This window comes from Haliotis cracherodii, unplaced genomic scaffold (genome assembly GCF_022045235.1).
Source record: "Haliotis cracherodii isolate W230 unplaced genomic scaffold, xgHalCrac1.p SCAF_19, whole genome shotgun sequence".
NCBI classification, from domain to species: domain Eukaryota; kingdom Metazoa; phylum Mollusca; class Gastropoda; order Lepetellida; family Haliotidae; genus Haliotis; species Haliotis cracherodii.
In genome coordinates, this window is record NW_027266274.1 from 20,352,373 (window position 1) to 20,424,461 (window position 72,089).

At 42.2% G+C, this 72,089-nt stretch overlaps 1 protein-coding gene and 1 pseudogene across 1 annotated transcript; both read left to right on the forward strand.

Moving 5' to 3' along the window:
* Positions 1-14,559: 14,559 nt before the first annotated feature.
* LOC139466650 (tigger transposable element derived 5-like) lies at positions 14,560-15,339 on the forward strand. The gene has a single exon (XM_071248233.1). It carries the CDS (start codon positions 14,560-14,562, stop codon positions 15,337-15,339), a length of 780 nt encoding a protein of 259 aa, XP_071104334.1.
* Positions 15,340-27,613: 12,274 nt separating this feature from the next.
* On the forward strand, positions 27,614-29,130 carry LOC139467195 (ras-related protein M-Ras-like; annotated as a pseudogene).
* Positions 29,131-72,089: the final 42,959 nt, after the last annotated feature.

Genomic DNA, 72,089 nt, shown 5'->3' on the forward strand with positions numbered 1-72,089 from the left:
CTCTCCGCAATGTCGAAAATGAAAGCTGACACTGCAGCGGGACCGGATGGTATACGACTGGGTGCTCTAAAGAAGCTTGACAAGACGGGGGGGGGGGGGGGGGGGGGGGGGGGGGGGAGGGGGGGGGTAATGGCGACACTTTGCAACTGCTTCTTGTTGTCCGGAACCATCCCCTATGAACTCAAGCGGAATAGGAGCATACTACTGCCGTAAGGGGGTGAGCCGAATAACATAGGCAACTGGCGTCCACCCACCATTGCATCAGTCGTAGTACGACTATACACGAAGGTCCTAGCTAGCAGGTTGCAAAATGCAGTCACACTGCATCCTAGACAGCGCGGTTTTACTAAGGCAGCTGGTTGTGTAGAGAATATCCAATTATTGACATCCATGATTGAGAACGCGAAAAAGAAACGAAGAGCACTGTCCGTGGCCCTTCTAGATCTGTCTAAAGCGTTTGATACGGTGTCGCATTCACATGTGAGGAACGGGCTGGTGCGACATGTGCGCATGATCACCTGCTATGCATAGTAGAAGATCTGTACACTGGCGCTAGTACCTAAAGGTCAGACATCCCTGATTCAGATCAAAAGAGGCGTCAAGCAGGGAGATCACCTCTCTCCTTTGTTGTTCAATCTGGCAATTGCCCCTTTATTCAGTCTCCTAGAGGAACGAGGAACTGGATACCATCTCGATTCGGGGATGGCGATCACGGCAATGGGGTACGCCGATGATACGGGTCTTGCAAGTGGTGACATGAGCGGACTTCAAACCAACCTGGGCCTGGTAGAGATGTTTTGCCGGGATACTGGTCTAAAGCTAAACGTGCGGAAGTCATACTGCTTCACTATCACACCCAAAGACGGGAAACAGACGTACACGGTGAGCACGGAAGTAGCGGCGGTACTCGATGAAGGCGAAATCCCATGGATTGATCCAGGTACATCAGTCAAGTACATTGACGCTCTTATCGACCCGTGGGTAGGGACTACAGGGAAGACCTGGTCTCATTTGCTGATTGAATGGTGCAAAGGTATATCCGGCGCGCCGTTAAAACCCCGCCAAAAAGTGTGCCTCCTCACCAAGTACGCGGTTCCCCGTCTCCAATACTCTCTCGCGACAGTGGGGCCCGGCAACGGGATGCTCAATCACTTGGACAACATAGTGAGAGGGAAAGTCAAGGAGTGGCTCCATCTCCACCCATCGGTTGCAACCGCTTTTCTCTACACCAGTAGTAGAGATGGAGGTTTGGGCCTACCATGTCTGCGGTACATGGTTCCCTGTAACATTGTGCGGTCGAAAAGCCAGGTAGTAAACTCTGGAGACCTGATGCTGCGTACAATCAGTGAAGAGATTAATGCCAAGGGGCACCTTGAACGGCTGGTAGACAAATGGGGGCTTCCGGAGTGTGCTACAAACCTCAAGGGCCGAAAGGCCCGAAACTGGTGCCGTAACAAACAAAGGACGGCCTGGTACGCCCATGCGGCCCAAGGGCTAGGAGCAAGATTGTTATGGGACAACAAAACGGCCAACTGGTGGTTAAGAGGTGAGACCCTCTCAGAGTCCGAGTACTCACTGGCTGTAAAGCTGCGCACCAATACCTACCCCACTAGGGAGGCGCTGCATCGGGGACGAGCGACAGGAGATGTGAAGTGCAGGCGGTGTGGATTTCATACGGAAACATTGGGTCACATCAGCGGACACTGTGGTTTTGTCAAACGGAGCCGAATCAAAAGACATAACAAAATATGTACCGCCGTATCGACTGCCGCCAAGCTCCGTGGTTGGGCAGTATTGTGCGAACCCAGACTACGTCTGGGGGATGCCTATTTCAAGCCCGACCTAGTCTGCGTGAAAGACGGGAAGGCGGTGGTAGTTGATGTGACGGTCGTATGGGGCCCGAACAAGGGGGCCTTGGTAGCGGCGGCCAAGGAAAAGGAGAGAAAATACAGACCACTCGTGCCTTCGGTTCTAGAGAGAACAGGGGCGTCACAGTGTGAGGTCTACGGCCTCCCTCTCGGAGCGAGAGGTAGCTGGTTGCCCCGATGCTACAAGGTGCTCGAAGTCCTTGGCATCCCGAAGTACAGTGCCAAGTACTTTTGTCTCCTGGCTCTGTGCAATACCATAAGACTGCTGCGACTATTCATGGACCAGTAAAGAGGATCGAAAACGGTAATCTCAGATTGAACCAGGTGAACGCCGCATAATCACTATGGAATCCTACTCGGCACTGAACAGGGACACATGAGTGCTAACGGCTTGATGAGATAGACTGTGATCATGGTGCTTGATATCGTTGGATATTACAAGTGTGTGAATATGTATATGTTACTCTGTGAATATCACTTACTGTTTTTGTAATTGGCTGACACGGCAGCCGTTTAATTTCCGTTTCTTGTATAGCGGTATCTCTCATACAGCTGTTGTCACTCGGGTACATCGGAATATACCATGAGTATAAGCCGATTCGAAGCGTAGCGTCCGGCCCACGCAAACCTATATTTGTAGGTTAATTTAGCCACATTACTAAGTTCTGCATGGCATAGGGCATAGCCCGGCTTATCTGACGGCGAGTGAATAAGCTATAGGTATATTGCGTTATACCATTTGATGTACACATGTACAATATGGTTATGTCTGACTTAAGACTGGGTGCCGATTGTCTAACGGCGAGTAGATAAGGTACTGCGTACCACAACACCTTGATGTACATAAGGCGAGATATGTATATGAAGAACCAATACACCACATCTTGGCGAGTGAGATGAAGAAGGAATGGTGGAGCACTTACGGATCGGATACATACGAGTGGAAGACACGAGCCCACAATGAGCATGATGAGATACAATCTCAGACAATATAGTCGGTACGATAAAGCAGATTAGTATCCAGCATACTAATAACATTCTATAATACTTCCCATTTTGGGTTCCGGTAACATATATAGCATTATATACCACCAATTTTTTTAATTTTTCGTTCATTTTCTGGGAATATACCTCACGCAGGTCTTTTATTTTCTCATATATCCTCATATATGTACCGCTTTTAATGTCATCAAAAGTTTTAATGTTTCATGCTTAGAGTAATTTTACTCCTGAAAGTGCTGTGTTCCATATATTTTAACATATATATGTATTAGTCATTCATGCAATGACCATATCCGTTTGTAATATACTCTGAATATGTGGTTGTAAGACCATAGTTATAGTATGTACAGAATGTACGGTGATGGGATTGGTGATGGTGTTTTTAGATACAATGAATAACAACTTAAAATCTTTAGTCACATAACCATTAAATTAAGAGGTTTGGGTTCATCCGTAGTACTACAGTACTAATCAAGACAATACATACATGTAACTTAGTCAAGATATAATTACAAAAACAGTTTGTGTTCAATCAGTAACGGTAATTAACCGCAATAAATAGTAAATAATCATCTTGCGTTTTGTATTTCATACCAATGGAGCAGGTTCCAGATCACAGCTAGTCAATAACATTATGCCTGTTGGGGTAATCTGACATCAGGCGATGCTCAGAGTATTCACTAATTGACATCACACGAGAGATGTCATCCCTTAGTAGAACATCTATTTTTTATAAATGTTATACCATATGTCCTCTCAGTATGGAAAACATACTGTCGTGGCAGTTAATTTCATATTAGTAATGACTTAGCCATAACTAATGGAGAACCTCGCTCCAACTTGCACTTGTGCAGAGAAGGGTCGGGTTGCCGTACCGACAAGAGAGAACCTTCTCAGAAGTTGGAAATGGCTGTAAGTCATCAGAGGCTATCCAACCCAGATGGGGAAGCTGTGGGGATCAACAGTTGAGCTGCAACGGTGAACGGTGTGACGCCTCCAAACTGATGGCGAAATAAGAATTATCGCTGATTCTTCTACTAATAGCCAAATGCCTCGTCATCTAATTAGTGACGCGCATGAATGGATTAACGAGATTCCCACTGTCCCTATCTACTATCTAGCGAAACCACAGCCAAGGGAACGGGCTTGGAATCCTCGGCGGGGAAAGAAGACCCTGTTGAGCTTGACTTCAGTTAGGCATTGTGAAGCGACATGAAAGGTGTAGCATAGGTGGGAGTGCAGCAATGTACGCAGTTGAAATACCACTACTTTCATTGTTTCTTTACTCATTCAGTGGAGCAGGAGATGGGGCCTTCGCTGGCCCAGTTTCTGGCTTTAAGACCGTCAGCCTCGGTGGCTGGGCCACCCGTTCTGAAGTTTGACAGGGGCAGTACATCTGTCAAAGGGTAATGCAGGTGTCCTAAGGTGAGCTAAGCGAGGACAAAAACCTTGCATAGAGCATAAGGGCGCTTGATTTTGATTTTCAGTACGATTACAGACCATGAAAGCCTGTCCCTTTGAAACAGTATGGCAATTTATTGTCACACGTTAAAAGTTACCACAGGGATAACTGACTTGTGGCTGCCAAGTGTTCATTGCATTGTTGCTTTTTTATCCCTCGATGTTGGCTATTCCTATCATTGGGTCAAGAACTGATCAACTTAGAGTATCGTTATCTGATCAAGTTTTATCTCTCTGTTCACCTTGCTGTTCGGACTGGCCAGGGGTCAAAGCAATGGGTGACCAGTCAGTCAGTCGACAGTAACAAGATGTTTACTACATTTTGGCTGGCAAATGATCCTTCCGCAGGCAAAAGTTTAAGGTCAAAACTCTGCATAAATAGCGAGGTGATTTGGCAAAAGAGGGAGACACTTCAAGACCACAGACGGAGATACTTCTCGTGAATAAAGGTACTGAAAAATAGGATGTCCCCACAAGTGCAAACGCAAATTTGTTTAAGCTAATTGCCTACTTGAGTAGCTCGGGTGCAGTGAGCCATTTTATACACAGGTGTATGAATGACCATGATCAACCAGCATATGAGAAGAACTAAAAGTAGAATTTAGAATTATCAAGGCGTTTCACCTCAATTACAGACCCACAGCATGCGCTCATGCTACTTAGGTCATTGAGGCAAAAATCAGGGGAGAGTGTACAAATGTTTCCGGAAAGACTCCTGAATTTAGCAGAAGAGGCCCATGCTGGATTAGGACAAGATGGCAATGGCATGGCGGTCAAAAGACAGTTGGTAGGATTTTTCATTGATGGTTTGGCACATGGTTTCTAAAAAAAGAAAGTAATGAGGGAAAACCTTGACATCAGCCACTCACGCGCAGAACATTTGGTTCCAATTTGAAATCGGTTCATGACATGAAAAAAGTGAAGCAGAGACAAGCAAAATATGCTGACAGAAAGAGTAAATGAGTGTGTGAGTGTGTGAGTTGGGTTTAACACCGCTTTTAACAGTATTCCAGTTATATCACAGCGTGTCAGCTTAATGTGGGAGGAAAGATAAATATGAACGTTGTTGGCTACCATGTCCGATAAAACATTGTTTGTTTTAAGATATGATCATGTCAACAGTTACTTGCCTCATATAAATTGATAGGCTTTATTCATCAAACACAGAAACGCAAGCCTCTGTCTCGCATTCCAGGGAACCCCCCATCTATTAATAGCATGACTATCCCGCGCCAATTAAGGTGTTTCGCTTTGATTGGATAATATTGTCTTGATAGATGACGTTGGTAATCACGTGATCTCTGACGCCTCGTGGCACGAGATTAAACATGTCGAAGGCGAAGCAGACGAATCTTTCCACTTTCTTTGGGGTGGAGACGTCTAGTGCTAATCTGAAACGGAAACATGCGGCTGACGCGAGCGAATGTATTGAATCAAACACTCCCTCGACCTCGAAATCTTCGGACACAATGTCTAGCGAACCAGACTTGAAAAAGAAATCGAAATCTGTACTGCGAAAGTTTAATGCAGAGTGGTCGAATGAATTCAAGTGGCTTTGTTTTGAGGAGGAGGGCGACAAAATCATAATATTTTGCCGAATCTGCGAGGCAGCAAAAAAATGTAACGGTTTCACTAAAGGTTGTATTAATCTCAAGAAATCTGCTTTGAAAGATCATAGAGACAGCGCCTCTCATCATCAGGCCGTTACAACGATGTATCACAAAAATGCAATGGCAGCGCATATGGAGGTGGCAGCAGACAAATCTGACGAGAAATTAACAGCAATGTTAAACACAGTTTTATTCATGTCTCAAGAAAATATTGCTACCTCCAAGTTTTCTAAACTAATCGAACTGCAGCAGCGGAACGGATGTGAACATTTACAGGGAGAAACGTACACTCATTCGGACTCGATAGACGCGATGGAGTACTAAAGAACATTTAAAATCTAAACTTGAAAAAAGCAAGTTTATTGGACTCATTATCGATGAGACTGTAAATATCACGGTTGAAAAAAAACTTATATTGTTTGTGAAAATCGTTAACGACGGAAAGGCAGAAACAGTGTTTTTAGGAAATTTTTCAGTTCATAGTGGTACAGCCGAATGTATCATGGAAAAAATTCTTGAAATTTTGCCTCAATGGAACATTCCTTTGGAAAAAGTGGTCGGTCTAGGATCGGATGGTGCGTCTGTTATGACCGGGAAACACTCAGGAGTTGGGAAGAGGTTGCAGGATCATAATTCATATCTTGCGCACGTCCATTGCATAGCCCATCGTGTCGCACTTGCTTCAGCCGATGCAGCGAAGATTTCGAAGGTCGTAGCGGACTATAGAAGGACATTGAATGATATCTACAAACTGTTTGAATATTCAGCAACGCGATACAACAGATTGCGAGAACTTTCAGAGGTCCTTGAAAATTCTGACTTTTCAAGTTTAAAACAACCATGCAGTGTTCGTTGGCTTTCCGTGGGACGTGCGGTCAAAGCAGTGAAATCTAACTGGCCAGCTCTTGTTCTCGAAATTGAAGAGGAATCTGCCGAGCGAAACAACGCTGTTGCCACGAATATTCAGAAGAAAATTCGAACGTACTCCTTTATCCGACTTACTTACATGATGACTGACGTGCTCCATGTGATGGACAAAATTGTTACTCTTTTTCAGAGAGAGAATACCAACTTGGGCATGATTATGCCAATTGTGAATTCTACGATTGACTCCCTTGCCAGTCTAGAAAACACAGCAGGTGAAAATGAACAGACTTTCTTTGATAATTTGAACAACGGGGAATTTCGTGGAATTCAGGTCACATATGGGGACCCGCGATCTATCGGTGCGTTTGTGAAAACCCGATGTGGGTTCATTGCGGAACTCTGTAACTCTCTGAGAAATAGATTTCCGGATGACTCGCTTGATATCGTTACTTGTCTGGACAAAGTGCTCAACCCAAGCCGATTTCCCCAAACGCAAGAGGAACTGACAGCTCACGGAAGGGAATCCCTCGAGAAATTACTGGACAAATTCTGCCTCCCAATTGGTCCAGCTGAAAATGACGTCATCATCCGCATCCGGGCGCTGCAGGATTTCACACCTTTCAAGATGGCGGTCAACAACATAGGAGCCGACTCGTTCGAACAAAGTTGCAAGACAGTGATTTCTGAACTTTCAGATATTTATCCCGACTTTTCCACTCTGTGCTCGATAGCACTTGCTATCCCAGTTAGCAGCGTTGATGCTGAACGTGGATTCAGTTTGCAAAACAGGATACACTCGGCCAGTCGCAATCGTCTTTCCCAACAACGGATAAACAACCTGATGCTGTTGAATCTACACGCAGACGTCAACAATACTGTCAAACAAGCTACGAAGATCTTTCGTAGAAAGAAACGCAAACTTTAATAAACAAGTCAGTATGTTTTATGTTGTATTTTATTGAATTTATTAATGACTGACAAAAATCACAAATGACCGGTATTTTGGTACATTGCCGGCTCATCTGTCCGGCAGATAAAAATATGACCGGAAACACTGCATCATGAGCATCGATCCACGCAATTTGGATCGATGGCATGCTTCAACCAAGTCAGGGAGCCAGACCACCCGATCCCATTAGTCGCTTCTTACGACCAGCATAGTCGCCTTTTACAGCAAGCATGGGTTGCTGAAGTCCTATTCTACCCCGGATCTTCACGGGTCCATCAGAGGAAGAGTAAGCTCCAGAGTAATAGACCAAATGTCACCTGTAACATTCATAATCCGTAGTCAACTGGATGGAGCAACCATGCAGGCACAAGCAGAACACATCAGAATTGCAGACATAGAAGAATGGGACATCCCAAAGGACCAAAGTGGGCATCCCAAACGATGAACTCACTGTCCTGTTTCTCTATCATCTGACACCAAACAATACCGCCAGGAAAGATTGCATTTTCGAGAATGGGGATAACATCCCCCTGTAAAAACTAGCGAAGCGATTAAATGTCAAGAGGACAAACTCCCATATGCCAAGTGAACATTGTGATTCTGACTGATCCATAGATAGACAATCTGACACAGAACAGTCTGATCAAGTGAGTGAGTGAGTGAGTGAGTATGTTTTACGCCGCTTTTAGCAATATTCCAGCAATATCACGGCGGGGGACACCAGAAATGAGCTTCACACATGATACCCATGTCGGGAATCGAACCCGGGTCTTCGGCGTGACGAGCGAACGCTTTAACCACTAGGCTACCCGACCGCCCCCAGTCTGATCAAGAGGACATGGTGGTCAACATGGTAAACTGTAAACCCCCAGGAGCCAACAAGGCAGTGACTAGTAGCAAGTCCATGACAGACTGCTGGAGGCTGTAGCAAAACCATTACATGTCATGAATCAACCAAGTTAGCGAGCCTGAACACCCAAACCTGTCAGTCGCCTCTTAAGACAATCATAATCGCCTTTTACAGCAAGCATGGGTTGTCTCGACCACTTTGAACTAGCTACCTCTCTCTGAGTTCCACCAGTTTGAAGCACGCAACTAGCCCTTAGGTACTGTAAAACGTGGAATTAATGCGTCTCCAAAAGAATGCGACTGCTGGCCCCTAGCCAAAAATGCGACTCAATATGAATGCGACAGCCCCTCTGACTGACTGACTGACTGACTGATATAGAAGATTTAACGTGCGCTTTCCGACTATAGCGTATTTCGCACACGGGCCTGGCCAGACCATTTAGTGTATTCCGAAAAGGGTGAAAGTGGTGTGTGCAGCCCAAGAGGGGGCTTTTAGGGGTTGCTTAATTATATTGAATTTTTGGAATTTTTAAATTTGGAATAAATGCTGAGGTGGGTGGAGGAGGGAACTAAGGGAGCCGGATGAGGTGGGTGTTTGTATGATTATTGGATTTTGGATTGGTAGATAATTAGTTTTTAGATGCGCTTAATTAGGTCTGTTTTGATTAGGAATACGCCTAGGGCCTTGAAGTTTTCTAGTTTATTTTGAAGGTTTAGTATTTCATCTAGAGTAGGAACCTTATTTAGATTGAGGGTGGTTTGTAGTGTGGTTCTGTGTGTTTGGTAGTGGGTGCAGTGGATGAGTGCGTGTTCTGTGGTTTCGGGTTGTTTGCAGTGGGGGGAGGTGCACTTTTTTGATTTGGCTATTTGAGTTTTGATATTGATTATGCCATTTTTTGGTTATTTTTTGTTTGTTTACACTTTTAATTTCTGATTTTGAGATGGGTAGGTTTAGGCTTATTTCTGGTATTTTGAGAGATAATTTAGCTGCTTTATCGGCGCTTTTGTTGCCGTAAATTCCTACGTGGGCGGGGATCCACAAGAAGGTTATTTGTTTGCCTGCTTTTGTTAGGTCGTTGGAGATTTTAAGTATTTGGTTTATTAATTTAGGTCGTTTTTTGGTATTTTTGTTTTGGAGGGCTTGTAGTCCACTAAGGGAGTCGGTGAGAATTAGGATTTTATTGTTTTTAGATTGTTGGTTATGCAGGGCTGAGGCCATGCCCATAAGTTTGGCCGTGAATATAGAGCATCAGTGGATTTATATCTAAACAAAATGTCCTCTGTCAGGTTTACAGGAAAATCCTCACCTTAATCCAACCTTACATTAATCCAATCACACACCAAATAGCACCGCTTATTGGCGCTGAGTAGAGTACTTCAGCTAAAACAATACGTGAGTGCTGGCTCGTGTCGGCCTTTGATGCAGTCGCAAAGAGCAAAGACACCGTGTTGGGTGGCGTCTGTCTGGACTTGCAGGTGTGATCAGTGATGACATGAATGAGTAGAACGCTTGTCTTGACCCGAGCAGTGACAATTCACAGGATGTAATTAGTGTTTGAATGACATTGTTTATATATTTGTTACAAGTGCTGCTCATTAAACATTGATGTGAAATACATACAGTGATCCCCCGATATTGCGCTCTTCAATAAAGCGCTACCTCGGTTACTAGGCGCGGTATCGCATGGCTCCCCAAATTTATGTACACTTTTAATACTGAGAGTTTTACACAGACATGATTGTATTGTTGTTCGTTGTTCATTTGCACATAACGCTTCTCATTGCATAATCAACAGTTTATCGCTGAATGGAGTTCTAATAATCTGTTTGAAAACATCCGCAGCAAGTCCCGGAAATATGATTGTTCTACTAGTTAACATTTCACACTATACATCCTTTGATCTTAGAAGCGCATGCATGCAATAAAAGAGAACAACCAGCGTAAGTTCACAAAAATCACAAGTTAATTAGTGGGCAATCCAATTTGAGGCGACGCTGTCAACTCACATTAGTTGCTGTCACAACACGACGGTCATTCCTTTTGATTCGGATCAAGTAACCCTATCAAACCAATTAATCTGGCTTGACATACGTTACTGTATATAAAGTGAATTTATCAGATCAAGGGCAGACCGAGCCAAACCTAAAACCGCTAGACCCGCCGGAGGTTTAATAATACTAATCAGAGAAGACATTAACTATGAAGAAATCAAAATAAACACACCAAACCTAGAAGCAAACGGCATCCAAATAAGTCTCAAAAAACAAAAAATAAACATCATAAACATATACCACTGGGCAGAACAAAGAATTCAAGCTGAGGACCTAAACAAATTACTCCAAATAAGCAATAAATCAACTATATTCCTAGGAGACTTTAACGCTCACCACCCCACCTGGAGCATAGATGAAAAAATAGATAATCATGGCAAACTAATCTCTGAATGGACAGAAACAAATCACCTCGTATTCCTAAACAATAACCAACCAACTAGATACGATAAGAATAACCATAAAATGTCGGCCATCGACCTAACCATATGCACCCCAGATCTGGCCCAAAGTACACAATGGGAAGTTCACGACGCCCCACTAGGTAGTGACCACTTCCCTTTAAACATTACCATAGGCAATACAAACGTTCCTACCCAAACAGCAAACCTAGAACCAAACTTCAGCTATAACCAAGCTAACTGGGACAAATTTCAAGAGATCTGCAAGCAAGCAAACCTAAACAAACTAGAAAATAAGGACCCAGAAATCTACTGTAAAAACCTAACAGACTACATAATTAGCAGCCAAAGCATCAATCCCTTATAAAAAAATAAAGTAGGCAAACCCTTGGTACCATGGTGGAACGAGGAAATAGAACAAACTAGACGCAAACGTAAAACAGCCTTCAATAGAGCCAAACGCGACCATAACCATATACCGGTAGCTCACGAACTGAACCAAAAGGTCCAAAAACTAGTCAAAATAGCTAAAACCAGAGATTGGAATTTTTTTTGTGAAGGAGTAAATAACCGCACAGATGCCAGAACAGTCTGGCGAAAAATCCACGCCATTAGAGGCTTAAAAAGTAACAAAAAAACACCCAATATAAACAACTCAACCAACCCTACCGAAAAGGCAAATAACCTAGCAAACCACTTCTCGGCCATAAGCAGCAACAATAACCAGCGAAAAATTCCAACAAAAACTTAAAGCAGAAGCCAAACCTACTAAAGAACCAAATAATGATAACCTCAAAATAAACCAACCTTACTCAATGGAGGAACTCCAGTACGTACTCCGAAATAGGAAAAAGGGAACTGCCCCAGGACTAGACCTAGCATCCTACCAAATAATAAAAAAACTCCCCCCCAACTACTCCAGGCACTACTTAAATTATATAACCTAATCTATCAAAACGGACAGGTACCAACTCCCTGGAAACAGGCACTAGTCATCCCAATCCCTAAACCCGATAAACCAACTAATCAGTCTAATTCATATAGACCAATTTCCCTAACCTCAACACTACTTAACTCAAAATAACATAATAAACCCAGACCAAAGCGGCTTCACTCCTGGCCGCTCAACCTTAGATAATCTCGCCCGACTAGAACAGGACATTAAGACAGGACAACTCAACAAACAATACACAACAGCGATCTTTCTGGACTTCTCCAAAGCATTCGACATGGTTTGGCACAACGGGCTAATACAAAAACTTTAAAAAATAGGACTAAAAGGACAAATAATAAACTACATCCAGGACTTTCTAAACGATCGTAAAATAACAGTGGGTATAGACCATACACTATCGGACTAGTGTCCCCTAGAAAATGGCACTCCCCAGGGCAGTATCCTGAGCCCCACACTCTTTAATATAATGATAAATGATCTCTTCGAGGGCCTATCCCCTAAAATAAACACATCCAAATTTGCAGATGATGGAGCCCTCTGGATCCGCACTAAAAGTATCAAAATATCCCAAAATCTACTCCAAAAATCCCTAAACAAAATACAGCAATGGGCTGACAAATGGGGCTTCTCCCTAAACTCGGAAAAAACAACAGGAATAGTATTCAAACACAAAAACATGAAACCGGCCACCCCTAATCTTCAGCTAAACAACAAACCAATCAAATTCCAAAAACAAACTAAATTCCTAGGCCTTATTTTCGATCAACATCTCTCATGGGATGCTCACGTAAAATACCTAACTACTAAATGCAGCAAAGACTTAAACACACTAAGATGTCTCATTGGCTCCAACTGGGGGGCCTCTAAAGATACCCTCTTCTCACTATACATTTCACTAATTAGATCTAAACTAGACTACGGCTGTGCCATCTACGATACCCTAAACCAAACTCTAACCCCAAAACTAGAGTCAATACAATATCAGGCGCTTAGATTAGTCACACGTACCCAACATGGCACCTCTCTCACTTCACTCCAGGCCCTTACAGGAGAAATGCCACTAAATCTACGCAGACAACACTTAACCTTAAACTTCTGGGCCGCGTCCCAATCAAACCCCCTCATCCAAAACCTAATAAGCCAAAATATCCGACCTCAAATCCAAGCTCTAACTAGGAAACACCCTCTACTTACACCAATATCCCAACGAATAAACAACTACCTAAACGAACACCAAATAAACAACCTAAAACAAAACTGCAAACAATCAAATATATTTACCCCAAAACTCAAAATCCCTAAAATAGACATATCTCTAGCCAACTCAATAAATAAACAAACTGACCCAAACATAGCTAAATCCACTACACTAGCATACATACACTAAACTTGGCCAAATTGGTGTCACATCTACACAAAAGGATCCTCTGATCCGATCTCCAGCCAAACAGGTTTCGGAGTCCACATCGCACAACCAACCAGAAATACACAATCCTTTCAACTCCCAAACAACCAATCTATCTTTACAGCAGAGCTAATGGGCATGGCCTCAGCCCTCCATAACCAGCAATCTAAAAAACATAAAAAAATCCTAATACTCACAGACTCACTAAGTGGACTGCAGGCCCTCCAAAATAAAAACACCAAAAACCGCCCCAAACTCATAAACCAAATACTAAAAAGCGCAAACAACTTAACAGAGGCAGGCAAACAAATAGTATTCATCTGGATCCCCACCCACGTAGGAATATACGGCAACGAAAACGCCGACAAAGCCGCTAAACAATCCCTCAAAATCCCTGAAATAAGCTTAAAGCTACCCATATCCAAATCAGAGATCAAAAGTATCAACAAACGAAAAATCACCCAAAAATGGCATAACCTCTATCTAAAATCAAATAGCCAAATTAAAAAAGTTCTCAAAAAACCCTCAACAAAACCAAAACCCTTCATCCATCCAAAAAAATCCATAGAATAATCACTAAACTCCAAACAGGACACACCAACCTAAATAGCCACCTCAAAAAAATTAAAAAACACGCAACAGGAAAGTGCCCACACTGCAAACACCTAGAAACCCCAGAACACGCACTCATACACTGCATCCACTACCAAACACACCGAGCTACACTACAAACAACCCTCAATCTAAATAAGGCTCTTACTCTAGAATCAATCCTAAACCCACAAAATAAAAAAATAAAAATTAAAGCCCTAGGCGTATACTTAATTAAAACAGACCTAATTAAGCGCATCTAATATCCAACAAACTACCAAAACAAACCACATAAACCAACAATCACACCTTAATCAACTCCCTTAGTCCGCCCACCATACCCCCTTGGCATCTATTCCAAATCTCAAAAATTCCAATTTTTTCTAAATAAGCAACCACTAAATTCCCCCACTGGGTTGCCAATTTTCTTTTCCCTTTTCAGAAATACACTAAATGGCCCGGCCTGGCCTGTGTGCGAAATACGCTAGAGTCGGAAAGCGCATGTAAAATCTCCAATGTAAGTAAGATCAAGGGCATTCCAATTTCAACATGAGGAAAGCGTACACAGTGCAAGAAAAGCTAGACGTCGTGAAGAAAGTTAGAGATGGCGTTTCACAGGCCAGTGTGAGCCGCCAGTCCGGCGTTCCAGCGGGGACCATCAGGGGTTGGATTAAGAATGAGGAAAAACTTCAGTCAGCCGCCACCGAATGCCACGACAGCAAAGGACCGCAGACGAAGAGGATCCGTGGAGCCGACGACACTACTCTGGACAAGGCCTTGTTCGAGTGGTTCACGCAATCCAGACACGAATGCATTCCCCTTTCGGGTGAAATACTTAAGGTCCAGGCTAAGAAGATGTCGAGGAAGATAAACGGGGACAACGACACCTTCAAGGCAAGTGATGGCTGGTTGTGGAGGTTTCAGCGACGTCAAGGGATCAAGTCCATCACCGTCAGCGGCGAATCTAAATCTGCCGATGTTGAATCTGCTGCAGCATATCCATCGATACTCCGAGACATCATTGACGTGGAAGGCCTGCATGATGAGCATATATACAACGCTGATGAGACCGGCCTGTACTATCGGATGCTCACTGACAAGACTCTCGCCGAGAAAAATGACCCCAGGCAGAAGACAGGGTTCAAGAAGGCCAAGCAACGTGTTACAGTGCTCCTTGCTTGTAACAAGACCGGACATCATAAGTTGAAGCCACTTGTTATAGGAACAGTAAAGAACCCCTGCGCCCTCCACCACGTGAACCGCTCTACGTTGCCAGTGGTCTACCAAAGTTCCAAGAATGCGTGGATGACGGCATACATCTTCAAATAATGTTTTTTTAAGAATTTCATTCCCGCCGTAAGAGATTACCTGAGATAACAAAAACTTGAAGAAAAAGCAATCCCGCTATTGGACAACTGCCCAGCCCACCCCCCTGCCTCAACGTTGTCTTCACACGACGGCAAATCAAGGCCATTCTCCTGCCGAAAAACACAACATCAATAATACAGCCCTTGGATCAAGGTATAATAAAGGCATTTAAATCACACTGCAAGAGGAAACTTATCACCAATTTGCTAGATTCCGCTATGCCCCCAACAGACTACATAAAGACGGTCACGATGAAAGACGTAATCTTCACAATGCATTACGCCTGGAGTCAAATTACAACAAGCACCATCAACAATTGCTGGCGAAAGGGACTGGGCAACGCCTTTGATGACGATTTCCTCGGCTTCACCGAAACGGACATAACCAAGGCTGTTGCTAAATACCAAGACTATGCCGGCGAAGAAGCCCTCGAGGTCAATCTGACTTCGGTTGAACTTTGGGCCAAATACGACAATGACCTCCCGACCACAGAAAACAAAACCGATGATCAGCTGATCGAAGACACCCGATCAAGTAGCAATGATGATGAAGATGAAGATGAAGATGCTGAACCTCTACAGCCGCCTCCCTGTGTCCCCCGACGTACAGCAGAAGAAGCGGTAGCCGGTTTGGAGGTTTCTATACAATATATACAACAGAACCCCAATAGCTCATGTAATTCGAGGACCTTGCTGCACGCAAAACTCCTCTTGGATATGATGAGGAGGGATGTTGTTAAATCCAAGAAGCAGCAATGCATAACAAATTATTTTAAATGAGTTAACAAATCGATCGGACAATACAGTGTATTTACAATGTACAAACCTGACATGTTTTTATCTTATCTATTGAATGTTGTTGTATGAATGTGTATCTAATGCAATATAAATGTATATATTTCTGTATGAATGTGTATCTAATTTTTGATAAGTGTACTGTATATATTTCTGTGTAAATGTGTATCTATATTTGTATGAATGTGTATGAATGCGCACATGTAATAAATTCTAGTGCTTGTCAAAACTCTCGTTTTCTGTATTTTAAGCAACATGACCAATCAATGCCACTGAAACACTCCGTACTTGTGTAATGAATTGTGATTGGCTCTTCACTCATAGCATCTGTTACTACCATTATCGATCGATATTTACATGTAAGTAGATTCTTTCACATTGAATGTGACAGTTAAGGCTTGTAAATAATAACAAACGGCGAAAACACAATGGAAATATATTCATTTTTACACTATGAACCTTAAACAACCTATATCATTGCAATGTGAGAGATAAGGCGAAGATCGTGAGATTGGCCCAGCGCGCTCCCCCGCCTCCGCCTCGGTTAAACGGCTAATCGTCTATAACGCCCACCAATTATTTGGACCCCATTGGTAGCGTTGTAGCGAGGGATCACTGTAGTTGTTTGTTTTCAGCGTATGTCTAAGTTGGTATTTCTGCTATCCAAAAATGTCTTATTGTTGATATAAATGCAATGTTTAATAATGCGAACAAAGACCACTCGCATTTTTCGCATTTAATTCACGCTCGCATTAATTTCACGTTTTACAGTATTCATTAGGTGTTAGATGACATATTCCCATTCTTTGAGTAGAGTTCATAATTTAGAGTTAATCCCTCTTGTGTAAGACTACCTCATATAAAGACGCTTTGCAACATAACATTTTTGAGAAAGTTGGCTGAACCTCATATAAGAGCGAGACGAGAGAGATTAGATGCCTTCTACGATTTGACTTGCAACTTGTCTATTTGACCAGTGTGGACGGGATACCTACCATATTTTCTTGAGTATAGTGCGCACCCAAGTATAATGCGCACCCCAGTCTAGCTGATTCAGTATTTTGGAGAGAAGAATTGAATATTACGTGCAGAAAAAAATAAACCATGACCCTTCAGAGAATTCAGGTAAATGAACGGGTGATAAGAAACTTGGTCAGTACAAATTTGAAATTTGAGATAAAAAATCACCTGACATGTTGATTTACTATTTAAATGGTATTTTTGGTTCTGCTAGGCATTGTTTTACATGCAGGGATTAAGATTACCATGTGTTTTTTCTCGTAAACCAAACCGGAAACAGCAATCAGCTGTACACACGTTTTCTTGGAATATACCTGTGATTTGATTAAAACTTACCCAATGATATAACTTTAAAAGATTTGATGCAAGGATCGGGAAAAATTGTAAATTATCTAATAAATTGTATATTTGTATACTTATCCTATCTCACACTATGCATTTCTTCTTATTCTTTGATCCTGTGGCATCCTGTGGCATCCATTAGTTTATTCATATGTAGTGTCTGAACAAATGAAATCATGCAAAAACAACTGTGGGACCTAAATTGCAAGGTCATGTCAACATTCTGCCGGACTAGTAGATGTGCGATGCGCCGCTGTAATAGTTCTCGCCACCTTCTGAGATTAACCCTTGGCTACGAGAGATCTCTGGACATGCGCCAAACGCAAAGATGGAGAGTGTCTGGAGACAGGTGTAGTATGTCCGAGTGCGGTTGTAGGAGGAGGTCTGGTCCCTGAGGAAGAGGATGATGACCTCGATCTGCGACGTCTACTTCTCGCTGGCCAAAAGGGCGTCACCAAAAGAAGTAGAAGACGTTTGGTGTTCTTTACCTTCTGTAGGATCCGAGGAAGGAGGCTCGTCAGAGGATATGCATAAGCGTGGAGACCTTCCCACGATACGGCTAGGGCATCATGATCCCATGCTAGTGGATCTGGTATGGGAGATATGAATCTCGCCAGCTGATTGTTGAAGCGGGTTGCAAATAGGTCAAGGTCTGGTGTTTGAAAGAAGTGGCAGATCCAGTGGAAGACTTGAGGGTGGAGTCGCCATTCTGTTGGGGATGGTTGATCGGGCCGGGATAATGCATCTGCTATCACATTCTTGATCCCAGGAATGTGCCTGGCCCGAACTTGTATGTGTAGGGAGTCAACGAGGGTTAAGAACTGGAGCGCCATTCTGAGGAGGGAGACAGATTTTGTTGACCCCATCTTGTTGATGTACCATACGACGGCTGCATTGTCTGATTGGATCATGACTGACGACGATCGTAGAAGGATCGCCCAATGAGTGACGGCAAAAAGACCGCTTTGAATTCGAGATTGATGTGTAAATTTTTTCAGTACTTGACCATCGTCCTGCCATCTGTAGGTCGTGAAGATGAGTGCCCAAACCGACTGTGGAGGCGTCGATGAAGAGGTGCTGTACCGGTGTAAACGGCAGCAAGGAGACTCCAGCAGAGACATTCGACTCCTGAAGCCACCAGCGAAGGTGATCGTGGAGGTTCAGCGGGAGCCAAATCTGGATCTCGCAATCGTCCTTCTGGAGGAAGGGCCAGAAGAAGCACTGTAGAGGGCATAGGTGTAATTGACCTCGCAAGGTGAGGGCTTGTGCAGATGTCAGAAGTCTGAGGAGTTTTTGCCACTGCCGGAGAAGTAACGGCTGTCTGAGAGCCAATGGTACATGTCACTGTATCTTTGTCTGGGGTAACAAACATCTTTCCCACCTGAGTGTCAAAAAGGGCTCCAATGAATTGGAGATGCCGAGTCGGGATCGTCTCCGACTTGGACACATTGATCAACCATCCTAGTTGATGAAGTAGCTTCCTTGTAAAATCTAGATGTGTCACCAGTGTCGCTGAACTGGCATAAGCCTGGATACAGTCGTCTATGAAGGCCTCGAAAACAATGCCTCAGCAATGCAGGAACTGTGCCACTGCTTTCGTGAGACGGGTGAATAACCACGGGGCCGTAGAAATTCCACGGCTCGGGTAGGGAAGTCGTTAAAACGGTTGATTTCACGGGCGATTTCACACTCGGGCGATGTGTCGATGTGTCGATCTGTTGAAGTATCAATACGTTGATGAGCAGAAGAGTGTCGATTCCTCAGGTTTCGATCTGTAGAAGAAGCGAGCTGCTGATCAACTTAGGTACGATCTGGTGAAATATCAACAAAATAATCCCACAAGGAACAGCGACTTTCCATGGAGGAATGGCGATTTGTCGATAAAAGTGAAGCAAAGCAATTTGGCGAGTCATTGCTCCGTAGATCCCTTGATCGCTCGCGATCCAATAAAGGATGACGACATTGTATTGGAAGCTCTGTTGTCCGACGGAGAACGCTGGTTTCTCTGCTACAATGCCGATCATCCAGCTCTCGTTCACATGAGTGAGTGAGTGAGTGAGTGAGGTTTTACGCCGCTTTTAGCAATATTCCAGCCATATCACAGCGGGGGCATCAGAAATGGGCTTCACCTATTGTACCCATGTCAGGAATCGAAATCCGGGTTTTCGGCGTGACGAGCCACGCTTTAACCACTAGGCTACCCGACCGCCCTTCGTTCACATGAGCTATCCCCATTGGAAGTCGGAAGAGCTGTAACTGTATCCCGATCGCGCATGGAGCGACGAAGAGACAAATCCCGCTCGGGTTGGGGGGAAGGGCACCCCTCTGCTCGATGTTTAGACTTTCCCAATGTTTGGTCAAGGGAGACTCCCATCTTCAAACGAAGAGGGGAGGGCTCAGATAACAGTACAGTCCGGTGGTCAGTTGATAGCGGGGCGACTGTAGGAGACAGCGAGCTGTCACTTGCAGGGGGCGCGGTCTGTTTACAAGCGGGAATGTCGGCATTCAAAAACGAGCCGGACAACAAATCTTCCTCCACGGAAAGCGAAGTAACTGTTGCCGAATTAGTAGATTTATCCCTTTCTTGCAAGACAATGAAGGCATATTCACATGAGATATTACTTGTCGCTTGGGTTTCTTCGCGGAGGAAGGACTGTGCTCACTCGAATAGTTTGATGCTTTGGATCTACGATCAGTTGATCGTTTGGAGCACTGGCGTAGGTAAGTTTTGAAATCCAATTCCGATAAGTTTGCACACTGTGTACAACGTGTTGCAATCTCACATACCCCACGACAATCACAACAACTGAGGTGAGGATCGAGAGGGGAAAACAGACTATGGCAGTCAGAGCAGAGGGGGCGTGATGACTCCATATCGTTTATTAGATTACAACAAAAATTCTCTGTTCAAGTGACGTCTTAACATTCAGGCGATAGAATTGAGAATGAGTGTGCGTGAATATGTCAGGTGACCAGATCGCTGGGGTCGTGCCGCATGGGATTGCAGTGGTGCATGACCCATCTCAGTGGTGATTTGGTGATGTGTGGGATGTGTTGGGGTGATTGATGTTTTTGAAGCTGGAAACTTTGTTCTAGGACGTTTCCACATCAGGATTTGAAGAATAAGAGGAAATGCATAGTGTGACATAGGATAAGTTTAAAAATTTGTATCTGAAAGTATTATTTTATCAGGCATAATATATTCCAATATCATGTTAATTTTAGTTACAGCTTTTACAAGATATTTTAAAAATAATAATAACCCTAAGTGTAGCACTTCTGTGCAGCTGATCACTATTGCCGATTATTTTTTTTTCACATGGAACAATTTGGCCAGTCATCGTCGAGTCTTCCATGCGAGTGATCTCGAGAACTACAGGTTGACATAGAATCTTCAAACTACAACAAAAATGACTTTTTACAAGTCAAAGTATGGCTTTTATGATGTATGTATCAATTCTCTGTCAACTAAAGTTTGTTTCAAGACGCCAATAGCGGTAATCTGTTGTTGCTGTAAATAACGGTGAGTTATGCGATCTTCCGATCGTTTCACACACGATTTCGCTGAAATTAATTTGAACAATACAGTGGTCCCTCGCTACAACGCTACCAATGAGGTCCAAATAATTGGTGGGCGTTATAGACGATGAGCCGTTTAACCGAGGCCGAGGCGGGGGAGCGCGCTCGGCAAATCTCAAATCATCAATATGTGTTTATCTCACGTCACGTCAAAATAGTATATATTTTTATGGACCTAGATCTACCTGTAATATCATTCATTTATTAAATCTGTCACATTTCACAATGTCTGAAATACGTATTCCATTTCAATTTATCATTTTTTATCTATAAATTAAAAAATTATTCACTATTTCCCGCGATGTTATTGAAATTAAAATTCTCGGACACACATTTCGACAACGGGTCCGCATCGAACATGTCAAAGAGCAAAATAAAGACGTTTTAAGCAAATCTTTAAATATATAATACAAACTGATAAAGAAAATCAACAAAAATATATCAAAAAGTAATCAAACTTACATCTAAGTTATTATTTCCATCGTTTCGTGCGATCGCGTGTAATTTAAGTCAAATGACATCTCGGCTTTCGTCGCCTTGAATTCTCGGCTCGGACACAACGTTTAATGCAAAAATATATGCATGAAAAATCTTTGTCACAGCTCGTAACCTAGCACGATACATTCACGAAGTTCCATATTTTAAATATATATCGTGATTTCCTGCTTAAAACGTTCAGAATAACACGATTTAACAAAAAAATCTTTCGCCAACTTCTGAAATTTATCAAACACGAGCTTGGTATAACAGCTATAATTTGATTGGCTGCCTGAGGTCACGTGCTCAAAATTGACCAATCACGAAGCTTGTAGCAGATTTCGGCAAGAAAGCGTCATTAGAAACAAATTTTAATCCAATGAAATCGCTTGTTATAACTACGGAAAAAAACCAGGCGATGTTACGAAAGCGCGATTACGAAATGAATGACCACCGTGTTGTGACAGCAACTACATTTGTGTGACAGTGTCGCCTCAAATTGGATTGCCCACTAATTAAGAATATAAACTTCGCTTGTTGTTCTCTTTTATTGCATGCATGCGCTTCTAAGATCAAAGAATGTATAGTGTGAAAAGTTAACTAGTTGAACAATCGTATTTCCGGGACTTGCCGCGAATATTTTCAAACAGATTATTAGAACTCTATTCAGCGATAATAGGTTGATTATGCAATTAGAAGCGTTATGTGCAAATGAACAACGAACAACAATACAATTATGTCTGTGTAAAACTCTCAGTATTAATTTTGGGAGCCATGCGTTACCGAGGTAGCGCTTTATTGAAGAGCACAATAGCGAGGGATCACTGTATTAAAAGGAATTTTGAAAAAAAATTAATGAAATAAGTAAGAAACATAAGTCCAGATATACACTGAACACTTCTTATAACCAGACAGTGGAATTACAAGATTACATTGTGTGCTCCAGTACAGATTTGTTGACATGGTATTTGTAATACCTTTGTATTAATGACAAAACTCGAGCTCAATACGAGCCAACTTTACTTCGGCCATGTGGAGATAAGTACAAAAACTTGGTCCGGCAATCTCCAATCAACAATACACATAAAACTGGAATCTGTAAACGAAACATCCATTACATCCCCTTTTTTCCATAAGCTAAAAATAAAGATATCACTACTTTAAGTGTCACACTTTTAAATGAAATGTCTGTCTCTCTGAGCACAATAAACTTTAACACAAACAAAACCATTATTACAATTTTAGAGTCACTCAGAGAATCGCTGTGGTCTGAAGATTGGTCGACCACTGGATGAGAATGCATAAAACAAGGCTTTGCGACACATTCATGTCTGGAGGAGTGTCTGGAGACTGTACAGGAACATTCTCTGGAGTAGCATTAGTTGCTCCTTGAGTGGTTCCATCAGGAACTTTGGATTGTACTGCAGTCGTCAGGAAGATTTTCTTTTGTCGGAATCAGGTCATGCTTGTTCCGTAGGTACTCTGAGCCACCTTGAGTTCTTACTACCAAAGAATGTGGAGTGCTTGCAGATTTCACAACTTTAGCTAAGATCCAGTCCTTCCCTTGCCTCAATCGCACACTGTCATTCACCTGTATTGGTGGTCTTGGATGAGCACTCTGATCATAGTAGACTTTCTGGGTCTCTCGTGACTGTGAGATTGCTTGTTTCACTGCATCACAGTCAACAACTTCAGGTCTGAGCATTTCATATTGCACCAGTAAGTCACTTCTCAACCTGCGTCCCATCAGAAAGACAAGGGGAATACTGTGCAAGATAAGTGAACATTCCCAGATAACCTTCAAGCTCCTTCTTGCTTGTAGGAGTTGTCATTGTGCGCACTGCTTCAACTTTATCCGGGTCTGGTTTCATGCCATCAGAGGTAAGTATTTCACCAAAGAATTTCACTTCCTGCGAACACAGTTGAGTCTTGTCTGCATTTAACTTGATACCACATTCTTTTTCAGTCTCAAGAGTGTCCATGAGGTTCTTGTTATGTTCCTCAATGGTTCTGCCACTGAGGAGAATATCATCTACTATTGGGTGAGTATAGTCCATGCGCTTTTGGAACACTTCACTGGCACTTTTAATTCCAAATGTAAGATGTAAGAACCTATATCTACCACATGGAGTGTTGAACGAGGTCAACATGGAGGAGTCGCGGTCAAGTTGTACTTGCCAGTATGACGATTTCGCATCGAGGACTGTGAAGTACTTGTGGTCAGCAATCTTTGAGGTCACATCTTGTATCCTGGGCATTCTGTAGTACTCACGTTGTATCACCTTATTTAGGTTTAGGTTTAGTCACAACCTAATTTCACCACTTGCTTTAGGGACGACTACCATAGAATTTACCCACACAGTGGGCTCTTCCACTTTCATGATCGCTCCCAAGTCCTCCATTCGCTGAAGTTCCACTTGAACTTTCTCATGTAGGGCAATTGGAACTTTTCGTGGAGCATGTACAACTGGTTTCACTGCTGGGTCAAACTGAATACTGTACTTGTCTTCAAGACATCCTAAGCCTTGGAAGATATCTGGAAACATCCTGAGTATTTTCTCAGAACTACTTGCTTCAGTAATCAGGCGTTCATTGTTCAACAGGACTTTTATCAGGTTTAAGTCCTCACAGGCTCGAAGTCCTAACACTGAGGGTGCCTCTTCTTGCACTATATAGAACTTTAGGCGTACAGACACAATCCAGGTAAGTCATACCTGCAATTTTTAACCACTTCTGTCCATAGCCGTAAAGCCTTGTGTCCGGTTTCTCAAGAGGACCTGCAAACTTGCAGACTTTTAGAAAGTCTCTCTCTGACATAGCATTGACTTGTGTGCTCCTGTATCTATCTTCATAGGTACTATGAACTTCTTGTTCACTAGAATATCTGCATATTGTTCTGAATAGTCTTCACCACTTTCACCCTTACTATCCTCTTTTGTCCCAATAAAGAGTTCATCAGTCTCTAAACTGTGGACTTTTGGGTTGCTTTGACCTTGTTTCCATCTTCCGGACTCTCTTGAGTTCTGTGTTCTAGGTGGATTCCTCGCCACTGTTCTGGACCTACAAACTGATGCATAATGTCCAAATTTGTGACACTTCAAACACTCAGCACTTCTCTCAGGACACATGTCATTCTTTGAGTGTGATTTTTTTCACACATATTACTACTTGTTTTCACACTAGCCTGTGCACTTGCTGATTGCTTCTAACTACTGTCCCCTAACTTCCTCTGATGAGTATAACCACCACTTCTCTTCTGATGCTACAAACTGCCTCTGACTGAATTTCTTTCATCTGTTTTTTACTCACTTCAAAACTTCTCACTATTTAAAGGGCCTTATCTGCTATCTCAAATCTGCTTCTTGTATGTTACTTGTTCCACAAACTATTCCATCACGAACCATGTCATCAGCAATCACACCAAAGGCACACTCTTTCACGAGGGTTTTGATTTCTGTCACATATGAATCCACTGTCTCATTTTGGCCCTGAACACGTGTATTAAAGCGAAAGCGCATGATTGTCACATTCGTTTTAGGAATACAATAGTTTTCAAATTTTGTGTACAGAGGTAGCAATTTATCCTTTTCTTCATTTGTCAATGTCCAAGTATTAAATACATCTCTGCCCTCCTGACCAATGTATAACAGAAAATAGCTACACTTTTCCTTCTCATCTTTTGCCGCGAGTGGTCCACTGAACAGCAATTCTATCGTCTGTTTCCACTTTTTCCAACTTTCTGCCACATTAGCGGCATCGAAATTCATTGGCGGTATGTCAATTCGACCTGCCATGACTTCTGACACCATGTAATACCTTTGTATTAATGACAAATCTCGAGCTCAATACGAGCCAACTTTACTTCGGCAATGTGACAACGATAAGTACAAAAACTTGCTCCATCAATCTCCAATCAACAATACATATAAAACTGGAATCTGTAAACGAAACTTTGAGTTTGGGGAAAAAAACATCAAAACTCATTATGGCGCATATGATGCGCACCTCCTTCTACACAGCTGGGATTTTTTTTGATTTTTCAAGAAAATACGGTATCTGAAAACACCAACTTATATGCCAGCAGCACCATCATTTCCTGCAATCTGGATCAGTGCATGTGACTCACCCAAGACATTCAACTGTGCCAAGTACTGCACTGGACTTATGTAATAGTACCTATTATATATTGCTGCTGCCACATATCTGACACATTGTATTTCCTTTTATGATTTAAAATCTAATCCTATGTTAAATTTAATTTGTTATCTATTCATTGATTTTGTATGGTTATTTGCTGATAAGTTCTGTACAATCCACTCTCTGGGTTAATCATCCCGTTTAAAACTTGGGAAGCAACCAGAAACAGAAATTGGGGCTTGAGTCTACAGGGGAGGAACAAATCAGGGTTTTGAAGAAATGGGAAATCGTGGTAGTTAAGTGTTATAGCCTTCAATGTGCAATTCACTTATAACTTTTGAAAATAGTTCATAAAAAAAATAAAAAGTATAAAGGGTTTGCATGTGCAGAAGTTTTCTTATCTGCATCACCAAGTCTACATTGACTAACATATCAGAATTTCATTTCATCATCATGACCAATGAATCCCAAACTTGCCACCATCATTGTTTACACTACAGTACTCCTTCATATACAGTTTGTCCCGTGGCCCGGAGAACCCCCCACTGGGAGATCATGACACAGTTAGTCCACTTTTAACAAAGATGAATTCATAATGAACAAGTACTAAATAATCTCTTTCTTATCCTCTTCACTATCAACATATACACCTTACATCCCCTAGATATATATTTCTAAATATCATACCAGACTTCAGCGAGTCTACAAGTAATGACAAATCAACCAAGTCACCACTTGGAAGAGAAAACACCGTTTAAAATAATAATCTCTGTTTTTTCGAAATGAACACATATTTAGCTATTTTTTTCAATTGATGACACTAAAAGAATTAATTTTTTTATGTGTATATGTATATGACAACTATGATAATGAATAATTTATTTATTAAACAAACTCTCATCAACAATTTATTTTTAATATGGTCGTAGTATATTGTATGTCAGGACAGGAAGTAACGTCTATTGTTTTGTTTTCTTAATTTGCATATGTTTTTGAAATAGACCAGCAAAATATGGCAAGTAAACACCCCTGGGATTGTTTTGATATCATACAAGATGAAACACCAAATATATATTTAATATGGATTTGCTTCAATGAAATTATTAATTACCTGAAGAAGCATCACAAAGACACCGATGATATTAAGGAAATAAGAAGGGACAATATCTAAAAAACATTTCAAAAGCAGAAAAAATTAAATCATGACCGTCAGAAAAGGTGGCGATAAAGTTGCCCTCTAGGAATATCAAGTGAATTTTTATTCTACGATTTTGTTTTGATAACTAACTTTCTATAAAAATACACATGCCTTTTTTGTTTCCTCAAGTTCACAAAAGGAGGGGATCACAGGTCAATTCCATGTTTGACATATGCTGCTTGGAGCATATCACGCCAAAAGAACCCTTTCAACCCATTACGATAAACAATGCACTGAAATTCTCAACAAATTAGCCCTTCATATTTCAGGTTTATTAATGGTGAGATGATTGTAGTCCTGTACTGATAGCAACAGAAAAGAGGCTGGACACAGTGTGCTTGCTGGAACTGGTAACCCTGCATTGATTTTAGAGGTCAATATTTGAATGCAAGGCCCATATTTGGTATTTTAACTAACGAAGGGCAAGGACCAATGTTTTAGATGTTTCATTTTAGCTTTAAACTTTACATACAGTACCCTACAAACACTAAAAACCTTTAGAGTTATACAAGCCCTCAATACAATAAGCTTTCACACATTCAGTCTCTTACATTGCCTGAGTTTGGACGAGATAATGGCCAAATACACACTACAAACATGACTGGATAGATAAGCTAACAGCAAAAGGGTTTATAAATGATACGTTTTGGTTACTTACCCGAACACAGATGTGTAAGAAGATTAAACCATGTCAAAGGCACCTCACGATAACTTGGCTACTTTCAAATTGGTGGTGGTCGGCGATGGTGGTGTGGGCAAATCAGCCCTGACTATTCAGTTCTTTCAGAAAATGTTTGTTCAAGACTATGATCCCACTATTGAAGATTCCTACATTCAACACACGGATATTGACGGGCAGCGGTGTATTCTGGACGTGCTGGACACGGCAGGGCATTAGGAGTTCTGTGCCATGAGGGAGCAGTATATGAGGAAAGGGGACGGATTCCTCCGCATCTACTCTGTCACAGTCAAACAGAGCTTTGAAAACATCAGGAACTTCCACACTCAAATATTACTGGTAAAAGACAGGAACAACTATCCCATGATCCTTGTGGGTAACAAAGTGGACTTAGTGCACCAGAGGAAAGTCAGCAAGGACCTTGGGAGAGATCTCGCATCTGAGCTGTGTATTACCTACCGTATAGTGCGCACTTTTTTTCCTAAAAACACAGCTGTGTAGAAGAGGGTGCGCATTATACACGGATTAATGAGTTTTGATGTTTTTTCCCCTGTGGAAAGACATTACCGTGAGCACATAACACCGGAAATACCATGTCAACAAATACATACTGAAGTACGCAAATTAGTCATGTAATTACACTGTCTGGCTATAAAAAAGTGTTCTTTGAATATCTTGACTTATGTTTGTAACTTATTTTATTAACTTTATTCAAAATTCCTTTTAATATTGTTTTAATTAATTTCGGCGAAATCATGTGTGAAGCTATCGGAAGATCGCAAGTAATTCTCGCGATCACGCCATCATGTGCACGGGAGCCTTGACGGTGAAAAAATAATACCCGGCAATAGCGATCAGCTGCTTCGCTTAGGGTTATTATTATTTTGAATATGTTTAGTAAAAGCTGCGTCTAAATTAACAAGATATTGGAATATATTATTTCTGATAAAAAAATAGTTTCAGATACAATTTTTGCCGATCCTTGCATTAAAATCCTGTAAACTTATATCATTGGGTGTGTCTTGACCGAATCACCAGTAGATTCCAAGAAAACCTGTGTACAGCTGATTGCTGTGTCCGGCTTAGTTTACGAGAAAATACACAAGGTAATCTTAATCCCTAGATATAAAACAATGCATAGCAGAACAACAAATACAATTTAAGCAGTAAATCAACATGTCTGGTGATTTTTTATCTCAAATTTCGAATTTGTACTGACCAAGTTTCTCATCACCCTTTCGTTTACCGGACTTCGCTAAAGGGGTACGATGTAATTTTTTTCTGCGCTTGGTATTCGAAAAAAAAAATTAAAAAAAATGTTGAATCTGCTTGAGGGAGGTGCGCATTTTACATGGGTGCTCACTATACTCAAGAAAATACGGTACATTGAAACCAGTGCCAAGGACCCTCCCCTAAATGTAGACTTTGCCTTCCATGTGGTCCGAGTTATCAGGTCACAGCCAATAGATTTGAAGAAACAAAGAAACCGAAGAAGAAGCAAGCAGAGAAATTGTTCAATCCTTTGATGTCCATCAATCATTGTCATCAATCCTTTGATGTCCGTCAATCATTGTCATCAATCCTTTGATGTCTGTCAATCATTGTCATCAATCCTTTGATGTCTGTCAATCATTGTCATCAATGCTTTTCATTGTCTGATCCTTGAGGATTGCTGGTCATCCTACATTCTTGATTGGATAGAAGATGTGTCAGTGAAATGTATTCCGTAAATTTGTATATAGTGGCTCGGATGTATGAATTCATCCAATATTTTGTGTAGTTTTTCTAGATTGACAACTCTAAAACCCAGCTGCCTTAGGACATCACATTAAACATATGGGGTTTAATCGTTTGTGGATTGTTAATCAGCTGGGAATAGGGAGTCAGTCGTAACGTACTGCTGTACAGGGTAATCTGCCTACCAGGATCCGGGCTGTACAGCCAATCATCTCTGAGTCGAAACTAAATGTCCTTTGGGAGGCAGATCAGTGACAGAAACTGGCACTAAGCCTATAGCCCTTGCAAACTTTGTGTTAGATTAATGCATTAGTCTACAATTAAACTGAGCTGGTAGCTAAAGTAAAGTAGGTATTTCAACTATCAGTACAGTTGGTTGTATGTTTTATTTATTTCATTTCAATCTAAAATGTATCGTATTGCTCCTATACAGTATATTATCTACTTATCTACTGCATTACTAGTATACACTTTACTAAACTAAATCATTATTTAAACATTTTCTCAAACCTATAACTGTCTGAATGTGGTATGAAATACGAATAATTCTTGCAAATACCTCACCTCTATTACATCAGTTGCCAGTAGCCATAAATTCCTGTTTATGCTGAGAAACACACTATAAATTTTTATAAATTTTCAACAGACGTCCTCTTCACTACCAACATATCTATAGTTGTGAGGGAAACCCTATCCCTTGCCAGGGGCGCCACAGCGCATGCGCAAGGCGGGAATCTACTCACTTCTTTCCTGTGTGTCCAGATGACAACAAGGAAATTTTGTTGTTGCACATTCGTACAAGTGATTGCGTTCCACACTTACAAAGCATTAGATCTTCTCAAGCTTCATAGACACAAGCAGTGAGCAGTTCTACAAGCAAGAACGGGGGTATAAGAAGATCGGAAGTTCTAGTAAGTAATTAGTTAGAAACGTTTTGTGGGATGAGATCTTCATCTCAAGGACAGACACCCGTCTGTTCAGGCTGTGGGCAACACCAGATACCTGGTGACCCTCACCCTAGATGTTTATCATGCAAGCAACTGCACACAAAAGTCAAGGTGCAGCTATTGCGAGCCTCTGTCAAAGGAGAAATTTGACAAGCTCTACAAGGCATGTATCAACAATCCTGATTACAAAAGATTACTAGAGCATCAAGTAAAAAAGTGATTAAGTCCTTGGTGGCCATAATTAATCACGTGGGTGACAAGCGAGTGACAAGCGAGTGTCGCGCGAGTGTCGCGCGAGGGCGCTGTCTCACCTTATGAGAAGAAGAGACCCGTCGCTCATCCCACTCTCCCAATAAAGTTGAGGAGCAGATGTACTTTACAGGCTTTAACGTAGCCTCTAACTTGAATCTGGCAACGACTGGTACTGTGGACCATCTAGGTTTGAAAGAAGCTTACGATCTTCTACCCTCTGCCACGTTCCCCCTTTAACTTAAATGAGTTCGGAGAAAATAACCAATTCAATGTCTGTAATGATGTATAATGCGCAATCAACACAACCCCGGCTTGGCCAAACTGGGGTCGATCAGATTGATAAAAGCGCATGCAATCAATGTCTTAGGAAATCTCATATCTAAAAGAATCTGTCGCACAACCCCGGCTTGGCCAACAGGGGTCGATCACGAGATTCAAGAGACCTAAGGATCTCCCAATAAAGTTGAAGAGCAGATGTACCTCACAGGATTTAACTAAAGGAACTGGGAGAAATTAACCAACTCAATGTTGTAATGATTGATAAAAGCGCATGCAATCAATGTCTCAGGAATCTCATATCTAAAAGAATTGGTTGCAGAAACCCGGCATGGCCAAACAGGGATTAATAAGCACGAGATTTAAGTGAGATCTAAGGCTGAATATGGCAGTACTTCCTCATACAGCAGACATGCACAAGCCTACGCTGTATCAGATTATTATGAGGACACAGGAGAACATAAAAGAGATAGATTACCTCCCTACCACGCACACCATAGGGCAGATTGTGAATCCCGGGCATTGCATCACAGTATGCTCAGAAATACACACCAGTCACCCTCTAGCCATAAGATAGACGAACTGACAAAGCGCATGCTAATCAGGATAGAATTCCTAAGCGTGCGCCATCTCATACTGCCACACAGTCCAGTTACACGGGCGGAGAAAGCGAGGGAGATGTTACGTCACTATCACCCAGTTATAGAACTCGTGATTCCCGCACGGCCAGCTGTAGATCAGACAACCGTGATTACGCTACCTTCAGCCATATGACCCAGTCCCAGCGCAGCCTGAGTAGGGGGTGTGGATCTATTGCTAATACTGTTTTTTTATACAGTGGGGATTCTACTACGGAGGATAATTATAGACCAAATAATTATTCCATTAAAGATATCATTGCAGAACTTTATAAAATCTAATGCCCGCCTTTAAGTATTGGAGAAAACACGCTCACAAGGTTTTGCTAGACAGAGCATGCCCTGAGGAGAGGGAAAAACCAAGGGGGCGAAGCCCGAGGGAAAGTGTTTTTCCATGCTTATAAACCGAAAAAAACAACTTAAAACAACATTTATCAACATTTTTATGTTTCGAACATACTTTCCATGAACCTTAGGAAAAGCTCGTAAAATATCTGTTGCTGTCGTACGGATCTTGGAAAGGACATTCTAAAAACCAGTGAGGCTTATCAACACCTCTGTAGCCTTGTGGTACACTCACTGGGCTACAGATATGAAGGTTGCAAGTTCGATCCTCGGGAATATAAAGAAAACATTTGTCATTTGATTTTACATTTCATTACATGTTACAATCTGAATGGAAGTTATATTAATAAAATACCCAGGACATTATATAAAATCCCTGGGATGTTATATAATATCCCCGGGACATTACAACGTCCCTGTTTATAAGATTTAACCCGACTGGTAAGTAAAACCTCACAATAGGTTTTAATGCCTATAGAAACAAGTATCTTACTTAATAGCGATCCCAATGAATAGGTTTATAATACAGATACAAGGACAAAATGCCAGTAAACCTTGTTAGAACGTGCCGGGTATGAGGTACCGGTCAGTTGACTGTAGAATTCCTTACCCTTCCCTGTCCGTCATATATTGATGACATCATCAAGAATCGAATATTCATTAAAGGCTTCATCGGCACTTAATGTTAGACTGGGTATGCCTGCCATTAATAAGAGTGCTTACACGACACACGTTGCCCCTGCGCACAACAGCCCAGCATTGATGAACTTTTCTACTATCTGGTTAAGAAAACTAACTCTAAAATGCACGTTGACATGGCCAAAATCAAGGACTTAGATTATGTCAACAAACAGATGATTAATATCAGTTCATACATTAACTGGATTGCAGCTGCAATTCACCACGTCATACCCCGAACAACCAGAGCGAAGGTCTACCCTTAGACACCCCCATGGAGATGACACTACAGCAGACTGGATTCATCCACAGCTCACTGGACCACATACTGAAGATGCAGGAAGATCTTCAATCAGCACAAGATGTCAGCACAGTTCCTGCTAAAGATGATCATCCCACTCCACAGAGGAGGAAGCTGAGGCAGAAGCAGTCCCCGAAGGGGATACCACCGGAAATGACTCAACAGAGTCTACAGACTCCTTCAGACCCCACCGACATCGCCTGCCCAATGGACAACGATTTAGAACTACAGAAGATCAAAGATACGACCACATCGAATCCAGTCGAACTAGCCAGTCTCACAGACATTGACGCAAGACTACCCAAGTTCAGCAAGGGGCTAGCAGCATCTTAAAGGAATTCCAGGTACCTACGCTTTACAGTCAACGGTCAGAGATACCAGTTCAGGGTACTACCATTCGGCATATCCTTCGACCCATGGTTATTCACCAGAATCACCAATCCCATCATCGTTTTTTCGCCCATCGAAGCTCATAAGGCTTCTTGGATACATAAATGATTTCCTATTGGCCGATCAGGACAATCGCACATCAGTTTAAACACAGTGTGCCTCATCCCACTACTAACACTCTTAGGATTCCTGGTTCACCCCCTAAAACAGAGCTAGTACCCACACAGGCATCACCTACATAGGCGCAAGATTTCTACTCAACAAGGGCATAGCAGCACCCCCAGAGGACAGATATGCAAGAGTAGAGCACATGATAACGAGCGCACTCGGTCAGCCCGTCAAGTCGAGACACTGGTGGATGTCTCGCCTAGGCAGGCTCACATCTATCCAAGACTTAACCTACAGAGGCAGACAATTACGGCCCCTGCAGATTTGGATGAATACCACCTAGAGCTGGAAGCCTTAATCCAACCTCCACAAGTTCAAATCTCAGAACTCCATTGGTGGCTGAATCGTCAGAATGTCATACCAGGTATTCCACACAATTACCCTACCCCCCTACATCAATCTACATAGATGTATCAGGAGAGGGTTGGGGTGCCCATATGGACGATGTTATCATACAGGGAAAATGGTCATCCCAAGAGAAGAGTTACACATCAATTGTCTAGAAATGAGAGCGATATATCTAGCCTTAACAGCATGGCTAGATCGTCTACACCACTCGTCCGTGATGATCGCTACAGAAAACTCGACCGTGGTCGATTACTTACAGCACCAAGGATGCACAAGATCTCAGCCTTTACTGAAGGAGGTTACAGATGTATATGCCTTGGTAGACTTAGTGAGTTGCAAGATCGAAGCAAGACACATACCGGGCAAGCTAAATATCCTAGCAGATTATCTCCAAGATAGTACCCACGGAATGGTCACTACATCCCGAGGTATTCAAGTGGATAACCCACCTATGGGATACTCCAAACCTAGATCTTCTCACCACATGTCTCAACAACTAACAACCAGGCTTTGTCAGCCCGTACAAGACCCACTAGCAATCCAGGTCGATGCACTCTCCATGGATTGGGAGGGAATGTTTGCATACGCCTTTCCCCCATGGGCTCTCCTAGACAGAGTACTGAAGAAAATAGAGGAAACAGACTGTGTCATACTCCTCATAGCCCCAGCTTGGCCGAAAAGGGCTTGGTTTCCGAGGTTACTACAACTCCTAGTGGAAGAACCTCTGAAACTCCCAGTATGTCACGACCTATTGAGACAACCAAAGACGGACATATTTTATGGCCGCTTCGACAACCTCCATCTTCACACTTGGAAGTTATCTCGAATAAGATGCAAGCCACCGGTTACACTAAATCAGCTGCACAAAGAGTGGCAGCATCATCTGCCCTATACAATAACAGATGGGACAGGTTTGGCAAGTGGAGAATGAAAAAGCAGTTAAACAGGGAAATAACGATACCTATAGTGGCTGAATTCTTGCTCTATCTCCGAAACGACAAGAAATTACGACATCAGTATTACAACACGATGGTCTATATATAGGTACCCACCCAGTACTGAATCGACTCATAAAGTCCTTTGCCCTGGAAGACATTAAAGTACCACATACCTCCCAAATGAGATCTATCTATAGAATTGTCAGTATTGATGAAAGCACCATATGAACCCATGAGTAGTGCGACATAACTATTATCTCCACGGAAACTGCTTTCTCCTAGCCATGGCTATGACGGCTTATGTGCCAGAATTACATGCAATTGACATCTCCACTGTAACTCATACCCAAGAATGGAAATCAGTGTCGTTTAGATCGCTCCCAGATATTTATTGCCCAAAACCAGTCGTCAGCCTTCGGCCCACTCGGACAGGCAATATACAATACCAGCCTTAAGTAAAAGTGTGGACTTCCTGGACAGATTGCTTTGTCCCATAAGAGCCTTGAGATACTTCATTACAGCAACTCAACCCTACAGAAAGCAGAGAAAATGCCTCTTTATCTCTTGCAAGCCCTTGTCAGAAACGGACATCACAGAGGGCACTGTCACGGGATGGCAAAAATCAGTTATCACAGATAGCTACAAACTGGCACAAATCCCCACGCCGATTTGGGGAAACTGCAGGCCTCACGAGATCAGAGCCCTTGCAACAAGTCTAGCCACATGGAATACAGTATCTTTTGAACAAGTCGTAGCCAGCTGCCAGTGGTAGTCCCACAACACTTTTTCAAACTTTTACTTACGAGACATACAGACCGATCTAAAGACTATACACTCTGGGGCCCTTGGTGGCTGACCCAGGTGATAGTCGCCAAGTAACCTTGTCCCCCTTCCTCTTCCGGGAAGAGTAAAGATTTCAGAAGTACCTCATGAACTCAGGGTAAGTTGACCTTTGTACTGGGTTGTACTAATTGAATTAGGAAACAAGGCAAATGGCAACACTGAAATCAGAGATCGAAGGATTAAGTGATATACGGTAATCTGCATGATAGGATGTATCGATGTTCTACCACCGGAAGTGACATCATAGGAGACATCACACCGGACTAACGTCAAGATACGTTAAATATCACTATCCAGAAGGGCACAACGGTAAACCACGTCATAGTGATACGAGAATATAGAAGACATATACCACAAGAGGCATGGTATGACACCGGAAGTGACGTCACAGATGACGTCATCACCGGAAGTGACGTCATAATATGTCTAAGTATCACAGGGATTGATATATATGTACCCATCATATGACGTTTAAAACTTTTCTATGTCTAGTCTTGTAAGTAGACTATTAGACATATTCCGTTTGAGACCCCTTTTGGCATATAATCCTTGGGTTACCACTTCACAAAGCCAAATATCTAACGGATGCTAGATACCAGAACCCACCGGTCCCTCTGGTGTATACTGGCAACTGATGTAATAGAGGTGAGGTATTTGCAAGAATAATCAAACAATAGTTATCATTGTGAATAATTCTAAGAATACCACCTCTATTACATCAGGAATAAATCCCTCCCACCTCCCCAAGTATCTGCATCTAGTTGATGAGGGTAATGGGTTGAAAGAAGTGAGTAGATTCCCACCTTGCGCATGCGCGGTGGCGCTCCTGGCAAGGGATAGGGTTTCCCTCACAACTATAGATATGCTGGCAGTGAAGAGGACGTCTGTTGAAAATTTATAAAAATTTATAGTGTGGTTCTCAGCATAAACAGGAATTTATGGCTACTGGCAACTGATGTAATAGAGGTGGTATTCTTAGAATTATTCACAATGATAACTATTGTTTGATGTATGTATGGGACATCTGTTGTTTTTATATCTTATTTTATATGGTCATTATTAGTATTGTCAAGGTTGTATTTCAACTTGTTATAGAATGATGTGACCCTAACAAACCGTGAACGTTGCTGCGAACCACTAAGAGTTAAGCTCATTGCCACACAGTGGGAAGCGGGGAACATAATTTTATATATGGTTCAAACTAATAACTAGTATATTGTTATCCTCCTAAATTAATGTTTTGTGTGAATGTTATGTATTCACAAAGTATTTACAAATGGCAATTTTATATAGTTATTCAGAAATAGTTAACCTGCTATTTATATTTAAGGATTTATTCATGCTAGTGCTAATGTGCTAGCTGATAAGATGAAGTCATGTAATTGTGTTTAATCTCAATATTATTATGTTCTTCTACAAAAATACTTATGATGTTTGCTTTATATTTTCAGGGTTTACTATGATTATTATTATCTGCACTCTGAATAAAGATGGTTGTCATGTGAACTGACAAGTAGCGTTGTGTTGTATGTGCCCCACCAAGATCCACCCTATAACCGCTACTACATAAAAACAGTGTTTCTACACCCTAATAAAGGGCTTAAGGGGGATAGAAATAGAAAATGCATTTGATCCACCAGGGGATATAATTCAGAAATGTGGAACAATATCATATGCTTGAAAGGCTTATTTGGAAGTTTCCAAAGTAGTGAATGTTTGTTTTTTTAAACCTGCAGGGCTGCTGATGTTTACCGCTTGTTGCATGTTGGAAGACTGGCAAGCTGTACAACGAGGCATTCCGTCAGCACACCAAGGCTTTGGCAGGGTGTAATTTATAGGGTTGACCTTGCAATAGACAACGCACAACAGTGGGGCTTTAACTGGACAGAGAGAGTTAAATGTACTGACTGTACCTACCTGTCAGAGTACTGTAAACTGTACAAGGAGGTAGAGGGTAGTGAGGTGAGAAGGGGATCTTCCACTGTGAACACTGGACTGCAGATAGTCTTCTCGAAATGTCCAATAGGGTGTGAGAGTATCCGTGTGCTGTGCAAGAGTGCCGATATACCTCCCCCATCCCATTCAGGCAGAAAGCTGCAAACAGAGTTTGTGATGATATTAAATCTCAGAGCCAAGAGGGTGGAAATAAGGGAAAAAAATAAATATGAGGGAGCAAATTTCAATAACATTAGCTTATCAACTGATGGAATGTAGAATAATCCACTGTGTTCAAGTGTTGGGAAAACCACTTTTAGCCAGACACTACAGTAACCAACATGGCCACTGAGAACCAGACAGTGACAACCACATTTTGGCTTCAAACACAAAATCAAAACTTTGTTCAAAGCACAGCTTAGTTGACAATATTTCTAGCGTAAACAACCCAGACAGCACATCTGATTTGCACATGTCAGAATCAATTGGAAATGAAAAATTGTTAGAGTCTTCCTGGTAAGGAAAGACCAAACTGAGGAAGAAGTGTTGTCAACAGATGCTGACAGAACAGCTTCCACAGCTCTCACTGAAATGCCAAAGCAGGTCAAACAGATGTTTGCCCACATACTGTTCTTGACATGGCATCTCTCGGACAACCATAGAAAGTTTATTAAAAATTAAAAATTTGTTGTGGATATGATGCCTGCTAGAAACAGACAAGATAAACAAAAATTTGGCAAATACATCCAGATGTGCAGCTGAGTTTTCAGATGCTTACTCAAGTCATGCAGTGACCTGCCAAGCTTGAAAAAATCTCTCTTATTCTTCTGATGCTGTTGCAAACTGTTACATGGGGGATCACACGAAATGCAGAAAGAAGTCCACAATGCTCATCATAATGTCAACTGCAAGAGTCTGGCAAAGTCAGTACTGAAGCCTCGACTTGTGCTTTTGTGTGCTGTCACTGCAAAACAAAAAATAGATGATGAGATCATGCAAAGAAAATGATAGTATTATTCAAACTCCATCATTGTAAAAAATTCATTATTCGAAAGACAAGTTATTGAAAAAAATGCATATTTGAGAAATTTGCACCAAAAGGATCATCCATACACAAAAATTGCTCCCAGCAGAAAGATATAATGATATAATACATTGCTTACATCAAACAGTAGGGTTTATGACTGTTAGTACACAAGCCCTGTTGTCGGCAGTGAATTCTCTCCATGTTAATCTCATGGGACTTGACAGTCAAATGGTCAACATTTACACAAGACTTGTTGTGGCAGAGGTGGCTTACTTGTTGCCAATGTTGCCAAAGTTATCAGTTTCGCCCAAATCATCTTGAAGGCATTTATTCTCAATACAGTGGGCAAAAAAAAGAAAACAATGCCCCTAGCTGTGCTTATCAGGGCTGCCCAACCACTCCTTGCAAACCTATATCCCACTTGCTTCACTCATTTTACACTCAAATTTGCCTCTACAATAATACCAAAAGGTTTCAAGGGCAATAGATACACAGGAAAATATATAAATTATGAATTGCTGAAATATGCACTTAGCCTACAGGACACACACAACCAAATCTTTTTCCACAGACTTCTATAGTAACGTTATATTTTTTTTTTAATTAACTAGGCATTCAACAGCCATTACATTTACAGGTATGCACAACCTGGCCTTAATGCTGCAATAAAAGCACAGATTTTGACTAGCTTAGGCAGTTCCTGTGCAAGTACCTCAACCTAGGTCACGTTAGATACGCTTTCAAACTTAGAAGTAAGCTACTTGCATTTAGAACTTAAAAATGTCAGGTAACTTGAAGTCTAATGAAAAGATGTAGCATTTATAAAAGAATATGTATACGTATATATAATCCTATATTTTGTTTTATTTTGAAACAGTTTAATGCACTTTAGCAAGCGGTTAAATATTATAAATATTTTATTGCATAGTACTGGTAAGATAGTGCAACGATACACCAGAAGTGTCAAACTTGTGGCAGCAAGAGGAACAAGTATCGTTAATCTTATCACCACCTCTCTCTTATCTGTGCGTATGGCGCCACTCAGTCTTTGTAGCACTGCTGTGTACCCGCGCGGTGAGTACCTCCACTGCCTGCTTGGCCTACGTGACACACAGTGCGGTGAGTACCTCCACTGCCTGCTTGGCCTACGTGACACACAGTGCGGTGAGTACCTCCACTGCCTGCTTGGTCTACATGACACACAGTGCGGTGAGTACCTCCGCTGCCTGCTTGGTCTACGTGACACACAGTGCGGTTAGTACCTCCACTGCCTGCTTGGTCTACATGACACACAGTGCGGTGAGTACCTCCACTGCCTGCTTGGTCTACGTGACACACAGTGCGGTTAGTACCTCCACTGCCTGCTTGGTCTACGTGACACACAGTGCGGTTAGTACCTCCACTGCCTGCTTGGTCTACGTGACACACAGCACGGTGAGTACCTCCGCTGCCTGCTTGGTCTACGTGACACACAGCACGGTGAGTACCTCCACTGCCTGCTTGGTCTACGTGACACACAGTATGGTGAGTACCTCCACTGCCTGCTTGGACTACGTGACACTAAGTGTGGTGAGTACCTCCGCTGCCTGCTTGGTCTACATGACACACAATAAGTGAGTACCTCCGCTGCCTGCTTGGTCTACGTGACACACAGTGCGGTGAGTACCTCCGCTGCCTGCTTGGACTACGTGACACTAAGTGTGGTGAGTCCCTACGCTGCCTGCTTGGCCTACATGACACACAATAAGTGAGTACCTCCACTGCCTGCTTGGACTACATGACACTAAGTGTGGTGAGTACCTCCGCTGTTTGCTAGAGCTTGAAACTGAGACAAAATGCTGAATATTATACGTTCATAGTTGGGGCCTATTTACAAAATTACCTGACAGTGTAAGAACCATATACACTCTTCAAAAAAAGAAACACACAGGTAGTATGTAGTTCACTGAACCTGACTACACAAATAAATCTGGTATATAAACTGGACATATGCAATTTTAAAAATGTCGGTGGCCTGATATTCTACAAACGGTGCACCAAAACACAGCCATTGTCAATTTGCGATGTCTAAAACGGCATTGTTTTCACACTTGTTAAAAAATGTCATGGAAGAAAACAGTAAATACACATGCAAGTTACAGCCTGGTTCCCTGGGTATGCTGCGCTGGTGCTAGAACAGGTGGTTAAAATGATTTCTTAGCATTTCCATGAATACTCTTGCAATGTATATGTCACGAGAATAACATCCATAGTTGGTTTTAGTGAAGGAAAACATTATTTAAGCCGTTTTCTTCCATTGTGAAATGGTGGTTTAGTGGAATTATTGAAAGCCAAGTATCCATAATAATGGTGTTTAATGATAGGGTCTGTCCTTGGTACTGATATTTGGCCTCTGGATTATATTCACATGAAAAACCATTTAATTGGCATTTGTTTTCTTATTACACAATGAAATTAATTATAAACAGATCAGTTAATTTTGGAAACATATTGGATTAATTTCAATCTAGTGTTTCTGAACTCTGTGTGTGCTAGTTAAAACTAGTAAAATCCTACATATTTTTTATATTTGTATACTTATCCTGCATTTCTCCTTAATGCATATCACTGTTTGTTCTTGACAGAGAAAAGAGCTGTGTGAAGGTCTTTGCTTGAAGAAGTTGTTCCAACTAGCTGAGAGGCAAACCCTATCGCGCAGCTCCCACGTGACCAAAGGAAGTGACGTCATAGATCCTCACATTACTCTGGAGTCCGGACATTGGAAGGCATCATGGGGAGGTAGATCTGCGATGGGTGGGTCCATTTAGACCCAGTAATACAGGATAAGTATACAAATATAAAAAATATCTAGGATTTTACTAGATTTTTTACTTATCCTGCATTACTCCTTAATGCATCTTTATCGGACGGAACCGGAAGCAGGCATACCTTCAGATGTGGACTTTCATCTTTTATTTCCAGACTCTGTTCCCTAGCCAATCCTTGGCTGTGTGGTTGGCTTCGGGTGACCAATCCATGTATGGGAACCTCCAATTCCCTCAGCCCGTCCTCGGCTGTGTGGTCGGCATCAGGTGACCACTCCATGTATGGGAAACTCCGTTTCCTTCGGTCCGTCTTCGGCTGTATGGTCAGCCTGGATGACCATTACATGGAAGGGAAGAGTCAGGTATGCGTTGTGTCCTGGTACTGCGCAGCCTGACAATAACTCTCGGTTAGGTCGAGACTGGAGTACCAAGCCGTATGCAAGTGGGGCATGAACCTTCTAGTCCAGGGCTTACGCCAGGGGAAGTCGAAAGGCCGGCTCTTGACTTGGAGGCGAGGTCAGTGATGTGTAGTAGAGGGCACTACTAACAGACCAAGTTGTGCATGCCTAGCACATCGTCCAATGCGACATCTCGCATATGGTGACTGGCGCCAAATGTGTTTGATCGCCAGGACACATGTCCATGATGGCAAGTAGAGCTCAATTGTTGTGGGGGCGATCGCCCGGGTCTCATGTGGGTTGTTGGGAGCCTGGGGGTCCAATCCCGTGGCCTTATAGGCCTGGAGAATGAAGGCTCGTAGCCAGAGGGCGATCGTGTTGCGGCTACCTTCCGCTTGCGAGGTCGCAGCTCTGTACCGGAATGAAGAGGCGTTGTTGTTGTCTATGGCGTTCCTTGGATCATCTGATATAGCAACGGAGTGCTCTAACCGGATATAGACAGAGCTCTAGTTCATCTTCCGCACCCACAGTCGAAGATAGGGGAGGGTTTAGGAACGATCTATCTGGCTGTCATGGGAATTGATTCTTGGCGAAGCAGTCCCAGCACAGTCCAAGATGTGCTCCGTGTGCTCCATGCTCAAAGCGGACGCGCGTGACATCCAAGGTGTGTAGCTCACTGACACGGGCAGCTGTGTTGAGCGCCAGTAGGAAGACCATTTTCTCATCAGATTGTAGGATGACGTCGCTGCGAGTGGCTCGAAGGCGTATCTAGCAGTGAGGTGTGAATGACATTCAAGCCCCAAGCTGGTGTACGAGATTTCGCCTTTTGGTCTTCCAGCCTGAATGGGCGGAGCAGAGCCTGTTGTTCTGGGATTTACATCATGCGCCAATCTTCCGGAACTGCCAGGACGGAGTTGAGCGCCACAAGGTAGGTCATGATGGTACTGCTCTTGAGCTTACACTTGTGACGCAGATGGAGCATGAACTTGGCAAGGAATTGAAGCGATGCATATGTGGGGTCTAGGTGTTTACCCCTGCAAAAGCTCTCGAAGGATTGCCACTGGCCATCATAGAGGCTCCTGGTGGTTGGGCGATGTGCCATCGTGATGGCCCTAGCCCTGGCCGAGCCGCCCTGGCCGAGCAGCCTCTGGCCTTCAGTGCTCTCTGTAAATGGCCCAGACGTGAAGACATAACCTGTCTGGTCCTGGGTGTGGCTGTCTGCTGTGAGGGGGGATCAGCAGATTTGGCCAATCTGGGTGTGGCAGTGGGTTGACGCCGGACAGCTGTCTGAGGTCGACGAACCAAGCCCTCGCTGGCCTCCAGGGCGCGACCAAAGTCAGATCGAGGTTCCGTGTCGATCTGATCTTCTGGACGACTTTGGGAAGGAGTACAGGTGGGGACCTGGGGACACTGAAAGTGTCGACTGCCCAAGCCAGTGTATCCGGCACTGGAGATATGTAGGTCGGGATCTGGTAGGTCTATGTTGGGGAGACCGTGGCATCTGGGTGAAGTTTCCACTCTGTGGAAGCCACTTTGCCTGGCCGAGATAGGGCATCCGCTAGGATGTTTCGGCAGCACGGGATGTGGTGAACCTGGAACTGAATCCCCAGATGATCCCTCAGGTGAAATAATCGGAACGTCTGTTGAAGTAGCAAAGTCGAATGAGTCGTTCCTTGGATCCAAAGGCACTATACGACAGTGATGTTGTCCTTCGAGATGGAGAGCCAGGCGTGTTTGAGGGCCTGCTTCCAGTGAGCAATGGCCAAGATAAGCGCTTCCAGTTTGGGGATGTTGATGTGCCATTGGCGCTGATCGGCAGACCACAGCCCCAAGACGACCTGTCCCTCCAGGTGTGCGCCCCATCCCTGTGGGGACGTGTCTACAAATAGGCGCAGAAAGGTCGTAAGCCCTGTCAAGGAGATGCCGCCTAAGACATTCGATTCCACTGTCCACCACCGGAGATGCTGCTTGAGATGATCCGGGAGGACGATGGAACATCTGAACTGGGCGCAGTTGGAGCCTTCCTCTGTAGGTCAAGTCCTGCGTTGAGGTTAGGAGGCCCAGGTGGACTTGCCATTGGTGCAGAGAGCGTGGTAGGTAGAGAGCTGGAGTCAGGTGCTCCAGCTGCGCTCCCACCAGTCTCTGGGTACAGAGAAGAGATCGAGGTCCATCTGGAAGAGGCCCCTGATGAACTGAAGACGATTTGAGGTTGATCTTCCACCCCAATAGGTACAGGAGCCAGGAGTCCCTGCGGCGAAGTAGAGTGACGGTGTCCCAATGATTCAGGAGACAGTCGTCTATGTATGCCTCGAACTGAATGACCCAGAGATGGTGGTAAGCTGTGTGAGTAGCCACGGTGCTAAAGAAAATCCAAATGGGGGAACCGCCCATTGGTAATGGAAGTGGTCGTCGGGATGTATAGGGACATGTCGATAGGCGTCCTTGATATCCAGGCTGATAAATACATCCTGTGCCTGGATCCAGAATTGCAGCAGCCTGAGGTGGTCATCCTGAATAAGGTGGACGCGCCAGGTAGCGTTTGTTGAAAGGGGCGAGGTTGTGGATCATCCTGTGTTTGAGTCCTTCTTGGGGACAAGGGAGACAGGTGAATAGAAGCCCTGTGTTGTGGCTGGGGCGTGTATAACCTCTATCGCTTTCTTGTCCAGCAGCGCAGAGATGTACTGGATTGGTAGCTACTGTTGAGTAGGGGGGTAGGTGGCTATGGGCAACAACGTGAGCGGCAGGTCGTCTATAAGCGCCAGGTTGTACCCATGTAGCGGTGGGTCGTCTATAAGCGCCAGCTTGTTCCCATGTCGGATGATGTTGGTGTTGGTGATGGGTCCCCCAGGATCTCTGCCAGCAACGACCAAGTCTTCCACGTACAGGAGTGTCGACAACTTGGACGGCTGAGGGTGGAAGTCCCAGTCGTGCTTGTCTGGCTATTCACTTGAAGTCCCTGCCGTCGGCGTTACCTCCCTTGGAGTGGCCAGGGCAGGATTGTTATGCGCCCGATGCCCTGCCTTTTCCTCTACCCTGAGAGGTTGAGGTGGTGCCGCGCCACTGGGGCTGGTGGGTGTTGCGTCGCTGCTGGTATGAGCCAAACTGGGATGCCACAGCGAAGGCTGGCTGTGACACCCTAGCCAGGGTCTTGAGAGCTGTCTCGTCTCAGGTGAAGGCCGAGACTCAGGATTGAGTCATTGATGTACAGCGACAGGCGCCTGGTCGAGTGGTTACAGTGTTACACATAAGCGATCATGCAAGCCAGTCTGTACAAATACACTGCACGGATCCCATAAGGTCGGTTGACCTGATTACGGTCGATGATGTTTACAGTCGTAGTTCTTGACACGTGACATGTATGTCGTCCTGCGCAGTAAATTGTAACCCCGTATGCTGAGTGGACTAGTTCAAGCTCCACACACGGCCAATCCCCTGTGAACCCTGTGGTTGACAGACCAGTGGTGTGTCCGAGTTCTGAGTAGGAACTGTGACGTTGCTGGTGTAGAGGCAAGTTGATCCCCATGATAAGAGTGACGACTGGTCCGGTGTTGTTAACGATGACCCAGTTGGGTACCTGGAAGCATATGGCGCTGTGATCGTCACCTGTGGTGCAGATAATATCTACCAGACGCCGTGGGTAGGGAGATCTTTGAGAGTATGTTTGCTTTCTCCGAGGAAACGTTCAACCAACATTGATAGATGAGGAGATTTGGTGGGAGAATTTCCACAGAACCGTTACCACGAGGTTAGGCGCTTCCAGGATCTTGGGAAGTGTTGGAGCGCCGTTGTATGGATGCCAATCATGTGTCCATGTTGGAGCGCCATTATATGGACGCCAATCAAGTGTCCAGCGACCGCTCTGGTCTCCGTAGGTAGTTGGCCCTGGGGAGCTGATCATCTCATAGGCCTGTAGAATGAGAGCAGGTAGCCACAAGGATATCGTGGAATGGCTAATCGTCTGTCTGCGTGGTTGTCCCGGGTGTGCGTCTGTAGAGGCGCACTTAGGAGAGGCGCAAGGATAGGCGCAACCAGAGACGCTAGGATAGACGCCTTTACGGACACTGTAGACGGTGCTTTTGTAAAGGCGAATGTATAGGCGTCCGACGAGGCACTGGCGTCTGTATAGGCATCCGACGAGGCGCTGGCGTCTGTATAGGCGTCCAACGAGGCGCTGGCGTCTGTATCGGCATCCGACGAGGCACTGGCGTCTGTATAGGCATCCGACGAGGCGCTGGCGTCTATACAGGCATCCGACGAGGCACTGGCGTCTGTATAGGCATCCGACGAGGCGCTGGCGAATGTATAGGCGTCCGACGAGGCGCTGGCGTCTGTATAGGCATCCGACGAGGCGCTGGCGTCTGTATCGGCGCTTTTTAAGGATAGGCACTATCGGTTGACTGGATAGGTGCTGTTAAGATAGACGCAGTAGTGGTCGTCAGGGAGCTCTGGGTAGAGACTGAGACCATGGGGCCCGACATCATGGTAGTACTGGAGGTCAGGGAGTTGTCGTCCAAGATATTGGATCTAGTTGTGGGCGAATACTCGGATAAGTAAGACATCTGGCGCCGGTGTTTTCCTGGCCTGTTGCGTTCTCCGTTCCCTGGACATACGGAGGTACCATCTGAAAGCTGTGGAGGAAAGCGGAGCCAGTCTGTACATCTATGACACTGGGGACATTTATCTGCAATGAAGCAGTGTAAAATCACAATGTGTCCCCTCCTGATCATGTATGCTATAATTTGTTTATCCCACTGCGTGGGTTTATAAAATAATTATTACGACAAACGTAAGACAACATACAAAACGAAGACAAAATACTTGCGAGGGTACGCCAATGGTGGGGTACAAAGCAAGAAGAATATAGAACGCAAGCCAGTTAATAACTGGCCAGGTAAAATATTCAGGATGGCTCCTTGAAACAACAAGACACCTGGGTTTACCATTGTTTTCTTTCTGAAGAAAACGCCAGCAGTTGTACAAAAGTTATGCACATGTTAAAACATACAATGTCTCACAAGATACAAACCGTGTGCACAACACAAACACAATGAACATTAACTCAAGAAGCAAAAAACGTAAGGGTACCGGTTTGAACAAGTTTATGCTACAGATCAAAAACAGGTCTTCTCAGCAAGTGACAAGAGTAATGTGAGGATTCATGACATCACTTCCTTTGCTCACATGGGAGCTGCGTGAAAGGGTTGGCCTCTCAGTTGGACCAACTTCTTCAAGCAAAGACCTTCACACAGCTCTTTTCTCTAGTCAAGAGCAGTGATATGCATTAAGGAGTAATACAGGATAAGTTAAAAATTGTCTGGTTTGAATGGGGTAATAATAAAGAATATGTTCATACTTTTTAATTAATTTAGTGCAGTGGCATACACATCCATGAGTATTCTATATGATGTAATACAGCCACTGGGGAATCCGTGTACAGAACAACATAAAGAAGTATGCATACTATTGAAATATAGTTATGATATTAATCATCATGTTAGATGAAATATCTGTGTACGAAATGATCTACAAATAAACTACTCAATAATTATAGAATAACCCACTCGGTACGAGTGATTACGGAAAATATGTCACTCGTGAAATTAATGTTTTAAGTTCCGAGCTTTTTGCATTGTACATGTATATAATACTGATACTCTAATTTGTAATTTTGACTCTGTCAGCATTTAAAAGGGGTGGATGGCAAATCTGACAGCATGAATGTGTACTTCTCTAGATCTGAAGCGCTTCTATGTTATGATCCAGGATCTAAGTTTCCAGAGGCAAGGCTGGACCCCGGGGCGAATATTATTGGCATAAATGTATTATTCTCTTCATAACAAACAAATGTATACAACATATCTGTTTATTATAGGGTGGGGATAATATCGGTTTGCATGCTATGGCCCACCTTTGGGAATGCCGGCCAGATGAACAGAAGGGCCAGTCCTAGTAGCAGATGTGCATTCCTCTCATTATACTCGGTATTGTTGTTGTTGTTGTTGTTAATTGTTGTTTAATGCTGCACTCAGCAATATTCCAGCCACATGATGGCAGTCTGTAAATAATCGAGACTGGACCAGACAATCCAGTGATTGACATCATGAGCATCAATCCACACAATTGGGCTAGGATGAGATGCATCAACCAAGTCAGCGAGTCTGACCACCCGATCCCGTTAGTCGCCTGTTAAGACAAGCATAGTAGACTTTTACAGCAAACATTGGTTGCTGAGGACCTTTTCTAACCCAGATCTTCCTAGTCTCTCATTATACTCAGCAACTGTACATATGGTTATACGGTGGGGATCTTAACTGTGTCCAAGTTATAAACTCAGCCCCTCCATTTCTCCAATTTGAATCCCCACCATTGGAGAAGGCTTCCAATTAAATATGGTTGATATCTATCTCTTAGTTCTAGAGAAGAAGTCATTTAAAGCAATAATACCAAATTACCGCTATTTCGCCCTGCCCCTCAGCCCCCATGTGGGTGATCAGCCCCACCATTTGCACAATTTTGAATTCTCACCACCGGAGAATGCTTCCAACCAAATATGGTTGATATCTATCTCTTAGTTCAAGATAAGAAGTTGCTCAAAGCAATATTGCCAAATTCCCCCTATTTGGCACTGTCTTTCAGCCCCCTTGGAGGTCAGCCCAATCAATTATACAATTTTTAATCCCCACCACCTAGGGATGCTTCCAATCAAATTTAGTTAATTTCCAATCAGCATTTCAGAAGAAGTCATTTGAAAACATTGTTGACTTACGGACAAGGTATGGACGACGGCCATGGTATGGCATAAGCTCACCTTGGTCATTCGGAGCTAATCATAGTGATATAGCGAATCAAACATGCACTAGCCTCACCATATCACAATTAATTTCCTTCTTTGCTATCTACAGTTACATGACAGCCCACATTAATTATTTTCGGTCGTAGGCTGTTCTCCTGTTGCATGAGGACCAACCTGCCACTTGTCACTTACAATGCTAAGTATCGGCCTGGACCCACCAGCTAACAGTGCCCACCGAAAGTTTAGAGCCGAAACACACAGAGCGACCTTCACCTTGGGGTCAAGTCATGGAAAGCTCGTATTAATACCTTCACAGATTGTGGCTAACAAAAAAAATCGCAACAAACTACAATGTCAATTCTTTCATTTAAGCTATCACAAGTCACTCCCAAAAACTTGGCATAGGCTGAACAGCCTATTTTCCTTCCAGTTCATGGTAAAAGTTAGGGGGGGTTACTGTGGTCTGATGTGAGAGGTGGAATCTGATTGGTCAATAGGAGGGACATAGGAGGGACATAACTACTAATAGCCACTGGTGGAGCTACAACTGAGCCCAGAAATTCCATCTTAGTTCGGCAAGGGTGAAAACTGGACTTTTACAGTCAGTTAACGCCCTTGCCTCGGGAAGAATGCAGCACAGCATTTTTTGAAATTATATTCACCAGAATATACATGCCAAGCTCAAGGGATTCTATTACTTTAGATGATATTGTAATTATTGGAAATGTAGCAAGGGTGGTTCATTATGAAAAATGACAAGCTGCGGTTGTTTTTGTTGAGGTGACATTTATTCCATTATCAATCACTTCAATTAATCAATCCCCCCTGTGGGTGACACCGGGGTGTGTCTATAAACCCACATCATATAGGATTATGGCATTCCTGAACTATATGTAGTCCATGTGCTGTCTGTGCAGAGTTATAAGCAGAGTGAATAAAAAGTGTGCAAATGTTAGGGAGGAAAGCTGTAGTTAGATAATGTTAATCAGCTATATTCACTAGAGGTGCTCGATATGTAGTTGTCTTACGTTTGATGCAGCGATCATAGGACTGCACATGCACTTCAACATCTTTGGTCATTCCAGGCCAGTAGAATCTTTCCCTCAAGAGAGAAACTGTTCTGTCTCTGCCTGGATGACCAACACTGTCATGCAAACTGCGCAGCACTGCACCTCTACATCTACTAGGTAAGACAAGTTGCAACTGTTCTCCTTGACCTGTCTTGGTTGTTCTATGAAGAACTCCTCTGTGCAGCTGCATCTGTGGAAAGTTCTTGATGAGAGATGTCATGTTACTGTCTCCAGTGTATTGATTCCTGTTTGGTCTGGTGCCGCATTCCAAGTGGTCGATGATGGTAGCCAGGGATGGATCTCTCATCTGTGATCTTCTCCAGTCCTTGGCGTTGATATCACACTTGTTCTCAGGTATATCAATATCATCCTTGTCTATGACTTGTGCTGACATGCAGATACTTTCCACAATGTTAGGAACTTGGATGACATTGCAGATGGGATTCACAGAGTCAGTGGATAATTCCTCTATTGGTAACTTGTCTGGCAGCCTTGACAGAACATCAGCATCAATGTTACTCTTCCCTGGTCTGTACCTAATGCTGAAATTATACGCAGAGAGTGCTGCCAACCATCGATGACCAGTAGCATCAAGGCGAGCAGTGGTTAAGACATACGTGAGAGGATTGTTATCTGTGACAACTGCAAGCTTATGTCCATACAAGTAGTCGTTGAACTTCACTGAGATTGCCCACTTCAAACACAGAAACTCCAGTTTATGTGCAGAGTAGTTTCTCTCAGATTTGTTCAAACCCCTGCTTGCATAGGCAATCACTCGCAGTTGCCCCTCCTGCTCCTGGTATAGCACTGCTCCTAATCCCTGAGTACTGGCATCGATGTGGAGCTCAAAGGGTTTGGAAAAATCAACATATCCAAGCACTGGTGGTGTTGACAAGCGAGTCTTCAGCTCCTGAAAAGCCTCTAGCTGTTCTTTGCCCCACTTCCAGTCGATGCTGTTGGAATGCTGCTTGGATTTGGACTTCTTGGATGCTGACTTTGGCATCAGTTCTGACAGTGGTCTGGCAATCTTGGAGAAGTTCTTGACAAATTTCCTATAGTAGCCAGCAAAACCAAGGAATTTCCGGACCTCTTCTGGATTGGATGGTGTTGGCCAGTCTTTAATCTTGTGCACTTTCTCTCGGTCAGCTTCGATGCCATCTGCTGAAACAATATATCCCACATATCAGACTTTCCGCTTAAAAAACTTGCACTTCTTTGGAGCAAGTTTGAGTCCACATTCTTGCAACCTGCGGAAAACAAGTTCTAACCTCTCAACATGCTCTTCATAGGTTTTTGAGAAGATTATCAGGTCATCAAGATAAATCAAGCAGATCTTTAAGTGCAGTCCTTCAAGGCATTTTTCCATTAGTCGCTGGTATGTTGCAGGAGCATTGGAAAGTCCGAATGGCATTCTATTAAATTCAAAGAATCCAAGTGGTCCGACTGTAAAGGCTGTTCTTTGCTTGTGTTCTTCTTTGACTTCCACTTGGTGATAACCACTCTTCATATCCAACACCGAGAAAAAGGTATATCTGCCAAGACATTCAAGTAGTTCTTCAATATGAGGGAGCGCGTAGGCATCTTTAATGGTCCGAAGATTCAGCTCGCGAAAGTCAAAGCACATCCTCAGACGTCCATCTTTCCTCTTTGCTAATACAACATTAGAGGCCCATGGGCTATGAGACCTCCTAATGACTCCAGCTGATATGAGTTCCTGAAGATGAGTCTTAACTTCTTCATACATGGCTGGGGGGATCCTTCGATGTGGCTGTTTGAATGGCATGTTGTCATATAAGTCTATCCTGTGCTTTACCATAGAACAGTTGCCCAGATCATCATCCCTCTTTGAAAATATATCCTTAAACTTCAGGATTATCTCAAGTCCATCGGCAATCTGTTCATGGGAAAGTCCTTCCTTGTCTATCTCCACTTGGTTAATGATAGCATTGGAGTCCACTGGTTTTCCTGGAGGCAAATCCTTAACTGTGACAGGTTGGAGTTCACAAAGTAAAGCCTTAGAAGGGATGACAACTGTCTGTGTGGTGATGTTGGAGACATGCACTTCTATTTCCGTTGGAGTGTCACACTCATACTTGATGATGGTTGGGGCAATGTCAAGGTCGCTTGGTACAGCAGAGTTGACTGTGGCTTGAAGAAGCTAGTGCACAGACCTGTGGGTAAACAATCCCTTTTGCAAGATGTCCCCTAATGATGGTAGTACTGTTACCTGGAATGATGATGTTACATAACTCTGAAGATCTTACAAGTCCAAGTTTCCCATACTTTGCCAACTGTCTTTCACGTAGAACCATTGTTCGATAGGCCAGGTACCATGGAGTATGGAGTCAGTCTTGCTCGTTGAAGGAACTGAACACCAACAGTAGCTCAGCAGTTGTCAAGGAGTCTTGAAAGTATGTTGGTTCCCAAAAAGCCATCACTCGTCCGTTATACCTTGTGTCCGGGACAACAAGTACTAAACATGATAAGGCTCCTTTGCTGTCATTGCCGCTGCCTGTAGTCGTAATTCCAACCTGTACATATCCCATGTATGGTAATTGCTCTCCTCCTGCACATTCTATGTTGAGTGGACTGAGTGGAATGTGGCTTAAATAACCTTCGTAGAACGATTGTGACATCACAGATACAGTAGCTCCTGTGTCTAACAAAGGCTGTACAGGTGTGTCTTCAATCCAGATAGTTACTTCAGTGGAGCTTCCAACTAAACCATCTGGAATCTCATTTCTGGGGTGCAGATAGGAACCTAAGGGTGGCCCCTCCCCATAGGCCTGGGCCAGTTTAAAGGACATCGCATATGATCCATACGAACTCTGCATCCATAAGAAAGATGTCCTTGGTAGCCACATCTCCAGCAGGTAGGCATCTCTGATTCTGAACTTGGCTGAAATCTGGAGGCTGTAGGAGCTGTTGATGCTGGTGGAATGGGGGAATTCTGTTGATAGGTTGGAGGTGGAGGACCAAACTGATCAGACTGATTCTGGCTGTTATCACTTCTTGTAGTAACTTGAGTCCAGTTACCTGTGGATCCTCTTTCTCCGTTATACTGACCTCTTCCTCGGTGTCCACGCTTAGGCCCTAAAAATCCTGAAAATTGAGCTTGCTCCTGAAAAACATGAGCTGAGAGTTGCTGTTGTCTGTTGCTGTAACTCAGTCATTCCAGTGTGTAGCTCCTTAACCATAGCCTTAAACTCTGTTAGTTCACTCTTGGATTCCTTGGGCTCGGATGGTGTTGCCATGTTAACAGAAGCTGTCTTTGCCTTTGGCTTGGTCTTGGAGGTGTCAGCCTTGCCTGGCTTCAGATCAAATTCCATTTCCATGAGGCACAAGCGCAGATCATCAAAACTATAGATGGAGTCGTACTTGTAGCCAGCCAGAGTCTTCAATGATGGATTGAGTCCATCCCATTGGCGAGTACGCAGCATGTCGTCCTGTTCAGCCTGTGAAAGAGATTTCTGTTTAGCTAACTGAAACATAAGGCGATCCAAACGGCAGCTCCAGGTAGCAACATCCTCATCTTCTCCTTGACAGGCACTGTAAAATTCTGACATTAAAGTAGAACTTCGACGCAGAGTTCCAAAATCACTTTTCAACTTATGTAGTAGAATTCCAAAATCTGCATGGGGCCCTAGCTTCATAGATATGATTGCTGCTTCTCCTTTAAGTGACTTCCTAATAGCTTGAAGGATGACACCATGGCTATGGGTCTTGGTTCCAATAAGGCATTCCACTTCATAGATCCAGTGATCATAGTCTGTGTCCTTTCCTGGTTCGCCACTGAAAAAGGGAAGTTTAGGAAAATGTTGGTATGTAACATCTCGGCGTGATGCTGATGCTTGACCTTCATGTTCCTCTTCCTGTTTAATAGAATGCTCCGTCTGTGAGATACCTTGTATCCAAGCTTTAAGGTCTTTAGGCGAGTCCACTTTAGGCTGGAAACCCATCTTCTTAAATGCTACTAGCATACCTTCCATTTCCTCTTGGCTTAACTCCATAGTGTTAGGTGGGGTATCTGTAAACGAAAGTCCTGCAAGGGAATAAAAAAAAAAGATACCTCGAAAAAAATGAAAAACCAGCAACTTGAAATAAATTAAGGAGAAAAAAATACAAATGGAATATAACCATTTGAAAAGTAGGGAGTATTGCTAATAAAAGTCAAAGCAATATTTGATTGCACGTGGCAAATCTGAATGACTGACAGTAAGTGTGGTATGTGTAATATCATGAATTTGATATATACATGTGGCCAAGGTCACGGCACGTGGTCGAAGTAATGAGATCAGAACTTGATCGAAACCTGATCAAAATAATCAGACTATCAAGTGATTGAAACATGAATGTACCAAAACAAGTGATACGGACGGACGTGGATCAACACGTGATTTAAGCGAGTAGATCAGTTAATGTGATCAAACTGAAATCACTATATGATCAAAACAAGGGAGCCACAAGGTGGTGGAAAAAATTATAGCGACATGGTACCCACAAAACAATAACCCCAAAGTGATGGTAAATATTTGAAGTACACGCACGATTATTTGTTCCTACGCAATCACGAAGTTCAGAACAGCCGCCTTAACAAAACACAATAGATCCTGAAAGTAAACTATGTCTAATCTGTAGAATTCTTAAATGACTTGATCACATAGGTGAGCGGGACAAACAACCCAATTGCATTGACAACCACAATTGTATTTCAAGAAAACAAACCATTCATGATAAAACCTGTAGAAAGCAGAAGTGAGGGAAGTGTAAGTGTGATTTGCTATGTGTTAATTACTAAGGTGAACAATACTGTCCGTCACTCAGTCAAGAAATGAAAACTAAATGACTAAACTATAGCATAATGAAAGTAGTATAGGTTTACACTAAATAAGCTGTATTATAATAAAATACTTGTATAATAAGCAACAATTAAATGTGTATAAATATACTATAAGTTTACACAGTACAACTTTATTGTAATACTAACTAAGTAACAACAGGTAATTAACTAAGGTTACATGGTAATGACTTACTAGGTAACACCAATATAGAACGGTTTATTGGCCGGCACAATGAACTAGTGAATAAAGCAAGTATTACATATTCTAAGTTACAAATATCAAGTTACAGGGTGAAAATAGGAAAGAGTATTTACAATTACCAAAATAATGGAGTAGCAATATCACAGAATGGAAGACAATCAGCAGCAGTATCCATGTTAGTATCCATGTGCTGTCTGTGCAGAGTTATAAGCAGAGTGAATAAAAAGTGTGCAAATGTTAGGGAGGAAAGCTGTAGTTAGATAATGTTAATCAGCTAGGAAGCTGAAAGCTATTGTATTGACAAGCTAGAGAGTTGGTGACAAAGGGACAGGAATAGACTAACCTGTCCACCCTTCAATAATATTGGACCAACCGCTTGGACTCTTAACCAAGCATGTACTACAACTTATGAAGATGTATACAACTACTTGAAATGAAAAGATCTAAAACTATATTCCTAAAACTATATATACAATATCCTGTTACACACTGTTTGACCAAACTGTAGATCATCATCATCTGCAAGCACCAGCACACTGAAAACTGCCCCTTGGATTAGATATATTGCATAACCATGTACTGTCCAGTATAGTCCTTCAGCATGATGGTTCATGTGGGGAGTCGGATGCAAAGTCTCTGTTTCAAGGCATCTCACATGAATAGGGCATTCAGGTATTTTGTTGATGACATTCGGACATAACACAGTTGCTCTGACCCTAGAACATGGTATGTTGTATCTTTATGATTCCTATTGCAGAGATTTGCAGAGATAATTACACAATAATGGGGCATGAGTGCTCTTGACCTTCCCTGATATCCAAACTCTGTTTACTTATATTGAACATTATGTATCAGTCAGAACAATTCCAAGTGTTTACATTGAATATAAGAGTAACAAATTTATAAAATAATGGCAAAAATGAAAAGGAACAAATTAAAAAAGCAGAGAATGACAACAGTCCTAAATGGAAGAGAACAGTTTCACAACATTCATTTGGTGTGCATAGTTATCGTTTAAGAAATCAAATGTTATGCGAAGACGTACAATGAAACTGAACAGATCGGATGGTAATTTCATCAGTTTGGAACATAAAATAAACTGTTTTGTAGATGTAGAAAATGAAAACCTCACATACAATCTGAACACTGATTTATCTATTGCAGAAACCATATCTGTACAGACTAGTAAACAGCAACATCTTTCAAGAAATACACAGACGAACTTACTGATAGGCCAACATGTCACTGCCAGTCTTGCAATAAATTTCTGTTTCTGAAAATGTTCGAAATGCGAAATACCAAACTGAGACAATGGAATTGTCTAATTTGATCATTCATGACAAACTATGTTGTTATTGTCAAACCAAACAATATGGTATGTAAGAAAATTGATGTCATGACCTAAATACAACCACAAGGGTTATCTCCCTTAGATGTTGTATAAAACTCTTTTCATTTGTTCAATTATGTTTGGTTGTCATCGCACTATTACTTTTCAGATTCAAAACTAACACATCACTGCTGCTACACTGTTCCATGATAGACTTAGGGACTCAGAAGTAATTAATTGTTCATATAATCCTTTCTTCCAGTTGGTTAAAGAAGATGCCGATCTGGCCTCGTAAAGATGACGCCTGATGACGAGACAGCGGACTTCCAGAGTGATAAAACAGACAGCATATGGACCACCGGTGTCTTGACTGCTGTCACATATGTCGACTGCTACTATGAATGTCCCCGTGCCAGGCACATCCAGCAAATATGAAAACTGAACTAAAAGGCCAAAATACCCCAGCTGCACTTTGTTGTCCAAGCTGCAACAGATCATTAAAGTACTGTAGTTGCAAATCGAACATGCCTGGCAAACATCATTTGGTCATCTGCTGATGACAGCACAAATGAAATAACTTGTTTCAAAGGGCAACTGATTGAGATGTTCAACCTTGCTGATATTGACCTAGATCAGGATGTCCTGGTGGATAGTCCTGAGTTAAAGGGGCACTAATCTAAAGCAATTCACTGGTTGTTGTTTTTGTTATTGTTTTTTCCCTGTGAGTACCCAAATGATATATCAGAAATCTAGACCAGTTCGCGACCTGTACTGCGCCATTTGTAAGCGCATTTGTCACTTTTATAGATTGTATAAGGGCGTATGGTCACCTTGATTATCAAAATGAAATACAGTTTTGGAAATAATAAGGAAATGTAGGTATCTTTCTGGGGAGCATCGGTAATGGTGACAAAGTTTTGATAAGTCACTTGCTAGGTAATTGTGCGATTTCCACTATTTTGGTTTGCAACACAAAGTAAATATTTCATCTGAGCATTGCTTATGTTATCGTGTTTATATTTTTACAGTCAAAATGTGCAAAATTTTCAGTAAGGAAATTTATTAAACACCTAAATATTCAGTTATTTTACAAATTGACTGAAAAATATGTCAGTCTGTATTATCATGATAACTAATTCAAACATTTTTATGTTTGATATCATCACCAAGTAACTGAAAATGTTAGGATTAAAAGTACATTTCTATATTGTTAGGCTTCTAATCCTAGCATAATTAATATATTGTGATGTTTTTAGGCTATTTTGACCGTCTTAATCCTTTTTAGTCAATCTGTTAAATAAATGGACAGATTTTTCAGTCAATTTGTAAAATTTTAAAAATTGCCTGAGAGAATCACATTGACTGTAGCATGTACACACTTACAAAGGAAAGACTTGTGAAAACAACGTCTATCGCGCATCAAAGAATTTCCCAACAAGAATGATTCTGTTCAAAGCTATAACAAATGAATGAAAACAAAATGCAAAGATCATAATTACAACCTACCAAATTTATATGTATAATTTTAGGCAGCTTCCTTGTTTGAGGAATGTATCAGTGAATACCCACAGAAACGAACAATATCGCACACGTCTGCAGCTGTACAAAGAAACTTAATCGATGTCACAGTAACAAATATTTTAAAATATATATATCGTTTCTGGATATTATAACCCCTGTTCATTTCTCAACTGATCACTTAGTTTGTTTCAGTTGTTTGACATAGGTGTCAAGTCTCAGCTGGGCACGCAAGGTTGGGGGGGGATACAGGGTCCCCACACCGTCTTCAACTGACAAGAGCAGTAACTGTACCTGGAGTGACAGGGTTCATTTGTCACCAGCTGGACTTGACTTATTTGCACCTTGTTTGCAGTATGCTTGTAGGAAACATGTGTATAGGATAACACAGTGGGTGTACATGAGTGTGAATGGTCGTGGTTGTTGGGAAGCACCTTGGTGTTTGTGGCGGAGTGCTGGTGGACTGCATTACAAGTTACAATGTAACTGCTTTACAGCGGATGCTCATTATTTGGCAATGGTACTTGCCTGAAGCACTTGCTTGGCAACAGTAGTTGCAGAGCAGCAGTCGCTGCATTGTTAAGCAACATGGGTTGCATGGCAACAGTAGTTGAAGGACAGTGGATCCTGCATCGGTAAGCAACATGGGTTGCTTGGCAACAGTTGTTGCACGGCAGTGGTTGGTGCATTGGGGTTCTCTTAACAGGACTTAAGCTCATTTTCTGCAGTCCACCAGTACCTCCACATCCGCAACCATTTCATCCAAATAATATCGCTCATCGATATATCCACATCGCTCACTATTATCGCATATCTATAATTGGTCAGCTGCTATGGGTCAGCTGTGATACTGCTCTATTTGCACATGTTCATGTCGATATCATAGACACCTCGTTTAGTTTTAACTGCATTCAGGATAATTTGTTAACCCTTGATTGTACAAAGTAGCTCCACAGCTTATTACCATAGGAGCCCCTAACGGTAAAAGGCTAAGGACTGACCATCTGTTAAAAATGATACTGATAAATATGTAAAATGTATTGGTCCCCGAGAATACTGAAGAATGTTAGTTTTGATGTGGGTTTCTTCCATTTGAAATTGACCATGGTCGTTATACCCCTATAGAATTGCAGAATGTAAACACTGCAATTTAAATTCTGTTGAATATGAATGTCCAATTTTCATTGTCTGTCCTGTTTATTCTGATTTAGTTGGTATATTCAATTCTGTAAAACATCTCAAGTCAGTTTGTAATTATCATGATTATATACACTGTAAATTAAAAATGTGAAACATTCATAAAAAAAACAGTAGTAGTAGTAGTAGCAGTAGTAGTAGTAGCCTATGATAGTCACCAATGTTATATGACAGAATCTTCAGTGATCTCAATTCAAACCACTGTTTTCATCAATGGACCCTAATGGTAAATTCTGTTATGTAATGACTTGTGATCTTTTTACACAATCCCTAGTCTCAACACTCTACACTATGTACCAATGCAGAACTCCTTCTACCTATCACACCTTCCTCTCATGTTATAATTTATTCATTGTATCTCAATTGTCACATATTTTTTAGTTCAATCATTATGAGTGTATTCATGCATAAACATCATTTTAATAGTTCTTGATATTTGTATGTACATTTGTATCTCGTAAGCCTTATGAAGCTGTAAATAAAAGATTTAACACTTTAATAATTGAATTTAAATTGTGCTGTGTTCATTGTAATTCCTGCATTCTGATTAGCTGAATTGGTCACATGTTGTTGCATTCATTTCCCAATGAAGGTAAAAAATTAAGCCACGCCCACCGAGGCTGACTACTCTTTAAGACAACTCTTTAAGACTGAAGGCTGCACGCCTCAGTTCCACAACTTGAATGTCTTTGGGTTTCATTTCTAACCAGCATTTTTCCAAATGTGTCTTCCCGTTCTGAGGTAACTAATTTGTTAATATGGCTGTAACTGACCATATCATAGCGGATTCTTACAAAAGTTTGCACATCAGTTTTTCGATTCATGCCTCAATGAACCGAAAAAAATACACCGCCAATCCTTAAATAAAAACAGTAGTAGTAGTAGTAGTAGTAGTAGTAGTAGTAGTAGTAGTAGTAGTATAAATGACATCAGACAGCTTGGCCCTCACTCTATCAAGGTTCATACTCCAATAAACTCACACAAACTAATAGTCAAATCTTAAATAATTTACATGACATGACTCTATGGCAGTAAATAAATGCTGAACATAAAACCAATATTCCCATGTAACTATATCAATCATTGCCAAACAATATATTATGACAGAGAGAGAGAGAGAGAGAGAGAGTCTATGCCAGAGCATAACCAGTCTCAATTATCAGCTGAAACAGATACCATTTGGCAATGTGGCGTTGAAACTTATATGGATGGATCACCGAAAATCAATGATGACCTGCTTTACTGGTAGCGCCTGCCACCACTCACACAATTTGCATAAACAAGTAAGTGTTTGTTGCCTAATGCCACACAGAAGTACTCCCAATCTCATTAAAATCAGATCTCAGTTCTCACTACCGCTTAACAAAGATCAGGGGACATCCCATTACAGGTCACGTCAGACAGACCATACGCAAACTTTGACCAACCAATGGAATGACCAATCAGAAGGCAGCTCTCTCGTGCTTTACGGCACTAATTTTAAATTGGCGACTATGCTTCAAAACATATTTTCACAAATTCTTGATTACAAATTTGAAACCTAAACAAAAGAACATTCTGGAATGGCTAATAGATGGTCTAGATTATATGGGTTCAGTCGTTAAACCCCTAACTATCGTTCGGAATACCCCGTGTTAAAGTTTTCGAGGTTGCATGATTAGAAATCACATTCTTTCATGATCGGGTAAGCGACACTCTGATTGGTCGGATGAAAGGTCGTTCTTACGTGGCCCCTAATGGGATGTCTTTAGATCTTTGTTTCGATGTAGCGAGAACTAAGGTCTGATTTTAATGACATTTCAGTACTCCTGAAAACAAACCTGACTAAGTGGTGGACGAGAAAAATCATGTGACATGATAGCACATTTACTGATTTTGTTGGAACAAAAAACAGTATGTTAATTCTGATTTACATCTCCTGTGTACAAGTGCAGAGATTCTGCTGCTTTTGAGTGAAGAAAACAAAATAAAGAAATATGTTCATTTTGAAACACAGTGGACATCTTCCCGAGGCAAGGGCATTATCTGACTATAAAAGTCCAGTTTTCACCCTTGCCAAACAAGGCTGGAATTCCAGGGCCCTCAGTGGCTATTACGAGTTATGTCCCTTCCATCATATGCCATCTCTCGTATCACTTGCATTTGTTTCAAACAAAATGGCGGCGATAATCAATATCTATATTGTGATAAGGCGGGTCTTACACCGCGAAGTGCATCAAATCACATGAGCACATTGATTAAAAACATGAGTGAGTGAGTTAGGATTAATGCTGCTTTTAACAGTATTCCAGTTATATCGTGACAAGTCAGCTTAATGTGGGCATGGTGGGAGGAAAGCCCGAAGTGATGCAGGTCTGAGAGGTTTACCACTTCAGTGAGACCCATGAGCACTGGTACACGACAAGTACGGGTCACTGAAGACAAATTCTAAGCAGGATCTTTAAAGGGTAGAAAACAGCAGTGTCCAAGTATATTTTTATGTTTAACATTTCAGTCACTGAAATGCTCATCTTGAGTATGTCATACTCTGCTCTAAAACAGCTGTACAATCTGTCTGAACTTAGCACAGGACAATTCTTGTCCTAAAAGAAAATGGCACTTCCAATGAAAATATTCGGATATTCTGTACAGACAGTGGGGAATTTACTTATCACAAGTTGGACTGCAGTGTAACAACTATAAAGTATGACAGCTGGCAAGGCAATCTGGCATAGCCAGGACAGAAAATGTGGTCATCCACTGTTTTCCGGGCGAAAGTCGCAAATCCAGTCAATGATAATTGGCAAAATGAAACTTCTAAACAGCCTACATGACTAAATCAGTGTTCTGTCCAAGCAGAATAGGCTTCCTGTGTGTCTACAATGATGTCGTCACCTTCATCCGTATCTGTGGATACATTTAATAACTGTCAACTAATCCTATGTACTCCAAACTACAGGGGAGGGCAAGGGAGGGGATGTTCGTTCTGATATAGAACCAATGCAATGCAGCATTTCCTACCTGGTGACCTTCACAACTGGGCCTTCCCATATCCCAAACTGCTGAACAAGTGTGGCAGCAACCAACTGACAATCCGGACACGGAACCAATCCGAGATATCAGACACTCTTGACAGGCCACTAACATGACAAGTCTGAGACTCTGACTAGTGGTCAGATAGTGGTATTAACAGTATGCATACACAGTGGAGTGAATGTGTGAGTGAATGTTGTTTAAATGCTACAGTCAGCAATATTCCAGCTACATCATAGCGGGCTGTAAAAATCTGGTCTGGGACACACAAACCAGTGACAGAAAATATGAGCAGTGTTTTAGGGGATGAAATAATACAAAGCAAATACAGGCATCACGAGCTGACCAGCCATTTAAAAAAGTGGGACCATCTTATCTAATTTTAACATATTATTGTGTGAGTGTTTGGGGTTAAAAGCTGCTTTGAACTTTATTCCAGTTACATCATGATGTGTCTGCTTTATGTGAGAGGAAAGCATAAAGGAATGCAGGTCTTCGACATTTACCACTTTGGTGAAACCCATCAAATCATTGCAGTCATAAGCTGTGAATATGGTTTGCATCCAATGTTATTGCACTTATATAGTGACATGCATGCACATGTCTGTGTGAGGCTGCTTTTACTTGTCCGGACTGATAGCGATTTATAGTGCTAGCTCACTAAGATACCATGCCGCACTTTAACTTGAATACCCCATTCAGACACAATATACTGACTCCAGGCAAACCAGTCCTTGTTTAAGCCCCTTAATGTCGCGCCAGACTGGAGAACAAAAAGTACCATCTTTTAACGTCTTTTGGTATGACGTGGCCAGGGATTGAACCCCCAACCTTCGCTCTCCGGTAGCTGTACCACTAGACCACAGAGATAGTCTAGTGTCTGGGCACTAAACTACAAGGATCGTCTAAACGTGTCATTACAATTAAAACTGTGCAGTCACTAAAATACCAGGAATTTCTAAGTCTGGAGACCATTCTCATGGGACCCACTGTCCCTTATCATACAGATGAGAATCATACACATCTTCTGAACATTAGAACACAATTCCCTGACTCACTGACCAGCAGAGGTATCAATACCAATGACATAACGTTACACTGACGAGAGCAACATGAGCTAGTAATAGGTGAGGACAGTATTGAAGTTCATACCATATGGAGAGGATGATATCTGCAGTCACAGACAAGATCTGCCTAAAATATTACATAGTATTACTGATGATGTATACACAATTTTAGCTGTAATTGAAAATGCCATGACAATGAATATCTTATATAAACTGGGACCAGACGAATTTTGTTAATCGTCACCACCATCTGATGAGTGTTATTGTATTGGAAGAACAAGACATGTTCAATATTTGCTGTAAGGGATCAAATGAAAGTGACAGTTGAAAACAGTTGAAATCATAATTTAACGTTGCAGCAGTGTTGTTTCAGCTATTTAGCGACAACAGCTGGGACTAATACCAAACTAATTATGCTGATTTTGCTGTACATTTAAACAAACAACATTCCTAAATATTGTCCAACAAAAGTGAATGCGAATGTGGGTGGGAAGCAGAAGTCGTGTGACATTCATTGAAGCATGTCCGTAAAGAGCTGTTCAGCCGGAGATGGCAGACAGCAATCCAACTATGCTATTTCACCATAACCAATTCATGCAATTAGTTTTTAAATGACAGCTGACTAATGGAAATATTTACCTTGAGTGTAGACTTGTATTGTCAGACGCTAACAACTTTATTTCCGGTACCGGCAAGTGGTCTTGGTGCCTCCTATTGCGGCACGTGCAGTGACGAGTTTTCTACCGTTGCTGTGAAGAGTTTTTCCGTGCCCCATTCAGCTGCAGTCGGGTACACAAACTGTATGCACGAATACTTTTTCCAAAAGTAGGCCTAGATTATCTAGACTATCTATCATATACATGAACCGTAACAATCGCCGAAAGACAAGTGACTGAATGAAAATTAGATTCTGTGCATGCGGCGTTATTCATCGTCTGTCGTGAATTCCCATTTACTTCTGCATTAATTAAAATTACAAACCATCACTGTTCGACTATTGCTTGTGAAGGAACTATGTATTTCAGAACTATTTGCTTCACTTGCGAATAATCCTAGCGATGTCTTGATACAGCCATGGGATTGGTAGTCACACAAACACTAAAACACAAATATCCAATACAGCCCATGCAAGTCTATTATAGTGGCCAAGTCTAGTTCACTGCAGTTTCAGGATGAAAATGAAAATGAGTCTCTGGGCTTTTTTAGGTATTTTTTCAGATTTTGTTTTAGTCAGATAAGTTAACAACTGTGTTTATATGTAAAATGTGTTCTTTTGAAAGACTAGAGGTTAGTCTGCTGGCATGGGATGTGCGGGTCGGGTGTATTTGGTAATCTCTTTGTCAACACTATGTATGGTAGCTTCAGTGAAGATGTAATGTCTCCTATATTGAAACAATGTTTGATTGCGCTTGAAGACATAATGGTTCATCATTTTAATGTCCGCCCCAGTAAGGAGATACAGTGAAGGATTTTTATTAACATGAGATATCGATGCGTAAGAAGCAGCATTCAAACTCCCAAACTCTTTGGTTAGATAGGATGTGACTGAATCCGAGACAAAATAAAGTGCCTCTTGCTATGACGTCATTGCATAGTAAAAATACAACGTGACGTCATTTTTTGACTGACGTCAGAAGGGAACGCCGCCAGACATGTACAAACTGCGGTATATCTCAACAGACTTAACTCCTCGCCAATTTACCATTTGACACTATCACTATCACTGGCTGTGACTGTTGGCAGATTGAGTGTTACATTGTTTGCAAAGCGACCCACAGCAACGTGTCGACATATCAACACACTGTCGCAAACAATTGGAGATGACGTCGTCCACTAATCATGACGCCACATACTGTTTTATGTCACGTCGTTCCAACCATAGATTGACTTACAAAATTAATTCACTGAGGACAGATAATACGTACCTCTTCGTAGCTTGATGATAAGTCTCTTAATTGCGTTTGTATTACTTCAACAATAATTTCATGTGGTTTTTTAAGTTGTCATACAATCCTTATCACCTTTGCTTCGTATGGATTATTATTAATTATTGATTAAGTCATATTTGATATTTAGTATGTTGTGTTTATGCATATGTAGATATATATCTGTTAAATCCAGTGCGACGTACACATTATTTTACTGGACAGCAGAAGCATGCCCGAGCCCGCTTTTCATTCGTCAAAGGTCGCCCCTTTCCGTAACCTGCTGGAAGACTCGTCCCCCTGTCGATGAATGTTATGTGCAAAAATACGACAAACCAATCAAAATGAGCGTATGACTTCAAGTTCTTCGGTCAAAGAATCCCTCAAGATTATTTTTTATATATTTTCAAACGCATCGAATCTAAATATATACCCAAGATACATTTAAATGTGTTCATGTCCCGGAATAACACAAGTTGTTCACGAATCCCGCTCTTGTCTCGATCACATAATTGTGACACAGTAGCGGAGTCGAGCACTTTTATTCAAACAAGAGGATTTTTAGTCCCTTGGATACTACTACTACTGCTACTGCTACTACAACAACAACCACTACTACTATGACCACTACACTTCCACTACTTCTACTAAACTACGTTAAACAACAAACAAACAACCACTTCCACTACTACTATTTCCACTACCACTTCCACTACAACCACAACCACTACTATTACTACTACTACCACTACCCCGTGAAGATCGGGATAGAATAGGTCTTCAGCAAACTATGCCTGTCCTAAGAGGCAACTAACGGGATCGGGGGGTCAGGCTCGCTGACTTGGTTGATGTATGTCATCGATCCCAACTGCGTAGATCAATGCTCATATTGTCAATCACTGGATTGTCTGATCCAGACTCGATTATTTACAGACCGCCGTCATATAGCTGGAATATTGCTGAGTGCGGCGTTAAACAACAAACAACAACAACAACATAGCATGTTGACTGTGCATTAAATGGCCTTCACAAAGCTTATGTATCAAATTACATAAAACTTCACTGTAACACACAGAAGCTGCACAGACCTCAAATCTTTATGGATCGCCTTTCGTGCGTAAACTGTTCTCACAGACGGTATGTTACTACTACTACCGATACTACTACTACTTCTACCACTGCTGTAGTTGTTTGCTAGTACTACTACAACTACTACGACTACTACTACTCGACCCGTGAAGATCCGGGTTAGAATTGGTCTTCAGCCCATGCTCGTTGTAAGAGGCGACTAACGGGATCGGGTGATCACGCTCGCTGACTTGGTTGATGCATGTCGTCGTATCACAATTGCGCAGATCGATGGTCATGTTATCAATCACTGGATATCTCGCCCAGACTCGATTTTTTGCAGACCCCGTCATATGGCTGGAATATTGCTAGGTGCGGCATAGACTACTTCTCCTCCTGCTGCTGCCATATGTGTGTATGTGTGTGTGTGTGTGTGTGTGTGTGAGAGAGAGAGAGAGAGAGAAAGAGAGAGAGAGAGTGAGAGAGAGAGAGAGAGAGAGATACAACATTGTACATATTTATTTTATTCACCTTCAGTGTCTGCTTTTAAGTGTTCAACTTTTATGTTTAATTATTGGGTAATATAGATTAAATGTAGTTAATGTGTCATTCATGCTGTAAGACTTAACACACCCAAGCCATGACGTGCTCAACTGATTAGCCAAGCTAACCCTCAAAGTTGACCCTTTGTCTCACTGCATGTTCTCAGTCTGCACACATTTCTTACACAGACAAGGAATCTGAACTAAATCAGGTTAGTTTAATATGTTTGTGTATGTTTGTATTGTATGTTATTGGATGTAAATGTTGCAGTATATAAAACCTATAATACTAAACATAACTAAATGTGTTTAATATTATCATATTGTCAGTTAAAATCTATTTAAGTAAATGTGGTAAACAAGACATAAATTGTAAGCTTTGGTAATATACTAATATATCACTTTTCTGTCTCTTTATTCTTGTATGTATCAGGAAGAGTGTATGTGTTGTTTTACGGAATACATGTAGGCTATGTTTTAAATGCTTTTGTGATTAGTTCTGTATAATATACAGTCCGTACTAAACGGGATCCGGAGTAATATTGTAAAGTGTATGTAAACAGTATAGTTGTATTAGTCATTGTTATAAAAGTATATGTTTTATTCAGATATCCGGAATTATAAGTTGCGGCACTTGTCGGGAAGACACCCCAGTCTCACCCACAGGGTAGGCACATGACTACTAGTAGAGTCAGTTTTATATTACACCCGTAAATTCATGTATATGTATGTATTTTGAAAGATACTTTTAATCTCTTTACACGTATATATATAATATATGGATCATTATTCTATTTGGTCCTTACATCAGTTAGCAGATTATTGTACAATATAACAACTAATATATGAATAAGACCTGTTTGTAATGTAAAACTGTAATACTGTGATGTCGATGACTGCATTATGTGTATTGTCAATATTACTTATCATTCCTTTAACATGTGTCAGGGTGTAGATACTGGATACATATAGGAAACATCCATTGGCAAAATAAAACGTCTCTCACCCGTAGCGTGTGTTTGCTTATCACTCATTCACTGCCCTGCTACAGGTGTGTGCGTGCGTGCGTGCGTGCGTGCGTGCGTGTGTGAGGTGAAGTGAAATGGGGTTTAACGTCGCGTCCAAGATTATTGCACTTATATAGCGACGTGCATGTACGTGTGTGTGTTTGTGTGGCTGCTTGTACTAGTCCGGACTGATGCCGATTTATAGTGCAAGCTCACTGAGATACCATGCCGCAGTTTAACATGAATACCCCACTCAGACACAGTATAATGACTCTGAGCCGACCAGTCCTTGTTTTAGCCCCTTAATGCCGAGCGCCAGACAGGGTAACAAGAAGTACCATCTTTTAACGTCTTTTTGGTATGACGCGACCGGGGATCGAACCCCGGACCTTCCACTCTCCGGGCGGACGCTCTGCCACTAGACCACGGATGCGGTCGTGTGTGTGTGTGTGTGTGTGTTTGTGTTTGTGTCTGTGTGTGTGCGTGTGTGCGCGCGTGTGTGCGAGGAACGTCATAGAACATAACATAGGATGACGTCACAAACCAGAAATGTGACGTCAATGACGTCACATAGCAAAGGGTCACATTTAGTGCATTATATATTCCATTGTTAACGTTTGTTTTTGACATTAAAGCGTTGTATCGGAAACATATGTACTGGTCCTGTCATGTATACCGGTTGTACGTGTCAAGTCTTCATTTTGACATGACATGTAGGATACAAATACCAAATTGTGTAAACTTTTCGACATAATACATTCGTTATGGTGTCTTTTGTTGCCATATACGGTGTCATATTAGGTTAGTAGAAAAATATTGGGCTGGTGTCACGCCTCGTCCAATTTCTTTTGCTAACATAATAAACAAAAACAATACATGTTTCTCACATTACTTTCCAAAGTGAGGAGTGAGAACTATCTACCGAGCATACCATCAACACATCTTGGTAGACTTTGAACTTTCCCCTTCAATGCAATGTTAGGTTGTCAAGCATGAATGGTGGAAACTTCATATTACGCGGGAAATGTGAAGACATATATTTTTTAAGGACAATTAAAATTACGCACCAATCCAGGAGAAACATTTCATGTGTTTAGCCTAACATGAGCTGAGTAATGCATGATGGGAGATTGTAATGGGTAAGTGACTGCACGGGACGCTCGTGTTTGTCGCGTGACGTCCCGGTGAACACATCACATGTGTTTTGTGACAGCCGATGCAGTTGACTTGTCAAATATGAATGCATTAAAAGATGACTTGCTGTGTTTACCGACAGTGACGGGAGGCTACGTCTGCGAGGTACGTGTGTCCCGAGGTGATGGGTCTGCTGTAACCAACTGCTGCACTTACAACTACTAACCAACAAACAACATGGACAAACATGGAGAGGCCTGTGTGGGAACACGTTAAATTTGGCATGGATGGGGGACAGTAAACATATTAAATTTTTTTACGGTTCAGTGGGGTGAGGATGGGGGGTCAGATGGGGGGGTCAGATGGGGGGGTGGGGGTGGGGGTGGGGGTGGAGGGTGGGTATGGGGAAGATGTGTGTATGAAGACTAGATATTTTTTTCAGCTACTTCAGCAAAACTATATATTTTTAATTTAATATAAGAACGAATTTAAATATATTGTTACAAAAAAACAATGGATTTTTGTGAAAGAAGATAAAAATGGTCGGTCCCTGAGATCTGCACCTGAGGTATTCTGACCCATTAAGTTGACACGCCACGATAAACCAGTTGGTGAAATACTGTTTACACTGCCTGATACCCATGCAGCCCAAACATTCACATACGTCCCCCATACATTCACATACGCCCCCCATACATTCACATACGTCCCCCATACATTCACATACTTCCCCCATGCATTCACATACGTCCCCCATACAGTCACATACATCCCCCGCACATTCACATACGTCCCCCATACATTCACATACATCCCCCATACATTCACATACGTCCCCCATACATTCACATACGTCCCCCATACATTCACATACGTCCCCCATTCATTCACATACGTCCCCTACACATTCACATACGCCCCCCACACATTCACATACGTCCCCCATACATCCACATACGTACCCCATCATTCACATACGTCCCCAACACCAACCTGTGTCGGAAGATTGGTAATTGGTTATGACGTCACTTAAAGCTGATTTCGTGTTTAGGACGGGTCATGTATTTCATGGGGAGTGGGTCACTAATGTACTCAAAATCATGACGCTTCCCGTGTTTTTACACTTAAGACACTGCTTACTACTGTTTACAAACTGAACAATTTGGAAGAATGTTGTTGGATGATAAATAGAATCTCACCCGTTTGTCTTTTGATGTCAAATATCAACACTCGTCGATAAAATATTTAAGCTCTATTTTGAACTCCTCTTTGGAAAAATGCACCTATCACAACCGACGTCTTAGAAACCTCAATCATTGTCGAATGACGTCAAAATCTTCAGCAAGGGGGTCGATTCTAGTGTGACATCAATCCGACCCTTCGTAGCAGTAAGATTCTAATGACGTCAACAATACCGTTCTGATGACGTAAACAATACAGTGGTGTGCGTGATTTGATATTTGCACCAATGCATATAAAAGTTGTGCGTGCGTGTGTGCGTGCGTGCGTGCGTGCGTGCGTGCGTGCGTGCGTGGGTGGGTGATCTTGGGGATAGATAACGGTCATCATAACCCTCGGTGTAACGAAGTTATACACATATGCTCCTGGTCTAATTTTAATAAAGGTTTCAGATATCTTTGATACCGGCTGGGGAAAAAAGCCCACGATGGTCGACTAGTGCCGCACGAATCACATCATATATCATAACTGAAAAGAAAATCAAATAACTAAATTCGTGATACAGGTACAAGACATACTACATACCATCGATTTCGGATTATCTACTGCCATATGAGTCAGTTCATTACCTAACAAACTAATTCATCAGATGATTAGTACAATTTGTAAAATGACTTTTGTATAATCAAGATACAATAAGCGCAGCACTTTCCCACGTGTAAATGTCATCAGTGGTATGCTGCAACATGTATGTTACATGGTTACAGGTAGGCATCTTCATGGGCACCACTTGAGCACCCTGTTTCTGCTTGCATTGGCAAAGTCTAAACAAAGGAATTGCCAATGACGTTTAACTTAATCTACAGGTATATCGATAATATAGATACAGATAATGCCTGTCCAACATAAGGGGGCACGGGTGACCCAGTCGTCTGAGTCGCCACAATTCGCTGTGCAGAGTTTCGTCCCTTTGACACACCAGAAATCTATGATCGTGGGCTCTAATCCTGGTTCTCCTCGACTATGTTTCTAGGTTTATCAGCACCATACATGGGTTTCACCAAAGTGGCAAACGTCTGAGACCTGCATCACTTCGGGTTCTCCTCCCACATTAAGCTGACACGCCGTGAGAGAACTGGAATTCTGTGGATATCTTAGGATTATGGAAATTGTTTTGTCGCTTTTATTGAATGAACGATAATATTTTCATATAATTGAACTAAAGGTTCACCGTCCATTAAACTTCACTGCAGAGCCCGTAAGCCCCTGCAAAGATCGGTCGCCATGGCTCGCACCACTCCTGAACTTTATACCGTTTATTATACGGTGCTTGATTTGTTCCATTGCTTCAAATACACTGATCTTATTTCATTAACACAAAGGGTGAAATTACGTTTCAGTGTCCGACCGTTGTCGACCTTTGTTGGCAGCTTTAAGCAACGTTTATAATTCACCCCTGTTAAATAATTGAAAGACTAAATGATTATTAATGCCGAAGAGCCCTAACAGAAACTTATCGACATGGTGACATCTACACAAACAATTCCCCACCCCTTACATTCGGTTGTAAAATATCTGTTTCATGCAATTCGGTTTTGTTACAGCTAATGGTTGAGTGAAATACGATCTAGTACGCGGGTGATACAATGCTGGCAACTGCCAATCATGCAACTGTTTTATGCAATCGATTGCTCCTCAGTGAAATAGACATATGTACATTTCAATTGCAATACACGTAATGATGCCATTTTGAGAAGCTGGTCGTGATGATAAAGAATGAAGCTGAGATTTAGTTTACACATTCTGCAACTTTGTAACGATTTCATCAAGTCGCAGCTCACCTATCCAGCATTTCCCATCACCCCTTCCCATCAGCCTCCCCGCGCCACCCCACACCCTCCCCTACATAGACCCCCTATATAGCCCCCGTCTCGTGAGAAGTTCAAAGGCTCTGCGACCATTTCCCCACGTGACCTGTCACTGCTTGGCACTGATGGATATCCTTGGGCTATTTATAATTTTCACGTGACAGTGTTTGGTGTTTCTGAAGGATGCTTACTCTTCTTCTAATGTTTCCCAAACTCATGTGCTGAATATCGGTAAGTGCATTGTTTTTCACTTCTCTCAATACGATTGATTCTCCGTGGTTCCTTGTGAGTCTTTGGCGCCTTTGGGTGATGTAAAACTAAAGCTAGTCTAAAATGTATGGAGCCTCACGTTTTGACATTGACCGATTGGACCGAATGGTACTAAGTTGAAGTCAGAAAATATAAATCTAAATAGCTTGAATTCCTGTTTATTTCACTGACTGCTTCTGACAGTTTTAGCTTTAATGAGAACACAGCCACTCCTGAAAAGTAAAAACTTGTACTTGTTCGTTTAACCACATAAAGCATCCTGAAGTAAAAATTAACCATTGAAGATGCTGGTTAGAATTGGTCTTGAGCAACCCATGCTTGTCCAAAGAGGTGACCAAGAGTATCAGGTGGTTAGACTTGCTGACTTGGTTGATGATCAGTGCTCATGATATCAATCACTGGATTATTTACAGACCACCATCATATGGCTTGAATACT

Excerpts from the sequence above, each read along its gene's own strand:
- LOC139466650 (XM_071248233.1), top strand. The coding sequence starts at position 14,560 with ATGAGGAAAGCGTACACAGTGCAAGAAAAGCTAGACGTCGTGAAGAAA.